We start from the raw sequence: 72,089 nt of genomic DNA, 5'->3' as shown, positions 1-72,089 counted from the left end.
GAATGGATTTCTTCGTGTCACATTGACAAGTCATCAGAAGGACTGATTATGTGCAGAGGAGTGTGCAACTATCATTGTCATACAGACTAAAGCAGAGATGGGCAGCTTTTTATTTTTAGGTTGTCAGTCGGGGTCTCAACTCACTCAAGGGTTACAATAGTAGAATACACAAGGTAACATTTTAAATTTGGTTGTGTATCAGCAGTTGTTCTCTTGTTTCTCATGTTAGTCACTGTCAGTCAGTTAAAATTCTTTAGATTGATAAATTGGTCTATTGGCCAAATGACCAACCGGGGCGACGCATTGATTTTGTTAGTCACTCTCACTCAGATATCATATTTTAAAAACTACATACATTTTTCTCCACCTTATGGTAAAATGTATGGAATTCCAGGAAATTAGTTTTAAACCTGAACATGTTTCTCACCGCCCCATGACAAAATGAGTAGAATTGCATGAAATGAGTTATAAAATGACTAAATCTCCTCTCCGCTCCATGGCAAAATGTGTAAAATTGCAGGAAATGAACGCTAAAACTTAAAGTGTTTCTCTCTGCATTCAATATAGGGGTTCTCTCAGCACCATACCAATATGTAGCTATACCCAGGGGCGTCATTTGGGTTCTAGCATTGGAATTGAACACACTAAAGCAACACCATTGAAAACCTAGTCTGACCCTAGGTTTTTCCTGAAGTGACGCAACCGGCTATACCACCAACAATTTGATAAAAACCAAACAGCTTGATTGTTTTCTACCTTTTCAGAAGAGTTGCAGCCTCCTTGATGCTCTGAGGAACTTCCTAAGTAATCGATCATTCCATTCTTCCCAAAATCGTCTTGTAAGATCCCCCTCAAATGCCAGTTGGATTAGTTGAGTTTTCCTTGGGTGTAGCATGCTGCTTCTGTGCTGACTGAATACGTTTGTCAAGTGGAAAATGAGTTCTTGCATGTAGACTCCCCAAAAGTCAATCATGTTTCAGTGCAATAAGCATGGCAGAGAGGCCCAGAGAATCTTGCAGGATATCAAGTAGGGTCAATTTGTCCTCACTAGAGTGGGCGATTTTCAGTCTAAAAACTGGCAATGTCCCGCTCAGTGGTTGCTAGTTTGTAACAAGGAACTCAATCGCCAACAAATACATGCGATTTCTTGTCAGCTGCCCATCTTTAACAAGTGTTGGCACCGATGTTCCCATAGCACCTAAAACTTGTTTGTCTTTCAACCGTGCATTACAAATGCTCTTTGCTTGAGGCATGCCTAGCAAATCGCTTTGGCACTATCAACAGCGTTCTTCCAGTTAGAATAGCCAGCTTGGGTGAAGGCCTTGTGTGCGTTAGCATTGGACCAAATACAGAACTTTCGACATGGGAAACAAAATGCCGCGTTCGCAATAACTGAGTATTCCAGCCACTCTCTTCTTATGAAGCGCAGAAAACCTGCGGCTAGGGTAGGATTCTAGGCTAACCTCGGATGGCTCCTCTGTTCCAAGATCATCATGAACGTGCTCATAGTGACGCCTTCATTACGGTGGCTAAACTGGTCATTTGTATGTTGCTGAGAGTCAAATAGCTCCAAAGACACAAATATTTTTGATTGATATTTTTATGATACAGGGAGAAATAAAAATGAATGAAAGACATTCTATGTCAGTAATTCAGCTTGTTGTTGTTGAATAACACATCGAAACAATGCCTAAGTGGAAGAAGTGAAAGGGGGTCATCCTATTGAACTAATCGGTTTGAATGACTGATTTAAATATGATCTAATGAATTAGGGTTTGTCTCATACCACCATGCAGATTCAAGGAGGAGCCCGTCTGAACATTTCCTGAGACCTCGAACCTGCCTCCAAAAAGGAGAGGGAGAGGAAAGCCTCTTCACCCTCCTCATTTTGAAGCAGCAGTGCAAAGAATGTGGAAAATGTTCTCTCCCTATAGCTCTCTGTCAAGTATTTCTTTATTCAGATAGAAACCACACATCTAAGGTACTCTAAAAGAGACAGAGAGAGAGAGAGAGATGTAAAGAGAGGGAAAAGATGGGGGAGAAGTCTGTGCATCTATCTCTCTGGTGTGCAGGACTTCAGAAGCCATGGTAGGCAGCATGGAGCTTGGCTGGTCTGGCACATCCACTGTGTTCACCTTACCTCAAAAACAAGGGCTTTTCCCTTTATGTTTTAAATTTCACACAGCTTCAAATGGGACAGACATGATGTTTAAAAAAATAAATAAGTAAATGTATCAGTGGCCAACATCTGCAGATTATGATTAGCATTTGGAAATTGCGTCCTTGAACGAGATTTGGATGTCGACTGTCAGTGTTCTTTTATGCCCGCGACTCCTTTTCTGAGAAGCTAGAGGGCACCGCTTTGTCCCTAAATTGGGTACAATTTGGATAAAGAAATGCTCTTCTCTCGCTTCCCCTCGGCCCGTTATGATGTGCAGTCAGAACAAGAAAGGGACAATATTAATTGTGCTGAATATGAAAAGCTGTATTTGGTTAACTGGTTTCAAAGGAATCTGGCCGAAAGGAACTTCTCTTTTCCTTCTCCCCCTACTGTCTGTCAGTTTTTTTCCTTTATCAAGATTTTCTCTCTCTAATTTTGCACTGAGTGAGTCGGCTCCTTTGCGAGGCAGCATTATCTTATGTATTCAGCTTTCAGCTCCTCTCTGTCTCCCGATGAGGCAAGGCTTAATTGGGCTTGGGCTTTAAAGTCTGTAGGGCTCTCCACTACCTCATAGAAACACATTCATGGGCTGCTCATTCACTTCGAGTATGTGTTAGATGTACAAATATTATTTACTTTTATACTCCAAATCAAAAGGCACACACTGCCTGCTACTTTACGCACAGTCAGTTAGTGCTGGAAAATTCACTGTTTATTTCACATTCAGTTTCTTTACTTCCCCCTAAGCCAGAGGTGGGTAGAGTACAGAACATTTGTACTGTTACAAAAGTACTGTTACTTAGATTGTAATTTACTGAAATAAAAGTAAAAGTATCCCTCTTAAGAAACTAGCTACTCAAGAAAAAGTGTCTGATCAGAAAACGACTTTTAGTTTGGTCATTTTTGACCCCTTATGGTAAAAATACATTTCATTGGTCAAGGGGTGATGAAACATACGTAAAGGGGAACAAATAGTATTGATTCATGTAAAAAAAAATATATATATTACAACATTTGGAGTGATGAGGTTTTCATCTGACAGCGGCGATATAATAATATAAATCTATGTAACTGAAGGGATTGAGTAAAAAGTAAGTTACTTCCTTCAGAAACTACTTGAGTAAGAGTACAAGTACAGCCCACAGAGAGTAATTAGAAAAGTACTAGCTCCTCCAAAAATGTACTAAAGTACATTACTTGTAGAGCTTTACTACCCACCTCTGCCCTAAGCCATATTACAGTAATACTGTATGTTGCTGGTCTATAATAAAATAATTATTTTGAAGCACCATTCAACTATAATGAACAATGGTATTGTTAAATGCAATATAGTAACCTCTAAAAGGCGAAGCTGTTAGCGGGGATATTTTATGATCGTCATACCATGGACCATTTACATATTTGATATGAATTTTAGAACCTCTAAATATCAAGAAAATATATTTAAAAAATATTTGATCAAATATTGAATTTTGCCTTTACTACTATAGCCAATAGAAAAAGCACATTCATAAATGGGGAAAAAGACAGTCAAAAAATGTATCATAAGGAATAAGGTTTTGAAGTATCTGTCCTATATTTAAGAGATATAAGAAAGCTCAGGAAATATATAAATATATTTTTTACACAAAACTGCCTCCATACTTGGATTCATTCGTATGGGTTACCTTCAGACGAGTCCTGTGAAACTTATGGGGCTCGTAGAGCAAAAGGACCATCGTCTTTATGAGAGTCCACGTATTAGTTTGCATCCCAAACACTACAGACAGAAGTTGGCACATTAGCGTTACCAACTTCAGAGTCCCTTGGGGCTTGTGGGGGTTGTAGAGCAAAACGGAGAACACCATCGTGTTCGTGAGTGTCATCTTTCCATAGAGTGGTCAAACTGTTCGGACGCAACAGAGGTTTTTGAGAGAAGACCGATTTTCAGGATCTCTCATGGTCTGACAAACACTGCTGTAGCTCGGCCACCTTCCACCGCAGATGCGAAAGGCCGCCATAGGAGGAACGGATGGATTGAGACTCGACCCATGCAGACGCTCTAGCTTAAACTGACGGATTTTGATGGGGATTTATTGTTAAGTTACTTAGACTGACACGGTTAGATTAACAACCCTTTCATTATACTATATTTTTCATAGACAATAATTCCATTGTTCAACAATAATTCCATTGCCTTGCAGTACAGTACAGCAGAATGTAGTGCAGAGAGAAATTGATGAAGAGCTAAAGCATTGTACTCACCTTATGTTCAAATTAAAAACCAAATGAAACATTGAATTTTTTTTTTTTGTTAAATGTTTTTGTGAATTTATTTAAAACGTAATAATTGTTTGCAACGAGACATGATAGAGTGTCAAACAGAGTGCAGAAATTACATAAAGCAAATGTAGAGCATTTGAATTCAGTTCATGCCATTAAAAAACATTGAATACAATACTGTAGGGTATTGTGTCGAATTTAATTGGACAATTTGATTGTAGTAAAATCGTGGTATTATGGTAAAGTATATTTTCCTTTAACATAATTGACTATTGTGCAGACCCCATTCACAGATAACGGTTTTCAGTTCAAATACTTAATATGTACGTTATGTCCCTGATAATGACCATTCAGTCAGGCAAATGTTCTCCCTCCTTTCAGCCACACAGCATTTGGCTTTACACTGCGGCCAGATGTGGAGCATAAAGATTTTAATGCTCCTAGATAAGGGGAAGGAGTGTATACTGTCCACGCTCCTCACACCAAACAAACCCAGCAATTAGCATGGCCGTTAAAGCCTTGAAGTAGCTGTTAAGAGAGAGAGATTCTGGAGGGAAGAGAGATGGCACCTTTTCTCCTCCAAACTTTCTGGCTCCTTTACAGGCAGCATCTGTACCGTTATGCAGAGTGTCTCCATGCTGCCGCAAGCTGCACCCAGACCATTTCAGAGGCCATTTCAGTTTGCTTTTCTCCAGGCTGATGAACTGGAGAAGTCCTGCTATTGGAGATTCTCCTCTCCTCTCCTCCTCTCCTCTCCTCTCCTCTCCTCTCCTCTCCTCTCCTAGCCTTAACTCTCTGGGCTTTACTGGCAGACTCCTCCTCATTAGTTTTTTGTCACTTGCCGGTTGCAGGCGCTGGAATAAATGAGACCACTATCAGCCACTGCCTTGATAATCGCCCTTATCTCATTAGGTTCCACATCAAAGTTAATCAGAGGTGTGAATAGTAATTGGAGGAAGAGACAATGCCATAGATCATGGGGCTTTTGTAGTGTGTGTCATCTCACAACACCAGCGGCCTGGTGGCGGCAGATAGGCTGAATCTGTGGCGAGAGAAAGGGAAGAGAGAGAGACAGAGAGAGAGGGAGAGAGAGAGAAAAGAGGGAGAAGTGAGTGAGAGGGGGGAGCTGGGAGTAAGTGTGCATGAAGAAGAGAGGGAGAGAGGGAGGATGAGAGGGGAAGGAGTAATGGTAGAGGCATAACAAGCAAGCTGCTCAGAATTAATGAGCTTACCCAATAAGGAAAGAATCACCAATCAGTGTGTGTTGGACAAATATAATTTAGGAATAATTGCTTGATTGCTTTTCTATAGTAGGTTGATTTGACCACACACAAGAACTGAGAATTAAGATGTCAAGACAGGAATTAATTTGGCAGCCGAGGGCACACACATTTTTCTCTTTCCCATCTGTGGGCTCTGAGCAGACTAGCTGGATTTGTAGCGCTCTAATGATGAAAACACAGTGGTAGATTGCGTATTCATTTCCCTGCCTCCATTTTACATAGAGAACCATGCCTAATGCCACAGATGCTCCGATATCATGAAAAAATGTGCGTATGCTAACGCATTTAATTGGCATTTTTGCATATTCCACTACAACGTTGATAGCTGGTTGCAGCTGATTGTTCGGTTTTGTGTCCTCATTGATTTCTGTTTTTTTGGGCGACCGACTGGGAGTAATTGGTGCGTTCCACGGTTCTCATCCCCAAACAGTGCTTATATTGAAGTCTTCTCTCCTCTCTCAATTGCCAATTGGTTGACGCTTAGTGTGACTTTCATTACTCGCTACCTGCTTTGAGAAATGAGGCTCGACCTCTCCTTCGCAGACTCCTCTCTGGAAGCAGTGAGGATTTTTTGTTGCTTGTCCTCTAACAAAGTGTCTGTGGTCAGAGTGACGCATTAGAGAATAACGGAGCGACAGACAGGAAGGCTGTGTGGATAAGAGAAGCACAACACCCACCATGGACCCATAATGACCAGCTGCACCCAGACACAGCATAGCCATTAATACAGCGAGCTGCTTCATTTTCATAGCCGTGATAAAACAGGGTCGCTATATAGGGCCTGAAATATAAACATGGCAGGACATTATTAATAGTAATCAGGGTATCCGATGCAGGACAGTATCCAATATTAGTGGCCACATTTGGACAGGATCCGAGCAGTCCCTATTCAATTGATATTTGAATAAGAGATAGGTCCAAATCTGAAAACATGCATATGAATCGGCACATATATTTGCTCCCACGTGTCTGGTACTTAGCTTCAATTAGGCTGAAAACACTGCTGCTGTGGCTGAGTTTGCTCACACTCTCCTAGTTAGCAGTTCTCTGCAGGTTCCACCGAGGTGTGTGTATTTTCAAATGTATGTATGGTGTGGGTTTGTGTGTGTGTGTGTGCACGCATGCTATGCGTGTGTGTGTGTGTGTGTGTGTGCACGCATGCTATGCGTGTGTGTGTGTGTGTGTGTGTACCCATGATATGTTGTGTGTGTGTGTGACATTTTGTGAGCAGTGGGGTAAGTAAAGGGAATAAATAAACAGGCTAGGGTCCTGTCAGGTGGATGTTATTGCTGGGGTCCTGTCAGGTGGATGTTATTGCTGCCCTGAGTTTGCCTGCAGCATTATGAGGGCAGGCACACCGCCATATCCCTCACTGTCTCTCTCTCACACACACACACACACACACACACACACACACACACACACACACACACACACACACACACACACACACACACACAATCCAGGACATAGATTATTCTAAGCAAATGTGCTTTGATCTGCATTGCACCTAATTGAGTTACAGGCAATGTCTCTATTCCCACATCAGGGAATGTTCGATTATTTGGCTGGGGGATTACACCTCAATTTTGTGTGTTCCGCATTAACCTATTAGGCTGGTTCATCTGCATCGCTAATGCTGGTGCAGACAGCTGTCACTGCCGAGGAAAAACATGATCATGCAATCCTTGAACGAGTGATTCCAGCTCCGATTAGTGGCAGTGAACTTCGCTGAGCCCAAGTGATAAGGCTGCAAAATTCCCAACTTGCCAATAGCTCAGAAAATTATCAGACTGTAGGAAAAGGAGAAATTGTGCCTTCCGGCTCATGGGCTTCAATTCAGGGTCTGCCCAGATTGACATTATTTAAAGCTATGGAAATGGGGACTGCCTATCTGGGGATTGCTAAAATAAGAATTTCTCCAGCAACATTTATGAATACGCTGACAGGAGAGGATGGGGAAAATAAAATAAATATGATTTCTGGAAAAAGCAATTTGAGAGTAATTTCATGATTTTATGATCTAATCTGGGCAAATAAATAAACAAATATATACACATAATATTCTTAAAGGCCCTCAGCGATATTTATTGAGAAGTGACCTTAAAAGGAAACTGTATGGATGTGTCTGTCCATTGTATTGTTTCACAGTATGTCCTCTGTACAGTGGAATTGAGCAACATGTTTTTTTCTCTCTCATGACAATCCTCTTGTTAGTTAACTACAGTATGGCAGCCTGTACTGGCCGAGCAGGATCTGCTTGTGCACTGAATCGAACGGGAGGTGTACGAAGATTGTATTATTCTATACCTCCACTTCCTGGTCAACCAGATGAATTCTTGCCTCAGCAGTGATAGCGACTGTAGAACCTCAACATAGACAGCGATGCCAACATGGTGGACATTGGCGGTAAATCTAGAGTCCCTTTAGAGTGTGTTAGCTCTAGAGCTGAATTGGAACCATGGCCGTTTATGCATATCTTAACACCAGTGTGCATACTGGGCAGTGCAACATGAGCATTTACACAGTGTGGAGTGTGTGTTCCTAGTGTGGGGAGTAGCACCATTCCTGAGTACCTATTGAAATGAACACAAACATCAATCAGAGGCTGGCCCCTCATGTTCCCAGCATTCGAGGGTCACACTGTAGTGGTCACGCACACACTCCTCCCAGGGTGCATCTGTGATGGCAGGAATATTAATCCCGGCTCTGTTTTTGATTCTCTTTTGTTTAAGCGCTATGCAAATGAGGCGTTTGCACGCCATTGTGTCAGTCTCAGGTTGGTGTGAATGTAGTGCTGGACACTTCAGCTTGACTAATGGACACAACTTCATTGGCTATGGTCATTATCAGAGATTCTGAAGTGGAGTATGACCTCAGACATTATTACAGATCCCTCGCTGTTCGCTTTCCACTGTCTAATGTTGCTACGTACGTATGTGAACTGTGAGCAGCAGTGTGTACAATATTATCAACATTCAAAGTAACTAACCTGGCTTGAATCTAATTGGTGTTACCATGACATCTAGAACGTCTTCCTCTTATCCTGCCAGTAAATATCATTTCCAAGAACTATTCCATCATTTACAATCCTATAAAGCTCAAGCGGGAATATAGATAATGTTGCATCCTACACAGACTACAGCTGAAGACCTTAGCAACATAGCCCATTGCTGGCATTGACTCCACACACAGCCCATCCTTAACCCAGCAGTGCAGGGCTGAATGTGGGGAGTCCCAGTGCACAAAGGCTAATCAGTTGTGGGGTTGGAGCAGAGAATCCGCTGGCCCACCCTATTTGACTTAACTTCTCCGTTTGTGCTTCTACTGATCCTGTGGTCTTTGTGTACATTGTAATGAGCGTTGACATAATCCTGGGATTTTCCTGGAGGCCGACCCCTGTCTGCCCCCTTCCTGCTCCTCACCAGGCCTAAGGTTTGCCCCAGCCAGGAGAGCCGCGAAGGGGGGGAACAGATAGCGCAACAATGCCCCGGCCCCCATGAGATACTTAAATATAGGGATGGTTTGGAGCTCTCTGTGATAGAGCTAGTAACCCAATTTAATCCTATTAACGCCAGCCAACAAAGAGTCAATCTGCAGCCGTCCCGGCCAGGCAGACTCAGGCTAGGGGAGAGACACTGGGCTGGGATGGGGATGGGGATGGGGCAGGAGGAAAAACAGGAGCAGATGAATCAGTAAAAGATGTCCTTGAGGGTGTTTATTCTTTAGGAAAATAGACGGAAGGGAGGGGGGGACCAAGACAAAAAAAGAACAAACAAAAAGTTCCTTTGTCTTAACATGGACGGAAAAAAGAAGACCACCAAATACCACTAATGTTAACCAATTCAGCAAACATCCATCTCTGAGTTTGAAGGATGTGTTGTTGCCGCGTCCGGATGTGTAATAAATGTATGGAAAAACGGAAGGCACAGGAAGTAGCCCCAGTGCCTTGTGGGTGTTGGTACCTAGGGGTCGTGGCAACCGAGGAGAGACTCAATGTGCTTTTGTTTTGGACCAATCATGGGGCACAGAGGCCCGAGTGTGCTGGTGGTCTGTCCCCTCTTCCCTGTGTGCGGGGCGGTCTTATACAGCTAGTGTGGCAGCTTAAAGTCCCCCATTGTAATGAATGAGAAGGGAGTGACGGGCCCATACAGACAGAAAGTGTTCTTTAGCCAAACAGGGCAGGATATGACTGTTTAAGGGCCAAGGGTGTGAATGGACAATAACCTCTCTGAAGAAAGGAGCTCTGTGTTGGAACATTGATACTGCGTTTCCTCACTAGGTGTGTCCAGCCATCCCTCACTGGGATTTTGTGTGGTTAGACATGTCTCTCCCCTCCCCCACCTACCCACCCACCCAACCTCCCACCCTTCATACGTCCTTCATCACCAAGTTCATGTAAATTTGCCAGGGGAGTAACACGACACAGTAGCGACTAACACATAGCCTATATGATTATAATAGGCACTGTGGCAGCCAGATAACCAGGAATGATATCTCATTATTCGTGTGGCGGGTAATCTTTGACATGGGTCATTAGAGACAGGAGTCTCAGTCAGTGCTGCAGCACACAGGCCGTGAACCAACAGTCCAAGGGGAATAGCAGAGTCCCCGGTCATGGGCCTGACATCATTATTTATATACCCACCATATAAAACCCTGCTTTCCTCCGCTTCCCTGTGGAGTATGGTCATTCCGGTCTGGAGAAGTGTGCATAATAAATAGAACTGGGGAGAGGGATTGGCTGGCTGGCTGGGATTGACGGGAGGGCGGGCAGCTCCTGTGAACCTCCTGTGAGGTCTACCCATCTCTCTTCCCAGGGCTAGGCCTTTAAGCACCCTGAGATCTTCCTCTGAGCCAGCCAGACCCAGCCGCTGTAATACATTTATGCATGGGCCTGACCTTCTCCATAATGAGTTCACATCATAACCATTGACCTAAAACAAATTCACAAATGTCCTCCGCTGAGGTGCGCTAGAAGGAAGGGAAAAAAGGGAAAGAAATAAAGAAACCGAAAACAAACCAGTGAGTGACTAATATTGTCCCTGTGTAAACTCCTGTTTTACCAGCAAGTTAGAAAGCGGCTCATTATATAACAGCTCATTTCAATGCTCTGTGATGATGACATGGTGGTGTGTTAAAGGTGCCACACAATGAAAGGTTCATTTCAACTCCTTTTACAGCGGAGCTGATAAACACTAGGAATCCGCCTGCAAAACTGAAACAGGGACTGTAAAAACGTACTTTAAACTGGGGTTTGCGATGTGACTCAGTTATGTGGAACGATATCCTTCAGCAATGAAAACAACACCACACAAGAGCCTGTAATATGTGGTTGTGCCACATAGCTGTCTTTAGATGAATGCACTAACTGTGAGTCACTCCGGATAAGACGTCTGCTAAATGTCTACAATGTACATATAATACATGTATTTTTTTCTATTTTGCTCTGTTCAGGGTGATATTTCTGACTGTGCATACACATAAATACATGCTATTGCTGGCTATGATGGCTGCTCAATATTAGATTCGGATATCTGTGAAATACGGCCTTATAAACCCAAACAAATAGGGTATGTGCTTGTGAAAGGTGTGCAGCTATGGGACAGTGTGACAGAGAGAGGATGGAGTGAGAGTATGGAGGAAATAATGCCTGCTATGTAAGAGTATATAGAGAAAATACAATACCCAGAATGCTCTCAGCTCACAATGGATGAGACCCCCCCTCCTTGCAGTTAAGATTGCAAATTCTACTCAGGGAGGTGTGTAGGTGGAATTGCCTGGCTATATTAGATATAACCTCCTGGCTACGGGTATATGATAAGCACTTATCTGTTTGCATGAACTGAGCACATGCATTCACTACCTTTCCCCCGCTAGAGTATTCTACTGTCTACCACCTCCCACTAGCCCCTCCCTATACACACATGTTTACATCCCGGAAGAAATATCTGTATACAATGGAAAGAAAGCGAGGTAAATAGGCATAAATCCCCCACGCATAACCCCGGCTCACCCTGCTGATAATTAGGTCTCTTCCGCTGTTGTGTACAGCACACAGACGCCACAAAACAAGTGCTTCATTTCCATTTACTGGATACAAAAAGGACATGAGCGGTGCATGCTCCTCAGTTCACAGACAAACTCTTTTCATTCAGGATTGGAATGGAGCGGTTTTTACCATACACACAGTGTGCAGTATCAGGACCACAGCCGGCGAGGCAGACAGGAGCTCATAACAAGAGATCAGCTGTAATTTTCCAAAGTACTGAGTTCTGCCTCGCATAGCGTTCAGCGGGTCAGAAAGTGTACTTGACAGGAAATATGCATACTGAGTGGATACTTCTCTGGCTTTTCATTTGCATTGTGTACCGATTTTTGGTCCCATTTAATATAATATTATGTGGGGGTCTACGGCTGCTTTTAGGTGTCTCTTGAGAGGGCTAGTTACATCAGAGGCTTAATGATAATTGCGGCTGGTAAAGGCAAATCCAGGTAGATTAAACTGCGCTGCCATCAATGTGTACTCATCCATCTTCATCTCCATACCTCCCCACCCCTATCAGACACACACACACACACACGCACACACACACACACACACACACACACACACACACACACACACACACACACACACACACACACACACACACACACACGCAACAGACAAAAGATCAAATGTAATAAGAGGGTAATTTTCACAGCAATCGAGAAAACAGTGAAAAAACAACTAGATCGTGTAGTCATTTTCTCCATTTAGCGTAACAAGACAATGGAAAAACAGGCTAACGTAGTTCAAATCCGAGAGAATTCCTCTGTTTCAACACTGGCTGTGGCTCTGCAGAGACAGGGGTTGCAGGGAAATGTCAGTAGCTAAAATAAGAGACCAAATCCTCCCTAGATCCCCTGGGATCCTGATTGATACCATTATTGTAATGCGCTCAATCACAGTGTTGTCTTCCACTGAGAAGAAAAAAATGGCAAATATGTACCCCCCCTAATAATATGATGGTTATCGCTAGGCCTGCATATAAAACAGTTAAACCATGACTTCAAAAACACAGCAAATCATATTATCGTCACGCTCACACAGGCCTGGGTAGAGATTATTAAGCTGTCAAATACAGTGAACCGATAAGCTGCTGTTTGGTCTACAAATGAGCCCTAATTAAGGAGACACATTGCCAAATAAAGCTCCAGATATCTTCATTCAGGCCAGAACAGCACAGACAGTAGCATCCCCATCAAAGCCTGGATTCCCAGAACAAATCTGACCGGAGGACAATCCAGGTGTTCGTGGCTCAGACTGTAATGCCTATGTGCTTTAGGGTTTTATGTTCGTCCGTGTTGCACTAGCTTAGAGCATTCCTTCCAAACGGGTACATAGAAACGGGGGACGCGTGCATGGGTGTCGATAGCGGCAGTCTTTTAGAGGGCTTAGTTTTCATCCATTGTTTGCATCAAGTGTAACCAACAGACATGCACAAACAGTCATGAGATTAAGAGGAAGCGATGTGGAATATTTATTAGGCTTGACAAACACTTGTGGGCTAAATGAGGGGAGAACAGGGGTCTCTGTGGGGCTGGGACTGGCACTGTATTACAGGGTACAGGCTGGGCCGGGAGTGTGATGGTGAGGCACAGATGCCTGCCTTGCATGCACAAGAGCCAGGCTCCACTTCTCCTCCAGAGAACTTTCAAACAGATACCAGTGTGTGTGTGTGTGTGTGTGTGTGCGCGCATGTGTGTACTGCATCTGTATTTGCAATGTGAGACCTACAACCCCTCCACTCGTCCAACTCCCACCCTCCACCATCTATCTCTTCACCACTAACATCTCCCTAATATAAACGGCTTGTAACTAAAAAATGCAAATGTTTGGATTGTTTTGATCATTGATGAGGACCTCTTTGTATTGTGTTTTCATCTCTATTAGAAAGGATTACAGGGACAGAGGCACGCTGGCATTTGGTAAGTGTCACTGTGACAGCACTTGGTTCTGGAATGCCCGGCTGTCACTGGGAGCTTTATCACTAGGTTTTCTCCTCCGAGTGTGGACTAATAAGCCTAGAAATTACAATTGCCTCCCTGCTGAATCCCTGATAGGCGGAAAGAATGATATCAGTGGCCTACTAATCTTCTTGGCTCGGCGCTTGGCATCAGCCTATTGAGGCACCTGTCATACTCACGTCTGATGAGGTGAATTTAATCTCTCTGTCCGTAATGACAATGGGGCAATTCTAATGTTAGGAATGATATTTGTCAAGGTTCTGTCTCTTTCTTTCTTCCTTTTTTGGGGTTCTTGTCTTTTCTTTCACACGTCATTGCCCAGTTGAAATGTCCTGTCATAATACCATTCCTGGGCATTAGATAAACAAGACATTGATATGAAGCAGCAATGGGTCATTTCAACTTTTTATCATTTGAAAAGAACCCAAACAAGTCATGACAGTGGTATATTTAAGCAATAAGCCCTGAGGAGGTGTGATATATGGCCAAAGCAACGCAGCTTAGGGCTGTTCTTAGGCACAAAGCAACGCGGAGTGCCTGGACACAGCCCTTAGTCGTGGTATATCGGTCATATATCACAAACTCCCAAGGTGCCTTATTCCTATTAACTGGTTACCAACGTATTAGAGCAGTAAAAATAAATGTTTTGTCATACCTGTGGTATACGGTCTGATATACCACGGCTCTCAGCCTTTCAGAATTCAGGGCTCGACCCACCCAGTTCATAATAGGCAATAGCTTTTAGAAGTCAAATTAAGACCTACTGTATTGCAAAATGTTTCTGTGTACAAATATAGCTAAACAGGCTATGGTTAAAAGCATGTTAGAAAACATCCACAAAACAACTAACAAAAATGAAGGTTTGCTAAAAGCCATTGTTTGCTCAGCACTGTTGTCCAAACCTCTGCATTGTGCTTTCCCCTCCCCAATTCCCTTATTGTCAGTCAGGAATAATCCATAACAAAATACATTTGCCAACATTCATAACATTCAGCATTTCAGCCATAGCAGTGCATGTAATTACCAGGGCAGTAGACATCATAAAAACACAGTCCTTTCTCTGATGGCGTTCATTTTCCTGGGGGACAAGTGATTAGCCCAAGGTGAAGGCTATGCATTGAGGAGAGGAATTTATATCAAATGGGACACTTTAATGAGGGAGGCGTCCAAGGACATCTTTGGAGGGATACTACAGACTGCACTCTCCCGGAACTCCGTGGTCTAAAAACCCTGGCCATTGTTCTGCCATATTGAGAGCACAGAGCAGAAATACATTTGACCCACGTGGTGCAAAAAGAAGTGGAGAAAGCATTTAACTGCACGTTTTTGAGTCCAATGAGAGAGAAGACTTTCCATTTACAGATGAGTACTAAAATGATGTGAGCCATTTAACTATGCAATACCCTCCTCCGCCTCCCACAACAGCAATTTCATCTGTTAAAAAAGGAATTATGCCATTTGTTCTGTGGATGAATTTTAAAGGTGAATGTAGACAGACTGAACTCAGCGATGTACCATGAATGAAGGTTCTGAATGAAGGTTCTGATGAGACAGACCACCCAAGTGGAAAACCCCATGACACAGACTCCAAAGAGAACCAGCATTACAGTATCAAACCATTATCTCCCCTCTATTCACACCAGGTATCACAAATATATGTTATAAAGAATGTAAGTATTTGAATGTAGATTGTGACGGAGAAACTCCAAGAATGCTCATTGGCTATACGGTAGCTCAATGGAGACTTAGGAGGTCAAAGTGTGATTAAAAGGGCGCGTCAATGCAGGCTATAACGATGACACTAGATGAAGCCATGGTCAATGTGTTTTTTGTTTAGCTAATGTTTCCTGGGTAGATGGACTAACTGTTTTTGCCTTTTCAATAAGAGTTGTTCTTTTTCCGTCCCCTGGTTGCTTCAAGCATCGATTGTCGTCATAGAAACGCTGTCATTAGATAAATGACTGCTTCCCCAAGCTGTCAGATTATCTTTGACAGAACAATCAACACTATGTTATTTACACCCCTGTGACAAAGAATCGTTTAGGCTTTGCAAAGTAGTGGACAATTCCACTGTGTCCCTGGTTGTCCTCTCTATCTGGGATGGCAGTGCAGGACAGGCCATGACTAATGGGAACACACAGAATGGGGTTACTCTCCCACTGTTTGCTCAGTGGCTTGTAAACCTAGCGGTAGTATAGTGGTTTGTACCACTGAAAAGATGCCTCTGGCTTATCACAGCCGGTGGAAATAAAAGCTGAGGCAGCCGATCACCATGTTGGCCGATCACCAAATGACAGCTTCCTGCTCTAAAGTACATTCAGGCTGTGTATGTTACACTATTACTGCAATTAGAGGTTCAAAATGTGGTTTTCGTATACAGTATATTTGTGTACTTTCACTCGGGACAGAACAAAACGCTTTGAAATTAGACCAATCCATTAGGAGACCAATCTTCAAAAAGTATGTCATTTGAAATGACGTATTTTAACAGCAAAGTTGAAATATTAACATCCCAAACCATGCCTATCACAACAGTCGGTGGATCATAAAACATATGTTTTGGCCAGCAAGAAAACATCGTTTTAGATGTCGCTTTCATAATTTGATGATATGTAATCCAAAACAGCAGAGGAACAAAAGTGAGAGAAAAAAAACACAGACAGAATATCCATCGATAAGGGCAGCCAAACCTTCACTATGTTTTGCCTGCAATGTACACATTGTCTGTGTGACTGGGAACACCGTATCCCACACCACTTATGGCTTTGTTTCCGTCTTCAATATTTCCCTCAAACTGATTGCCTGCTTCCTTTATGGTCTAATTCGAAACCTGTTTGTCTTTCCTGAAGCAGAGCATTGTTCTTTCCGGCGCTGTGCCGTCGTGTTAATGAGAGTGGTTAAGAACATCATTATATTTTAAGTATCATTCGGATGTTCACAGCGGGTTGTGTAAGAAATCTCTGTAATAATCTGTTTCCCTGTTTCATATTCAAAGTGACAGCAGTGGCTGTTCTCTTTAATACCGGGAAATCATTAGTGCCTGGGATCTTTGGTGTGCAGGAGACAAAAATCTATAGTAATGAAGACGTATTAACTACGGGTAATTTGGTTGTTCTTCAGCTCGAGTTTCTCTTCGCTCTGCTATTTGGTTTTATTTGCATTGATGTCTCCTCAGAAGTAGTTTGCTTCTTGAACAAAGGGGCTGACGTATGTTAAGTGCTTTTGAAAATCGCAAATGTTCCAGGCATGAGGGCTGTGACTGATGAAAGGGTGTGAAATACAATGTGGAAATCGATTTCACAATCTTCCCCATTTGGCCTCGCTGGAGAGCCGCGCAATGTCAACGCAGACACGGTGGGGTGTGCATGTCTGTACATTTAACACAGTCACAATGAAGGGACTGAGTAGATTCAGCCCGGCTTTGTTAAGCCTAACAAATTCATGCAAATGTCTCGCGGGGCTGAGAGGAGAATACGTTAAGATAGTGATGTTCTGACGTTGTCATCCAGGTAACAGCACTGATGGTAACAGGATAATCAGATGGATGTTCATGTGGAGCAGCAGCGTTTTAGTCCCACAGTGAAACCGACACACTAAGAAGGCACCAAAGGTCAAATATGTCATATCCTCAACAAAGGGTTCATTCAGAAGGCATTACATAAATCCAATGTACTATGGAACACATATAAGCACATACAAGCTACTCTGAATGAGAAGAGGAAGTCGACAAAAGAATGTCAGTCACGCCATTATCGAGGTCTTACTGTATGCCATTGTAATCGTATCCAACTGTCACTGTCACATTCTTAATGATAGTCTTTTTCATTCTCTAGATATACCCGTCGACAGTTTTTCGCACAGCAGCATTGTTATCACAAGTTCAGTTCATCTATTCTTCCCGGTGGACATTTGTCTATTGAATGTAAATGACAGTTCCCTGTCTGCAGCATCACAAAAGGGCCACTAAAGTGGGAATGATGGAACAGCCTGAAAGTGCGAAACCTCTGTCAGTAACATCTGTGTGGACGGGTAAACAGGAAACGCGCAATTCAATTATAAGGCTTTTCCCCCCCTTTTGTGATTAATGGCAGTGATAGCCGTCAAGCCGTTTCACCATATTTAACACGACCAGAGCAGTATGCAGCTGTTGCATTCTCTCCTCTAAACAGAGAGGGAGAGAAACGGTGAGAGATAAATGGAGAGAGAGGAGCTAACAGCCATCAAAATCTAGAATTTTCCACTACTACTGCAATAATTCTTCTTTTAGCATCTCGGGAGTTGATACTGCAGCATAAAAACGGAGCAGCCACCATAACAAGGCTGTTTGAAATAACGACAGACAAAACTAGTTTGCAAAGCTTTAATCACAGTCCCTTAATTAACTGGTTTTATTCTTTCAAATCAAAGCCTTTCATTGGGTGGGTTCAGATCAGGACAACTCTGGAACTAAAGATGAGCCCGGGGAGTCAATTAAAGGAGACCCTTCTTAATAGGACTGTGATGCTGAGCTATAACAGAGTTATCTTGGCCACCTCCATAGGTGGAGAGATCTCTTTTGTGACATGAGCCAAGTAAATAAATAGCTAAATGAAGGCATACAAAGCGCCGGCGCCTTTCACCATCTCCCTGGGCACCTATTATACAAGGCCAGGGGAAATTATGCCACAACAAATTGCTAATGATGACTCAGTGATGTCTTGTTAAGCGACATTGTTTTCCCTCAGATCCCTTTGTGTCTGGGCCGTGTTCCCCGTTTAACGAGACACAAGAAAGAGCAGAGCAGCTCAATGATTTTGTTGATCCTCCCTTTTCCCCCTCCTTCTTCTCCTTGTCCTTTTTCTTCCTCTACTCTTTTTTTTTGTTGCTGTTAACTTGTGTGTCTTCGCCTCCGTTTCCATCCCCTCGCATCCCAAGCCACTCGGAAGGTCTGATTTGGCGCATGAGAACATGCTAGAGTGGGCCTGCTCAGCAGGGAAGGGCCTTTTGATGCAGACCCCCTGGGGAACAGGCACTGAACCAGCAGTACGTATCACAGATGTGACAGCTTTCATGTGACAGTTAACTTTTCCTAATTAACGCCCCAAGTCTAATTACACGCCGGCCTATCTGATATTTGTGAGAGGAAAGCGATGGTCAGGCTGACGCCAGTGTAGAATGGATCAAAGATGCCACGGTTGCTGATTGGGAGGGTGGGTGCTTTTGGGGAACGGGAAGGAAGGGAGGGTTCAGGAATGGGGGTTTCGGGGGCCCCTGTCTGGTGTTTGGGCTCACCTGGGTGTGGGGGTCTGTGAATGCCAAATAGCGTGGCCCATCTCATTTGCACCAATGCTTCTCCTGAATGTGGAAGAGTAATTATGAAATAGGGGAAAAAATTGTCCCCCCCAAAAAATCCCATAATTAGTGAGGCAACTCCAAGCACAAGAAATGGAAATTAGTCACAGAGTAATAAATTAGCCTGTGCATATATTACATGAAATGAACACCCTTGGGGCCTCGTATTAGCAGTTTTGGCCGTGCACCCTCATGTATCTAAATAAACCATTCACTCCTTGGTTATTATGTGCCCACAAAGAGACATTTCTCTCTAACTGCAATTCTTTACAAATGGGCCACACAGTGTCATCTGGGTGAAGCCTCTTTGTCTCCATAATATGCGGCAGACCATCATTTCCTCGCACATCCAAACCTGTGAGCATTACTAGTCTTCATGCATTTGTAACCATTGCATATTTAATGTTCCATTTTAAATTCATTAGAGCTGCAGTTTTCCTCTCTGTCGCTGTTTTCTGTACCCTGATAAACCAATGTGAAATTAGAACTAGTTGAGTATAGCTGGGGATCATTTGCATCAGAATAATACAGTGTGCAATAATACACCAAAACCAGATTGCAGCCACAAAAGACAGAAAATTACAAATTAAAAGGCATAATGTATTTTGTATTTTGTCATTATGCCTCACCAGCCATTTTGTGGAAGGGGGAGACAGTGTGTGTGTGTGTGTGTGTGTGTGTGTGTGTGTGTGTGTGTGTGTGTGGAGGGGGTACCAATGAATGGCAGCACTGCTGGTTTTGATGAGTATTATCTAGTGCGATTATCCATACTTGTCATTCTGCTTGAATTAAAGAGTGCTGGAGCCTGTTAAAGCCAAATACTTGAATGGCTAGTGAACTCTGACCTTCTTTTGCATCCATTTAGCTTGCAAATGAAAGCCAAGTACAGTGTGTGGAAGCCATAATGGGCCTTTCTTCTTGCGGAGTGTGGTCATTACATAGTAATTTCTTCAGGAGGCTCTTCAGGAATTGAAACACTTGGCTGGAACGGCCCTGCCTCGTGCCGAGACACATAGGACCACAACACAAGGTGTTTGTGCTGGGCGATACTCAAGCCGGATGACCACAATTGTGCTAAATGGAAGGGGTTGGTTACAGCTTGTTGCTACGTCTGGATCTGAGGTATAGACTTTGTTATTGTGGAACTTCCACGTCCACCATTGTTCAATAGTATTTTTAATTTATTTGACATTGTTTGTTTTTATGCAATGTGTGTTTCTTGAATCAACTGTCATTTGTTGTAGTGTAGGAGTGAGACATCATTTGTTGTTGTGTACAGTAATTCAAGTGGTTATTTTGAAGGGCTTTTGATTGAGTGAAATAATCAAATATATGTCTTGCATAAACTTTAGCTTTGATAGAGTGCAATTGAGCGAGCAATCTGTAAACCACTACAGTATACAGTACATCCGTCCTTCCTGCGTATTGTAACCCACTCACTACTGTGGTCTAAACTTCAAATTGATTGTCTGCATTGTCTGTCTGAAGAATATATTCAGTAACACCCACATATCCCAAAGCACAAAATAAACTATTGAAGTTGACTAGGATATAGCACACTTGCCGGCCAGGCCCAGTCCACTTGAACATTATAAAGAACAAACATTTCATCTTACTTATGAAGTAGGACATTTTCTATTGTCTGTCTGTGAACTGTACAATCAGTAGTGGCTTTAGAAGTGGGTATACTATAATTATCACTGAAAAATGTCCAAATGCCCCACCCTGCGAAAGAAATGCGCCCTGTGTGAAAGATTCTCTGAATTATCTAAAATTATGAATCCCATATGGTTCTTTCGCAGTCAGGCAAACCCAAGCTGTACTGTGCAAGTAGGCTAATTGTAGGCCTACCATTGAAACAGATGCATGTAAACAATTCACAGGTTTCAGATTTTTCCTCATTTTTTCTGGTTTTCACTCTCAAAGTCACACTTTTTTTTGTTGCAGAAAAACAACAAAATTGCATGTTCTAAGTCCATACCGATGCTTAAACCACATCAGGAGATCACTTTTGAGGTCTAGGAAAAAGTCAAGCAATTTAGATTTTTGTCTGTACTTACCCTTTAACTCAACTGTGCAAAGCACCTAGGACTGTTGTTTGGTTAGCGGTGTTTCTGTAGCACATGAGTTGTCTAGGCTACTGGATTGATGCAAATAATCATGATATCATTCTGACAGGTAGGCTACCTCGCATCTACTGTAGTTAACATTTAATAGAGAAGGTTTTTGGGAAATCCTTCCCATCTACCAGAATATGGTTAGGCCTATCATTAGCATGGCTATAGTTTTTCTATTCCTTAATTGTTTGAAACCTAGATGTTTTACTTCATATTATGAGGCATGTCTTACTTTACTTGAAAGTAGCCTATAGCCAAAATCCCACCATAGAAATGTGGAGGCAATTATTTTTTATAAAGACTCACTCATAGGCCTTCTCTTGTTCTATTGGTTTTCTTTCAACTTTCTTTCATTGTCTAACAGCCAAATCATATTAGCAACCCATGATAGTTGTTGCATATTTAAATCGCTGATCTTTCAAAATTATTATTATTATTATTATTATATTTCCTTCTCTGTTGATTTTAGAATGGTGTTTTCGCGCAAATTGCCCAATGCCCGTGGAAAAACAAGTGGGTATATGGCATATTCAGTACCTGCTTATACCCTCCAATGCACCACTGTGCACAGTATATTGCATTTGTGAGGGCACAATATAATTTATGTCCCCATAACCAACGTACACTGTATTTAAAAAGGTTATACTGAATAACAAGGAACATGCATTTTCTGATCTGTCCGTTTCTGTTGATTGTCATGATTAACATGCACAATATATATTTTTGTTCACATGAGGTAATTAAAGTCAATTAATACATGATGGCATTTACAGTAAGATATCTCGACTACAACTACAGCATCACAGCTAATTATGATATACATGTTGACAATAATGTGTTTACCAGGAAAGTTGTCCATGGTAAGTTCCACTGGCCATTCCATTACCATTATCAGCCAGGCACAGTGTTGATGAGTGGTATTGTAGCGCCAGATTGCCCAAAACACATCAGCAGCACCCAGGAGGCAGTGATTTAATTATGCAATTAGCCTGGTGCATGATTAAATGGCTTAATTAAATGAGACAGATTGGGAATTTGGCCAGTATAACATGTTTAGCTTGCTTACTAGTTTGGTGGGATCTTTCATAGCTAATTGCTCTTTAAAGTAAATGTCCAGTGTTTCCCGATTTCTATGAAATATGACCTATAATTAATTGCAATATGAGTTAAAATGTTTTCCTTTGCAAATGTTTTAATTAAGTATATTAAAAAGCAGTTTTTCTGTTGGAATGGTGTGGGCGTACCCCAACAACAGAATGGTGTGGGCGTATACCGGTCATTAAAAATATTCATGCAAGTAGACTGCTGATTGGCCAGCTCATGACATCATCCTCTAAGAGGAAATAGCAAGCATTTTTTAAATGTTCTGCTTTGAGATACAAGTTTGATATGGGATTTTTGTGTGTTTTTTCTCTGATTTATGCTTTGAACACAAATCCGAGTATAGGAGTCAAAAACATTATTTGGGTATGAGGTAACAGAATATGAAAAAGTGAGATTTTCACTGGACTTTAACTCATTGTTTAGTGTGTTACGGGTATGATATGCTGTGGAACAGTTTATTGATAATACTTTACAGATGTATCTCTTTTACGATTGTTTAGTTCACAAAGACTTGTTTTACTGTATTTGTAGACAAACTCACGTTTCTGTCTTGTCTGTCTTTCTCATTGGGGAAGTCTACTTTCTATCAGCACAGCCATGCCACAGGACTGTAGCCCCATCCTTCCCACCAGGCTCAGCTATTTGATTGAAAGGGTAGGACTTCACAGTTCATGGCTGCTTTGCAGTGATTACATTGGTGTGTCTCCAGTCTTCCTCCAGTGCTTTGAGATGGATCTTGAGACAGATTTCTCTCAGATTGGGCTTGTTGCTGCATTTGTTGGATTAGTTAAGCCTTGAGCGTGGCCGTACATTTCTGTACGCTTGACAGATGAATAATGGGAAGGGATCGGAGGAGAGGAATTATTTACCACTAACTTGTTCGCTATCGAAAACAAGTCGTTTTGAGATACTAAGATGAAGGAACTGAGGTACACTGTGTGTAGGTCTGTAACATGGGCTATTGTAAAATGGCACTGCCACGATCATCGGAACATGCCGTCTCATGAGTCGAGCTGTGCTTCCAGTGAGTGCATGTTGTTTGCAGCACTTGACACTGTAGCGTAGGCTGAGTGATGCTGCTCTCCGGCCCTCAGCACACTTCAATTGTCTTGGTTCTCACATGTAGTCAAGCAACCTTATTGACAAAGATGCCCCTGAAAATAAGTGCCCCTTCACAAGCCCTGTTATTTCATACAATGTTTAGATATCTGACTGCAGCATTGCTGGCTTCCCATGATTGTTTACAGTAACCCACATAATCCACAGTGCAACTGACTATGACGCAGTGTTTTCCTTTTCCCTAGAATTTGTTCAGCAGTGGTGGCAAAGGGGGGGGGGGGGGGGGGGGGTAGTAGTGGTTGTGGGCACGGCCAAAGGCGCTGTCTCCGACCCCAGCAATGTAGCCCCTCCTGTTGGCCGCAGGGAAAATGTAGCTGTTTTGAAGCTGATTTCCTGCAATTCTACATGTTTTGCTATGGGACGGAGAGAACATTTAGCAGTTTCAAAGCTAGTTTCCGGCAATTCTACACATTTTGTCATGGGGCTGAGAGACAAAATTGCAGTTTTAAAGCACATTATCTGCAATTCTACACATTTTGCAATTGGGTTGAGCGAAGAGTTGCCGTTTTAAAGCCAATTTCCTGCAATTCTACACATTTTACCATGGCTTATGCCATCTTCTTATTCTATCTAAGTGACACAAACATTATAACACAATCAATCAGGGCCCCAGAGAGAATTTTTAGATTCTCCCTGTCAGTTTATATTTTGGTGATTGTTAGTTCTCAAATATAATCTTAAATCTGGTTTGAGTCATTTAAGTTCACACTAAAAACATTTGACCCTCCCAATGTTTTCCCAGTTATATGTATTCATCTATTTGTCAAATTTTGGGGATTTGCAGCAAAGATTTAGCATAGGGGGAAATACTGCAATGACACTGACTATATAATGGATCATTTTGCAGTCTGTTAAGAGAGTTAACTATAAATTAATTAGGCTAATTATCTGTGAATAAGTCAATTACAACACATTAATACGTGCGTCATCCAATATTTATGCATATTGTATATTTATTTTCACACAGGGCCATTGTACCAAGCTGAAATAGTGCAAAGAAAACCGTAGCCTCTGTTCCCCATGAAGTTGACAGCATCAGAGAGAGCTGCCTGCCTGCGTGTCTGTCTGTCAGTCAGCCTGCCATGCTGAGATTGACACATCTACCTAATCCATGTTTACACTGTCCTGTGTGTCATGTGTCAACCCTCACCCGGCTCGCCGCTAACCACACAGAATTAGAACGTGCTTGACACCAACTGCAACCCAGCACTTGAACCCATCAATACCGTGTAGTAAAGAGAGTATAGGAACCCATCATCACTACCATGTAGTAAAGAGAGTATAGGAACCCATCATCACTACTATGTAGTAAAGAGAGTATAGGAACCCATCATCACTACCATGTAGTAAAGAGAGTATAGGAACCCATCATCACTACTATGTAGTAAAGAGAGTATAGGAACCCATCATCACTACTATGTAGTAAAGAGAGTATAGGAACCCATCATCGCAACGTGTAGTAAAGAGAGTATAGGAACCCATCATCACTACCATGTAGTAAAGAGAGTATAGGAACCCATCATCACTACTGTATAGTAAAGAGAGTATAGGAACCCATCATCACTACTATGTAGTAAAGAGAGTATAGGAACCCATCATCACTACTGTGTAGTAAAGAGAGTATAGGAACCCATCATCACTACTATGTAGTAAAGAGAGTATAGGAACCCATCATCGCAACGTGTAGTAAAGAGAGTATAGGAACCCATCATCACTACTATGTAGTAAAGAGAGTATAGGAACCCATCATCACTACCGTGTAGTAAAGAGAGAATAGGAACCCATCATCACTACCGTGTAGTAAAGAGAGTATAGGAACCCATCATCACTACCGTGTAGTAAAGAGGTATAGGAACCCATCATCACTACTATGTAGTAAAGAGAGTATAGGAACCCATCATCACTACCATGTAGTGAAGAGAGTATAGGAACCCATCATCACTACTATGTAGTAAAGAGAGTATAGGAACCCATCATCACTACCATGTAGTAAAGAGAGTATAGGAACCCATCATCACTACCATGTAGTAAAGAGAGAATAGGAACCCATCATCACTACTATGTAGTAAAGAGAGTATAGGAACCCATCATCACTACTGTGTAGTAAAGAGAGGAAAGGAACCCATCATCACTACTATGTAGTAAAGAGAGGAAAGGAACCCATCATCACTACTGTGTAGTAAAGAGAGTATAGGAACCCATCATCACTACTATGTAGTAAAGAGAGTATAGGAACCCATCATCACTACCATGTAGTGAAGAGAGTATAGGAACCCATCATCACTACTATGTAGTAAAGAGAGTATAGGAACCCATCATCACTACCATGTAGTAAAGAGAGTATAGGAACCCATCATCACAACATGTAGTAAAGAGAGTATAGGAACCCATCATCACTACTATGTAGTAAAGAGAGTATAGGAACCCATCATCACTACTATGTAGTAAAGAGAGTATAGGAACCCATCATCACTACCATGTAGTAAAGAGAGTATAGGAACCCATCATCACTACCATTTAGTAAAGAGAGTATAGGAACCCATCATCACTACTATGTAGTAAAGAGAGTATAGGAACCCATCATCACTACTATGTAGTAAAGAGAGTATAGGAACCCATCATCACTACTGTGTAGTAAAGAGAGGAAAGGAACCCATCATCACTACTATGTAGTAAAGAGAGGAAAGGAACCCATCATCACTACTGTGTAGTAAAGAGAGTATAGGAACCCATCATCACTACCATGTAGTAAAGAGAGTATAGGAACCCATCATCACTACTATGTAGTAAAGAGAGTAAAGGAACCCATCATCACTACCATGTAGTAAAGAGAGTATAGGAACCCATCATCACTACTATGTAGTAAAGAGAGTATAGGAACCCATCATCACAACATGTAGTAAAGAGAGTATAGGAACCCATCATCACTACCATTTAGTAAAGAGAGTATAGGAACCCATCATCACTACTATGTAGTAAAGAGAGTATAGGAACCCATCATCACTACTATGTAGTAAAGAGAGTATAGGAACCCATCATCACTACTGTGTAGTAAAGAGAGGAAAGGAACCCATCATCACTACTATGTAGTAAAGAGAGGAAAGGAACCCATCATCACTACTGTGTAGTAAAGAGAGTATAGGAACCCATCATCACTACCATGTAGTAAAGAGAGTATAGGAACCCATCATCACTACTGTGTAGTAAAGAGAAGAAAGGAACCCATCATCACTACCATGTAGTAAAGAGAGTATAGGAACCAGTCATCACTACTATGTAGTAAAGAGAGTATAGGAACCCATCATCACAACATGTAGTAAAGAGAGTATAGGAACCCATCATCACTACTATGTAGTAAAGAGAGTATAGGAACCCATCATCACTACTATGTAGTAAAGAGAGTATAGGAACCCATCATCACTACTATGTAGTAAAGAGAGTATAGGAACCCATCATCACTACCATGTAGTAAAGAGAGTATAGGAACCCATCATCACTACCATGTAGTAAAGAGAGTATAGGAACCCATCATCACTACTATGTAGTAAAGAGAGTATAGGAACCCATCATCACTACTATGTAGTAAAGAGAGTATAGGAACCCATCATCACTACCATGTAGTAAAGAGAGTATAGGAACCCATCATCACTACCATGTAGTAAAGAGAGTATAGTAACCCATCATCACTACTATGTAGTAAAGAGAGTATAGGAACCCATCATCACTACCATGTAGTAAAGAGAGTATAGGAACCCATCATCACTACCATGTAGTAAAGAGAGTATAGGAACCCATCATCGCAACGTGTAGTAAAGAGAGTATAGGAACCCATCATCACTACTATGTAGTAAAGAGAGTATAGGAACCCATCATCACTACTGTGTAGTAAAGAGAGTATAGGAACCCATCATCACTACTGTGTAGTAAAGAGAGTATAGGAACCCATCATCACTACTATGTAGTAAAGAGAGTATAGGAACCCATCATCACTACTATGTAGTAAAGAGAGTATAGGAACCCATCATCACTACTATGTAGTAAAGAGAGTATAGGAACCCATCATCACTACTATGTAGTAAAGAGAGTATAGGAACCCATCATCACTACTATGTAGTAAAGAGAGTATAGGAACCCATCATCACTACTATGTAGTAAAGAGAGTATAGGAACCCATCATCACTACTATGTAGTAAAGAGAGTATAGGAACCCATCATCACTACTATGTAGTAAAGAGAGTATAGGAACCCATCATCACTACTATGTAGTAAAGAGAGTATAGGAACCCATCATCACTACTATGTAGTAAAAGAGTATAGGAACCCATCATCACTACTATGTAGTAAAGAGAGTATAGGAACCCATCATCACTACCATGTAGTAAAGAGAGTATAGGAACCCATCATCACTACTATGTAGTGTATAGGAACCCATCATCACTAATGTAGTAAAAAGAGTATAGGAACCCATCATCACTACCATGTAGTAAAGAGAGTATAGGAACCCATCATCACTACTATGTAGTAAAGAGATTAAAGGAACCCATCATCACTACCATGTAGTAAAGAGAGTATAGGAACCCATCATCACTACTATGTAGTAAAGAGAGTATAGGAACCCATCATCACTACTATGTAGTAAAGAGAGTATAGGAACCCATCATCACTACCATGTAGTAAAGAGAGTATAGGAACCCATCATCACTACTGTGTAGTAAAGAGAGTATAGGAACCCATCATCACTACTATGTAGTAAAGAGAGTATAGGAACCCATCATCACTACTATGTAGTAAAGAGAGTAAGGAACCCATCATCACTACTATGTAGTAAAGAGAGTATAGGAACCCATCATCACTACTATGTAGTAAAGAGAGTATAGGAACCCATCATCACTACATGTAGTAAAGAGAGTATAGGAACCCATCATCACTACTATGTAGTCAAAGAGAGTATAGGAACCCATCATCACTACCATGTAGTAGTATAGGAACCCATCATCACTACTATGTAGTAAAAGAGTATAGGAACCCATCATCACTACTATGTAGTAAAGAGAGTATAGGAACCCATCATCACTACTATGTAGTAAAGAGAGTATAGGAACCCATCATCACTACTATGTAGTAAAGAGAGTATAGGAACCCATCATCACTACTATGTAGTAAAAGAGTATAGGAACCCATCATCACTACCATGTAGTAAAGAGAGTATAGGAACCCATCATCACTACCATGTAGTAAAAAGAACCCATCATCACTACTATGTAGTAAAGAGTATAGGAACCCATCATCACTACTATGTAGTAAAAGAGTATAGGAACCCATCATCACTACTATGTAGTAAAGAGAGTATAGGAACCCATCATCACTACATGTAGTAAAGAGAGTATAGGAACCCATCATCACTACTATGTAGTAAAGAGAGTATAGGAACCCATCATCACTACTATGTAGTAAAGAGAGTATAGGAACCCATCATCACTACCATGTAGTAAAGAGAGTATAGGAACCCATCATCACTACCATGTAGTAAAGAGAGTATAGGAACCCATCATCACTACTATGTAGTAAAGAGAGTATAGGAACCCATCATCACTACTATGTAGTAAAGAGAGTATAGGAACCCATCATCACTACTATGTAGTAAAGAGAGTATAGGAACCCATCATCACTACTATAGGAACCCATCATCACTACCATGTAGTAAAGAGAGTATAGGAACCCATCATCACTACTATGTAGTAAAGAGAGTATAGGAACCCATCATCACTACTATGTAGTAAAGAGAGTATAGGAACCCATCATCACTACTATGTAGTAAAGAGAGTATAGGAACCCATCATCACTACTATGTAGTAAAGAGAGTATAGGAACCCATCATCACTACTATGTAGTAAAGAGAGTATAGGAACCCATCATCACTACTATGTAGTAAAGAGAGTATAGGAACCCATCATCACTACTATGTAGTAAAGAGAGTATAGGAACCCATCATCACTACTATGTAGTAAAGAGAGTATAGGAACCCATCATCACTACCATGTAGTAAAGAGAGTATAGGAACCCATCATCACTACTATGTAGTAAAGAGAGTATAGGAACCCATCATCACTACTATGTAGTAAAGAGAGTATAGGAACCCATCATCACTACTATGTAGTAAAGAGAGTATAGGAACCCATCATCACTACTATGTAGTAAAGAGAGTATAGGAACCCATCATCACTACTATGTAGTAAAGAGAGTATAGGAACCCATCATCACTACTATGTAGTAAAGAGAGTATAGGAACCCATCATCACTACTATGTAGTAAAGAGAGTATAGGAACCCATCATCACTACTATGTAGTAAAGAGAGTATAGGAACCCATCATCACTACTATGTAGTAGAGTATAGGAACCCATCATCACTACTATGTAGTAAAGAGTATAGGAACCCATCATCACTACTATGTAGTAAAGAGAGTATAGGAACCCATCATCACTACTATGTAGTAAAGAGAGTATAGGAACCCATCATCACTACTATGTAGTAAGAGAGTATAGGAACCCATCATCACTACTATGTAGTAAAGAGAGTATAGGAACCCATCATCACTACTATGTAGTAAAGAGATATAGGAACCCATCATCACTACTATGTAGTAAAGAGAGTATAGGAACCCATCATCACTACCATGTAGTAAAAGAGTATAGGAACCCATCATCACTACTATGTAGTAAAGAGAGTATAGGAACCCATCATCACTACCATGTAGTAAAGAGAGTATAGGAACCCATCATCACTACCATGTAGTAAAGAGAGTATAGGAACCCATCATCACTACTATGTAGTAAAGAGAGTATAGGAACCCATCATCACTACCATGTAGTAAAGAGAGTATAGGAACCCATCATCACTACCATGTAGTAAAGAGAGTATAGGAACCCATCATCACTACCATGTAGTAAAGAGAGTATAGGAACCCATCATCACTACTATGTAGTAAAGAGAGTATAGGAACCCATCATCACTACTATGTAGTAAAGAGAGTATAGGAACCCATCATCACTACCATGTAGTAAAGAGAGTATAGGAACCCATCATCACTACCATGTAGTAAAGAGAGTATAACCCATCATCACTACTATGTAGTAAAGACTGTAGAGTATAGGAACCCATCATCACTACTATGTAGTAAAGAGAGTATAGGAACCCATCATCACTACTATGTAGTAAAGAGAGTATAGGAACCCATCATCACTACCATGTAGTAAAGAGAGTATAGGAACCCATCATCACTACCATGTAGTAAAGAGAGTATAGGAACCCATCATCACTACTATGTAGTAAAGAGAGTATAGGAACCCATCATCACTACCATGTAGTAAAGAGAGTATAGGAACCCATCATCACTACCATGTAGTAAAGAGAGTATAGGAACCCATCATCACTACTATGTAGTAAAGAGAGTATAGGAACCCATCATCACTACCATGTAGTAAAGAGAGTATAGGAACCCATCATCACTACTATGTAGTAAAGAGAGTATAGGAACCCATCATCACTACCATGTAGTAAAGAGAGTATAGGAACCCATCATCACTACTATGTAGTAAAGAGAGTATAGGAACCCATCATCACTACTATGTAGTAAAGAGAGTATAGGAACCCATCATCACTACTATGTAGTAAAGAGAGTATAGGAACCCATCATCAACTATGTAGTAAAGAGAGTATAGGAACCCATCATCACTACTATGTAGTAAAGAGAGTATAGGAACCCATCATCACTACTATGTAGTAAAGAGAGTATAGGAACCCATCATCACTACTATGTAGTAAAGAGAGTATAGGAACCCATCATCACTACTATGTAGTAAAGAGAGTATAGGAACCCATCATCACTACTATGTAGTAAAGAGAGTATAGGAACCCATCATCACTACTATGTAGTAAAGAGAGTATAGGAACCCATCATCACTACTATGTAGTAAAGAGAGTATAGGAACCCATCATCACTACTATGTAGTAAAAAGTATAGGAACCCATCATCACTACTATGTAGTAAAAGAGTATAGGAACCCATCATCACTACCATGTAGTAAAGAGAGTATAGGAACCCATCATCACTACTATGTAGTAAAGAGAGTATAGGAACCCATCATCACTACCATGTAGTAAAGAGAGTATAGGAACCCATCATCACTACTATGTAGTAAAGAGAGTATAGGAACCCATCATCACTACTATGTAGTAAAGAGAGTATAGGAACCCATCATCACTACTATGTAGTAAAGAGTATAGGAACCCATCATCACTACTATGTAGTAAAGAGAGTATAGGAACCCATCATCACTACTATGTAGTAAAGAGAGTATAGGAACCCATCATCACTACTATGTAGTAAAGAGAGTATAGGAACCCATCATCACTACTATGTAGTAAAGAGAGTATAGGAACCCATCATCACTACTATGTAGTAAAGAGAGTATAGGAACCCATCATCACTACTATGTAGTAAAGAGAGTATAGGAACCCATCATCACTACCATGTAGTAAAGAGAGTATAGGAACCCATCATCACTACCATGTAGTAAAGAGAGTATAGGAACCCATCATCACTACTATGTAGTAAAGAGAGTATAGGAACCCATCATCACTACTATGTAGTAAAGAGAGTATAGGAACCCATCATCACTACTATGTAGTAAAGAGAGTATAGGAACCCATCATCACTACCATGTAGTAAAGAGAGTATAGGAACCCATCATCACTACCATGTAGTAAAGAGAGTATAGGAACCCATCATCACTACTATGTAGTAAAGAGAGTATAGGAACCCATCATCACTACCATGTAGTAAAGAGAGTATAGGAACCCATCATCACTACTATGTAGTAAAGAGAGTATAGGAACCCATCATCACTACTATGTAGTAAAGAGAGTATAGGAACCCATCATCACTACCATGTAGTAAAGAGAGTATAGGAACCCATCATCACTACCATGTAGTAAAGAGAGTATAGGAACCCATCATCACTACTATGTAGTAAAGAGAGTATAGGAACCCATCATCACTACTATGTAGTAAAGAGAGTATAGGAACCCATCATCACTACCATGTAGTAAAGAGAGTATAGGAACCCATCATCACTACCATGTAGTAAAGAGAGTATAGGAACCCATCATCACTACTATGTAGTAAAGAGAGTATAGGAACCCATCATCACTACTATGTAGTAAAGAGAGTATAGGAACCCATCATCACTACCATGTAGTAAAGAGAGTATAGGAACCCATCATCACTACTATGTAGTAAAGAGAGTATAGGAACCCATCATCACTACTATGTAGTAAAGAGAGTATAGGAACCCATCATCACTACTATGTAGTAAAGAGAGTATAGGAACCCATCATCACTACCATGTAGTAAAGAGAGTATAGGAACCCATCATCACTACCATGTAGTAAAGAGAGTATAGGAACCCATCATCACTACTATGTAGTAAAGAGAGTATAGGAACCCATCATCACTACCATGTAGTAAAGAGAGTATAGGAACCCATCATCACTACTATGTAGTAAAGAGAGTATAGGAACCCATCATCACTACCATGTAGTAAAGAGAGTATAGGAACCCATCATCACTACTATGTAGTAAAGAGAGTATAGGAACCCATCATCACTACTATGTAGTAAAGAGAGTATAGGAACCCATCATCACTACTATGTAGTAAAGAGAGTATAGGAACCCATCATCACTACTATGTAGTAAAGAGAGTATAGGAACCCATCATCACTACTATGTAGTAAAGAGAGTATAGGAACCCATCATCACTACTATGTAGTAAAGAGAGTATAGGAACCCATCATCACTACTATGTAGTAAAGAGAGTATAGGAACCCATCATCACTACCATGTAGTAAAGAGAGTATAGGAACCCATCATCACTACTATGTAGTAAAGAGAGTATAGGAACCCATCATCACTACTATGTAGTAAAGAGAGTATAGGAACCCATCATCACTACTATGTAGTAAAGAGAGTATAGGAACCCATCATCACTACTATGTAGTAAAGAGAGTATAGGAACCCATCATCACTACTATGTAGTAAAGAGAGTATAGGAACCCATCATCACTACTATGTAGTAAAGAGAGTATAGGAACCCATCATCACTACTATGTAGTAAAGAGAGTATAGGAACCCATCATCACTACTATGTAGTAAAGAGAGTATAGGAACCCATCATCACTACTATGTAGTAAAGAGAGTATAGGAACCCATCATCACTACTATGTAGTAAAGAGAGTATAGGAACCCATCATCACTACTATGTAGTAAAAGAGTATAGGAACCCATCATCACTACTATGTAGTAAAGAGAGTATAGGAACCCATCATCACTACTATGTAGTAAAGAGAGTATAGGAACCCATCATCACTACTATGTAGTAAAGAGAGTATAGGAACCCATCATCACTACTATGTAGTAAAGAGAGTATAGGAACCCATCATCACTACTATGTAGTAAAGAGAGTATAGGAACCCATCATCACTACTATGTAGTAAAGAGAGTATAGGAACCCATCATCACTACCATGTAGTAAAGAGAGTATAGGAACCCATCATCACTACCATGTAGTAAAGAGAGTATAGGAATAGGAACCCATCATCACTACTATGTAGTAAAGAGAGTATAGGAACCCATCATCACTACTATGTAGTAAAGAGAGTATAGGAACCCATCATCACTACCATGTAGTAAAGAGAGTATAGGAACCCATCATCACTACCATGTAGTAAAGAGAGTATAGGAACCCATCATCACTACTATGTAGTAAAGAGAGTATAGGAACCCATCATCACTACTATGTAGTAAAGAGAGTATAGGAACCCATCATCACTACTATGTAGTAAAGAGAGTATAGGAACCCATCATCACTACCATGTAGTAAAGAGAGTATAGGAACCCATCATCACTACCATGTAGTAAAGAGAGTATAGGAACCCATCATCACTACTATGTAGTAAAGAGAGTATAGGAACCCATCATCACTACTATGTAGTAAAGAGAGTATAGGAACCCATCATCACTACTATGTAGTAAAGAGAGTATAGGAACCCATCATCACTACCATGTAGTAAAGAGAGTATAGGAACCCATCATCACTACCATGTAGTAAAGAGAGTATAGGAACCCATCATCACTACTATGTAGTAAAGAGAGTATAGGAACCCATCATCACTACCATGTAGTAAAGAGAGTATAGGAACCCATCATCACAACATGTAGTAAAGAGAGTATAGGAACCCATCATCACTACTATGTAGTAAAGAGAGTATAGGAACCCATCATCACTACTATGTAGTAAAGAGAGTATAGGAACCCATCATCACTACTATGTAGTAAAGAGAGTATAGGAACCCATCATCACTACTATGTAGTAAAAAGTATAGGAACCCATCATCACTACTATGTAGTAAAGAGAGTATAGGAACCCATCATCACTACCATGTAGTAAAGAGAGTATAGGAACCCATCATCACTACTATGTAGTAAAGAGAGTATAGGAACCCATCATCACTACTATGTAGTAAAGAGAGTATAGGAACCCATCATCACTACTATGTAGTAAAGAGAGTATAGGAACCCATCATCACTACTATGTAGTAAAGAGAGTATAGGAACCCATCATCACTACTATGTAGTAAAGAGAGTATAGGAACCCATCATCACTACCATGTAGTAAAGAGAGTATAGGAACCCATCATCACTACCATGTAGTAAAGAGAGTATAGGAACCCATCATCACTACTATGTAGTAAAGAGAGTATAGGAACCCATCATCACTACTATGTAGTAAAGAGAGTATAGGAACCCATCATCACTACTATGTAGTAAAGAGAGTATAGGAACCCATCATCACTACTATGTAGTAAAGAGAGTATAGGAACCCATCATCACTACTATGTAGTAAAGAGAGTATAGGAACCCATCATCACTACTATGTAGTAAAGAGAGTATAGGAACCCATCATCACTACTATGTAGTAAAGAGAGTATAGGAACCCATCATCACTACTATGTAGTAAAGAGAGTATAGGAACCCATCATCACTACTATGTAGTAAAGAGAGTATAGGAACCCATCATCACTACTCATGTAGTAAAGAGAGTATAGGAACCCATCATCACTACTATGTAGTAAAGAGAGTATAGGAACCCATCATCACTACTATGTAGTAAAGAGAGTATAGGAACCCATCATCACTACTATGTAGTAAAGAGAGTATAGGAACCCATCATCACTACTATGTAGTAAAGAGAGTATAGGAACCCATCATCACTACTATGTAGTAAAGAGAGTATAGGAACCCATCATCACTACTATGTAGTAAAGAGAGTATAGGAACCCATCATCACTACTATGTAGTAAAGAGAGTATAGGAACCCATCATCACTACTATGTAGTAAAGAGAGTATAGGAACCCATCATCACTACTATGTAGTAAAGAGAGTATAGGAACCCATCATCACTACTATGTAGTAAAGAGAGTATAGGAACCCATCATCACTACTATGTAGTAAAGAGAGTATAGGAACCCATCATCACTACTATGTAGTAAAGAGAGTATAGGAACCCATCATCACTACTATGTAGTAAAGAGAGTATAGGAACCCATCATCACTACTATGTAGTAAAGAGAGTATAGGAACCCATCATCACTACCATGTAGTAAAGAGAGTATAGGAACCCATCATCACTACCATGTAGTAAAGAGAGTATAGGAACCCATCATCACTACTATGTAGTAAAGAGAGTATAGGAACCCATCATCACTACTATGTAGTAAAGAGAGTATAGGAACCCATCATCACTACTATGTAGTAAAGAGAGTATAGGAACCCATCATCACTACTATGTAGTAAAGAGAGTATAGGAACCCATCATCACTACCATGTAGTAAAGAGAGTATAGGAACCCATCATCACTACTATGTAGTAAAGAGAGTATAGGAACCCATCATCACTACTATGTAGTAAAGAGAGTATAGGAACCCATCATCACTACTATGTAGTAAAGAGAGTATAGGAACCCATCATCACTACTATGTAGTAAAGAGAGTATAGGAACCCATCATCACTACTATGTAGTAAAGAGAGTATAGGAACCCATCATCACTACCATGTAGTAAAGAGAGTATAGGAACCCATCATCACTACCATGTAGTAAAGAGAGTATAGGAACCCATCATCACTACTATGTAGTAAAGAGAGTATAGGAACCCATCATCACTACCATGTAGTAAAGAGAGTATAGGAACCCATCATCACTACTATGTAGTAAAGAGAGTATAGGAACCCATCATCACTACTATGTAGTAAAGAGAGTATAGGAACCCATCATCACTACTATGTAGTAAAGAGAGTATAGGAACCCATCATCACTACTATGTAGTAAAGAGAGTATAGGAACCCATCATCACTACTATGTAGTAAAGAGAGTATAGGAACCCATCATCACTACTATGTAGTAAAGAGAGTATAGGAACCCATCATCACTACTATGTAGTAAAGAGAGTATAGGAACCCATCATCACTACTATGTAGTAAAGAGAGTATAGGAACCCATCATCACTACTATGTAGTAAAGAGAGTATAGGAACCCATCATCACTACTATGTAGTAAAGAGAGTATAGGAACCCATCATCACTACTATGTAGTAAAGAGAGTATAGGAACCCATCATCACTACTATGTAGTAAAGAGAGTATAGGAACCCATCATCACTACTATGTAGTAAAGAGAGTATAGGAACCCATCATCACTACTATGTAGTAAAAGAGAGTATAGGAACCCATCATCACTACTATGTAGTAAAGAGAGTATAGGAACCCATCATCACTACTATGTAGTAAAGAGAGTATAGGAACCCATCATCACTACTATGTAGTAAAGAGAGTATAGGAACCCATCATCACTACTATGTAGTAAAGAGAGTATAGGAACCCATCATCACTACTATGTAGTAAAGAGAGTATAGGAACCCATCATCACTACCATGTAGTAAAGAGAGTATAGGAACCCATCATCACTACTATGTAGTAAAGAGAGTATAGGAACCCATCATCACTACCATGTAGTAAAGAGAGTATAGGAACCCATCATCACTACTATGTAGTAAAGAGAGTATAGGAACCCATCATCACTACCATGTAGTAAAAGAGTATAGGAACCCATCATCACTACTATGTAGTAAAGAGTAAAGTATAGGAACCCATCATCACTACTATGTAGTAAAGAGAGTATAGGAACCCATCATCACTACTATGTAGTAAAGAGAGTATAGGAACCCATCATCACTACTATGTAGTAAAGAGAGTATAGGAACCCATCATCACTACTATGTAGTAAAGAGAGTATAGGAACCCATCATCACTACTATGTAGTAAAGAGAGTATAGGAACCCATCATCACTACTATGTAGTAAAGAGAGTATAGGAACCCATCATCACTACTATGTAGTAAAGAGAGTATAGGAACCCATCATCACTACTATGTAGTAAAGAGAGTATAGGAACCCATCATCACTACTATGTAGTAAAGAGAGTATAGGAACCCATCATCACTACTATGTAGTAAAGAGAGTATAGGAACCCATCATCACTACTATGTAGTAAAGAGAGTATAGGAACCCATCATCACTACTATGTAGTAAAGAGAGTATAGGAACCCATCATCACTACTATGTAGTAAAGAGAGTATAGGAACCCATCATCACTACTATGTAGTAAAGAGAGTATAGGAACCCATCATCACTACTATGTAGTAAAGAGAGTATAGGAACCCATCATCACTACTATGTAGTAAAGAGAGTATAGGAACCCATCATCACTAATGTAGTAAAGAGAGTATAGGAACCCATCATCACTACTATGTAGTAAAGAGAGTATAGGAACCCATCATCACTACTATGTAGTAAAGAGAGTATAGGAACCCATCATCACTACCATGTAGTAAAGAGAGTATAGGAACCCATCATCACTACCATGTAGTAAAGAGAGTAAAGGAACCCATCATCACTACTATGTAGTAAAGAGAGTATAGGAACCCATCATCACTACTATGTAGTAAAGAGAGTATAGGAACCCATCATCACTACTATGTAGTAAAGAGAGTATAGGAACCCATCATCACTACTATGTAGTAAAGAGAGTATAGGAACCCATCATCACTACTATGTAGTAAAGAGAGGAAAGGAACCCATCATCACTACTATGTAGTAAAGAGAGTATAGGAACCCATCATCACTACTATGTAGTAAAGAGAGTATAGGAACCCATCATCACTACTATGTAGTAAAGAGAGTATAGGAACCCATCATCACTACTATGTAGTAAAAGAGAGTATAGGAACCCATCATCACTACATGTAGTAGTATAGGAACCCATCATCACTACTATGTAGTAAAGAGAGTATAGGAACCCATCATCACTACTATGTAGTAAAGAGAGTATAGGAACCCATCATCACTACTATGTAGTAAAGAGAGTATAGGAACCCATCATCACTACTATGTAGTAAAGAGAGTATAGGAACCCATCATCACTACCATGTAGTAAAGAGAGTATAGGAACCCATCATCACTACTATGTAGTAAAGAGAGTATAGGAACCCATCATCACTACCATGTAGTAAAGAGAGTATAGGAACCCATCATCACTACTACATGTAGTAAAGAGAGTATAGGAACCCATCATCACTACTATGTAGTAAAGAGAGTATAGGAACCCATCATCACTACTATGTAGTAAAGAGAGTATAGGAACCCATCATCACTACTATGTAGTAAAGAGAGTATAGGAACCCATCATCACTACTATGTAGTAAAGAGAGTATAGGAACCCATCATCACTACCATGTAGTAAAGAGAGTATAGGAACCCATCATCACTACTATGTAGTAAAGAGAGTATAGGAACCCATCATCACAACATGTAGTAAAGAGAGTATAGGAACCCATCATCACTACTATGTAGTAAAGAGAGTATAGGAACCCATCATCACTACTATGTAGTAAAGAGAGTATAGGAACCCATCATCACTACTATGTAGTAAAGAGAGTATAGGAACCCATCATCACTACTATGTAGTAAAGAGAGTATAGGAACCCATCATCACTACTATGTAGTAAAGAGAGTATAGGAACCCATCATCACTACTATGTAGTAAAGAGAGTATAGGAACCCATCATCACTACTATGTAGTAAAGAGAGTATAGGAACCCATCATCACTACTATGTAGTAAAGAGAGTATAGGAACCCATCATCACTACTATGTAGTAAAGAGAGTATAGGAACCCATCATCACTACCATGTAGTAAAGAGAGTATAGGAACCCATCATCACTACTATGTAGTAAAGAGAGTATAGGAACCCATCATCACTACTATGTAGTAAAGAGAGTATAGGAACCCATCATCACTACTATGTAGTAAAGAGAGTATAGGAACCCATCATCACTACTATGTAGTAAAGAGAGTATAGGAACCCATCATCACTACTATGTAGTAAAGAAGTATAGGAACCCATCATCACTACTATGTAGTAAAGAGAGTATAGGAACCCATCATCACTACTATGTAGTAAAGAGAGTATAGGAACCCATCATCACTACTATGTAGTAAAGAGAGTATAGGAACCCATCATCACTACTATGTAGTAAAGAGAGTATAGGAACCCATCATCACTACCATGTAGTAAAGAGAGTATAGGAACCCATCATCACTACCATGTAGTAAAGAGAGTATAGGAACCCATCATCACTACCATGTAGTAAAGAGAGTATAGGAACCCATCATCACTACTATGTAGTAAAGAGAGTATAGGAACCCATCATCACTACTATGTAGTAAAGAGAGTATAGGAACCCATCATCACTACCATGTAGTAAAGAGAGTATAGGAACCCATCATCACTACTATGTAGTAAAGAGAGTATAGGAACCCATCATCACTACTATGTAGTAAAGAGAGTATAGGAACCCATCATCACTACTATGTAGTAAAGAGAGTATAGGAACCCATCATCACTACTATGTAGTAAAGAGAGTATAGGAACCCATCATCACAACATGTAGTAAAGAGAGTATAGGAACCCATCATCACTACTATGTAGTAAAGAGAGTATAGGAACCCATCATCACTACCATGTAGTAAAGAGAGTATAGGAACCCATCATCACTACCATGTAGTAAAGAGAGTATAGGAACCCATCATCACTACTATGTAGTAAAGAGAGTATAGGAACCCATCATCACTACCATGTAGTAAAGAGAGTATAGGAACCCATCATCACAACATGTAGTAAAGAGAGTATAGGAACCCATCATCACTACTATGTAGTAAAGAGAGTATAGGAACCCATCATCACTACTATGTAGTAAAGAGAGTATAGGAACCCATCATCACTACTATGTAGTAAAGAGAGTATAGGAACCCATCATCACTACTATGTAGTAAAGAGAGTATAGGAACCCATCATCACTACTATGTAGTAAAGAGAGTATAGGAACCCATCATCACTACTATGTAGTAAAGAGAGTATAGGAACCCATCATCACTACTATGTAGTAAAGAGAGTATAGGAACCCATCATCACTACTATGTAGTAAAGAGAGTATAGGAACCCATCATCACTACTATGTAGTAAAGAGAGTATAGGAACCCATCATCACTACTATGTAGTAAAGAGAGTATAGGAACCCATCATCACTACCATGTAGTAAAGAGAGTATAGGAACCCATCATCACTACTATGTAGTAAAGAGAGTATAGGAACCCATCATCACTACTATGTAGTAAAGAGAGTATAGGAACCCATCATCACTACCATGTAGTAAAGAGAGTATAGGAACCCATCATCACTACTATGTAGTAAAGAGAGTATAGGAACCCATCATCACTACTATGTAGTAAAGAGAGTATAGGAACCCATCATCACTACTATGTAGTAAAGAGAGTATAGGAACCCATCATCACTACTATGTAGTAAAGAGAGTATAGGAACCCATCATCACTACTATGTAGTAAAGAGAGTATAGGAACCCATCATCACTACTATGTAGTAAAGAGAGTATAGGAACCCATCATCACTACTATGTAGTAAAGAGAGTATAGGAACCCATCATCACTACTATGTAGTAAAGAGAGTATAGGAACCCATCATCACTACTATGTAGTAAAGAGAGTATAGGAACCCATCATCACTACTATGTAGTAAAGAGAGTATAGGAACCCATCATCACTACTATGTAGTAAAGAGAGTATAGGAACCCATCATCACTACTATGTAGTAAAGAGAGTATAGGAACCCATCATCACTACTATGTAGTAAAGAGAGTATAGGAACCCATCATCACTACTATGTAGTAAAGAGAGTATAGGAACCCATCATCACTACTATGTAGTAAAGAGAGTATAGGAACCCATCATCACTACTATGTAGTAAAAGAGAGAAATAGGAACCCATCATCACTACTATGTAGTAAAGAGAGTATAGGAACCCATCATCACTACTATGTAGTAAAAAGTATAGGAACCCATCATCACTACTATGTAGTAAAGAGAGTATAGGAACCCATCATCACTACCATGTAGTAAAGAGAGTAGTAGGAACCCATCATCACTACTATGTAGTAAAGAGAGTATAGGAACCCATCATCACTACTATGTAGTAAAGAGAGTATAGGAACCCATCATCACTACTATGTAGTAAAGAGAGTATAGGAACCCATCATCACTACTATGTAGTAAAGAGAGTATAGGAACCCATCATCACTACTATGTAGTAAAGAGAGTATAGGAACCCATCATCACTACTATGTAGTAAAAGAGAGTATAGGAACCCATCATCACTACTATGTAGTAAAAGAGAGTATAGGAACCCATCATCACTACTATGTAGTAAAGAGAGTATAGGAACCCATCATCACTACTATGTAGTAAAAGAGTATAGGAACCCATCATCACTACTATGTAGTAAAGAGAGTATAGGAACCCATCATCACTACTATGTAGTAAAGAGAGTATAGGAACCCATCATCACTACTATGTAGTAAAGAGAGTATAGGAACCCATCATCACTACTATGTAGTAAAGAGAGAAAGGAACCCATCATCACTACCATGTAGTAAAGAGAGTATAGGAACCCATCATCACTACTATGTAGTAAAGAGAGTATAGGAACCCATCATCACTACTATGTAGTAAAGAGAGTATAGGAACCCATCATCACTACTATGTAGTAAAGAGAGTATAGGAACCCATCATCACTACTATGTAGTAAAGAGAGTATAGGAACCCATCATCACTACCATGTAGTAAAGAGAGTATAGGAACCCATCATCACTACTATGTAGTAAAAAGTATAGGAACCCATCATCACTACCATGTAGTAAAGAGAGTATAGGAACCCATCATCACTACTATGTAGTAAAGAGAGTATAGGAACCCATCATCACTACTATGTAGTAAAGAGAGTATAGGAACCCATCATCACTACTATGTAGTAAAGAGAGTATAGGAACCCATCATCACTACTATGTAGTAAAGAGAGTATAGGAACCCATCATCACTACTATGTAGTAAAGAGAGTATAGGAACCCATCATCACTACTATGTAGTAAAGAGAGTATAGGAACCCATCATCACTACTATGTAGTAAAGAGAGTATAGGAACCCATCATCACTACTATGTAGTAAAGAGAGTATAGGAACCCATCATCACTACTATGTAGTAAAGAGAGTATAGGAACCCATCATCACTACTATGTAGTAAAGAGAGGAAAGGAACCCATCATCACTACTATGTAGTAAAGAGAGTATAGGAACCCATCATCACTACTATGTAGTAAAGAGAGTATAGGAACCCATCATCACTACTATGTAGTAAAGAGAGTATAGGAACCCATCATCACTACTATGTAGTAAAGAGAGTATAGGAACCCATCATCACTACTATGTAGTAAAGAGAGTATAGGAACCCATCATCACTACTGTGTAGTAAAGAGAGTATAGGAACCCATCATCACTACTATGTAGTAAAGAGAGTATAGGAACCCATCATCACTACCATGTAGTAAAGAGAGTATAGGAACCCATCATCACTACTATGTAGTAAAGAGAGTATAGGAACCCATCATCACTACTATGTAGTAAAGAGAGTATAGGAACCCATCATCACTACTATGTAGTAAAGAGAGTATAGGAACCCATCATCACTACTATGTAGTAAAGAGAGGAAAGGAACCCATCATCACTACTATGTAGTAAAGAGAGTATAGGAACCCATCATCACTACTATGTAGTAAAGAGAGTATAGGAACCCATCATCACTACTATGTAGTAAAGAGAGTATAGGAACCCATCATCACAACATGTAGTAAAGAGAGTATAGGAACCCATCATCACTACTATGTAGTAAAGAGAGTATAGGAACCCATCATCACTACTATGTAGTAAAGAGAGTATAGGAACCCATCATCACTACTATGTAGTAAAGAGAGTATAGGAACCCATCATCACAACATGTAGTAAAGAGAGTATAGGAACCCATCATCACTACTATGTAGTAGGAACCCAAAGAGAGTATAGGAACCCATCATCACTACTATGTAGTAAAGAGAGTATAGGAACCCATCATCACTACTATGTAGTAAAGAGAGTATAGGAACCCATCATCACAACATGTAGTAAAGAGAGTATAGGAACCCATCATCACTACCATGTAGTAAAGAGAGTATAGGAACCCATCATCACTACTATGTAGTAAAGAGAGTATAGGAACCCATCATCACTACCATGTAGTAAAGAGAGTATAGGAACCCATCATCACTACCATGTAGTAAAGAGAGTATAGTAACCCATCATCACTACTATGTAGTAAAGAGAGTATAGGAACCCATCATCACTACCATGTAGTAAAGAGAGTATAGGAACCCATCATCACTACTATGTAGTAAAGAGAGTATAGGAACCCATCATCACTACCATGTAGTAAAGAGAGTATAGGAACCCATCATCACTACTATGTAGTAAAGAGAGTATAGGAACCCATCATCACTACTATGTAGTAAAGAGAGTATAGGAACCCATCATCACTACTATGTAGTAAAGAGAGTATAGGAACCCATCATCACTACTATGTAGTAAAGAGAGTATAGGAACCCATCATCACTACTATGTAGTAAAGAGAGTATAGGAACCCATCATCACTACTATGTAGTAAAGAGAGTATAGGAACCCATCATCACTACTATGTAGTAAAGAGAGTATAGGAACCCATCATCACTACCATGTAGTAAAGAGAGTATAGGAACCCATCATCACTACCATGTAGTAAAGAGAGAATAGGAACCCATCATCACTACTATGTAGTAAAGAGAGTATAGGAACCCATCATCACTACCATTTAGTAAAGAGAGTATAGGAACCCATCATCACTACTATGTAGTAAAGAGAGTATAGGAACCCATCATCACTACCATTTAGTAAAGAGAGTATAGGAACCCATCATCACTACTATGTAGTAAAGAGAGTATAGGAACCCATCATCACTACTATGTAGTAAAGAGAGTATAGGAACCCATCATCACTACTATGTAGTAAAGAGAGTATAGGAACCCATCATCACTACTATGTAGTAAAGAGAGTATAGGAACCCATCATCACTACTATGTAGTAAAGAGAGTATAGGAACCCATCATCACTACTATGTAGTAAAGAGAGTATAGGAACCCATCATCACTACTATGTAGTAAAGAGAGTATAGGAACCCATCATCACTACTATGTAGTAAAGAGAGTATAGGAACCCATCATCACTACTATGTAGTAAAGAGAGTATAGGAACCCATCATCACTACCATGTAGTAAAGAGAGTATAGGAACCCATCATCACTACTATGTAGTAAAGAGAGGAAAGGAACCCATCATCACTACTATGTAGTAAAGAGAGTATAGGAACCCATCATCACTACTATGTAGTAAAGAGAGTATAGGAACCCATCATCACTACTGTGTAGTAAAGAGAGTATAGGAACCCATCATCACTACTGTGTAGTAAAGAGAAGAAAGGAACCCATCATCACTACCATGTAGTAAAGAGAGTATAGGAACCAATCATCACTACCATTTAGTAAAGAGAGTATAGGAACCCATCATCACTACTATGTAGTAAAGAGAGTATAGGAACCCATCATCACTACTATGTAGTAAAGAGAGTATAGGAACCCATCATCACTACTATGTAGTAAAGAGAGTATAGGAACCCATCATCACTACTATGTAGTAAAGAGAGTATAGGAACCCATCATCACTACTATGTAGTAAAGAGAGTATAGGAACCCATCATCACTACTATGTAGTAAAGAGAGTATAGGAACCCATCATCACTACTATGTAGTAAAGAGAGTATAGGAACCCATCATCACTACTATGTAGTAAAGAGAGTATAGGAACCCATCATCACTTCTATGTAGTAAAGAGAGTATAGGAACCCATCATCACTACTATGTAGTAAAGAGAGTATAGGAACCCATCATCACAACATGTAGTAAAGAGAGTATAGGAACCCATCATCACTACTATGTAGTAAAGAGAGTATAGGAACCCATCATCACTACTATGTAGTAAAGAGAGTATAGGAACCCATCATCACTACTATGTAGTAAAGAGAGTATAGGAACCCATCATCACTACTATGTAGTAAAGAGAGTATAGGAACCCATCATCACTACTATGTAGTAAAGAGAGTATAGGAACCCATCATCACTACTATGTAGTAAAGAGAGTATAGGAACCCATCATCACTACTATGTAGTAAAGAGAGTATAGGAACCCATCATCACTACTATGTAGTAAAAGAGTATAGGAACCCATCATCACTACTATGTAGTAAAGAGAGTATAGGAACCCATCATCACTACCATGTAGTAAAGAGAGTATAGGAACCCATCATCACTACTATGTAGTAAAGAGAGTATAGGAACCCATCATCACTACTATGTAGTAAAGAGAGTATAGGAACCCATCATCACTACTATGTAGTAAAGAGAGTATAGGAACCCATCATCACTACTATGTAGTAAAGAGAGTATAGGAACCCATCATCACTACTATGTAGTAAAGAGAGTATAGGAACCCATCATCACTACTATGTAGTAAAGAGAGTATAGGAACCCATCATCACTACTATGTAGTAAAGAGAGTATAGGAACCCATCATCACTACTATGTAGTAAAGAGAGTATAGGAACCCATCATCACTACTATGTAGTAAAGAGAGTATAGGAACCCATCATCACTACTATGTAGTAAAGAGAGTATAGGAACCCATCATCACTACTATGTAGTAAAGAGAGTATAGGAACCCATCATCACTACTATGTAGTAAAGAGAGTATAGGAACCCATCATCACTACCATGTAGTAAAGAGAGTATAGGAACCCATCATCACTACTATGTAGTAAAGAGAGTATAGGAACCCATCATCACTACTATGTAGTAAAGAGAGTATAGGAACCCATCATCACTACTATGTAGTAAAGAGAGTATAGGAACCCATCATCACTACTATGTAGTAAAGAGAGTATAGGAACCCATCATCACTACTATGTAGTAAAGAGAGTATAGGAACCCATCATCACTACTATGTAGTAAAGAGAGTATAGGAACCCATCATCACTACTATGTAGTAAAGAGAGTATAGGAACCCATCATCACTACCATGTAGTAAAGAGAGTATAGGAACCCATCATCACTACCATGTAGTAAAGAGAGTATAGGAACCCATCATCACTACCATGTAGTAAAGAGAGTATAGGAACCCATCATCACTACTATGTAGTAAAGAGAGTATAGGAACCCATCATCACTACTATGTAGTAAAGAGAGTATAGGAACCCATCATCACTACTATGTAGTAAAGAGAGTATAGGAACCCATCATCACAACATGTAGTAAAGAGAGTATAGGAACCCATCATCACTACTATGTAGTAAAGAGAGTATAGGAACCCATCATCACTACTATGTAGTAAAGAGAGTATAGGAACCCATCATCACTACTATGTAGTAAAGAGAGTATAGGAACCCATCATCACTACTATGTAGTAAAGAGAGTATAGGAACCCATCATCACTACTATGTAGTAAAGAGAGGAAAGGAACCCATCATCACTACTATGTAGTAAAGAGAGTATAGGAACCCATCATCACTACTATGTAGTAAAGAGAGTATAGGAACCCATCATCACTACTATGTAGTAAAGAGAGTATAGGAACCCATCATCACTACTATGTAGTAAAGAGAGTATAGGAACCCATCATCACTACTGTGTAGTAAAGAGAGGAAAGGAACCCATCATCACTACCATGTAGTAAAGAGAGTATAGGAACCCATCATCACTACTATGTAGTAAAGAGAGTATAGGAACCCATCATCACTACTATGTAGTAAAGAGAGTATAGGAACCCATCATCACTACTGTGTAGTAAAGAGAGGAAAGGAACCCATCATCACTACTATGTAGTAAAGAGAGAATAGGAACCGATCATCACTACCATGTAGTAAAGAGAGTATAGGAACCCATCATCACTACATGTAGTAAAGAGAGTATAGGAACCCATCATCACTACCATGTAGTAAAAGAGAGTATAGGAACCCATCATCACTACTATGTAGTAAAGAGAGTATAGGAACCCATCATCACTACTATGTAGTAAAGAGAGTATAGGAACCCATCATCACTACCATGTAGTAAAGAGAGTATAGGAACCCATCATCACAACATGTAGTAAAGAGAGTATAGGAACCCATCATCACTACTATGTAGTAAAGAGAGTATAGGAACCCATCATCACTACTATGTAGTAAAGAGAGTATAGGAACCCATCATCACTACTATGTAGTAAAGAGAGTATAGGAACCCATCATCACTACTATGTAGTAAAGAGAGTATAGGAACCCATCATCACTACTATGTAGTAAAGAGAGTATAGGAACCCATCATCACTACTATGTAGTAAAGAGAGTATAGGAACCCATCATCACTACCATGTAGTAAAGAGAGTATAGGAACCCATCATCACTACTATGTAGTAAAGAGAGTATAGGAACCCATCATCACTACCATGTAGTAAAGAGAGTATAGGAACCCATCATCACTACTATGTAGTAAAGAGAGTATAGGAACCCATCATCACTACTATGTAGTAAAGAGAGTATAGGAACCCATCATCACTACTATGTAGTAAAGAGAGTATAGGAACCCATCATCACTACTATGTAGTAAAGAGAGTATAGGAACCCATCATCACTACTATGTAGTAAAGAGAGTATAGGAACCCATCATCACTACTATGTAGTAAAGAGAGTATAGGAACCCATCATCACTACTATGTAGTAAAGAGAGTATAGGAACCCATCATCACTACTATGTAGTAAAGAGAGTATAGGAACCCATCATCACTACCATGTAGTAAAGAGAGTATAGGAACCCATCATCACTACTATGTAGTAAAAGAGAGTATAGGAACCCATCATCACTACTATGTAGTAAAAGAGAGGAACCCATCATCACTACTATGTAGTAAAGAGAGTATAGGAACCCATCATCACTACTATGTAGTAAAGAGAGTATAGGAAACCATCATCACTACTATGTAGTAAAGAGAGTATAGGAACCCATCATCACTACTATGTAGTAAAGAGAGTATAGGAACCCATCATCACTACTATGTAGTAAAGAGAGTATAGGAACCCATCATCACTACCATGTAGTAAAGAGAGTATAGGAACCCATCATCACTACTATGTAGTAAAGTAAAGAGTATAGGAACCCATCATCACTACCATGTAGTAAAGAGAGTATAGGAACCCATCATCACAACATGTAGTAAAGAGAGTATAGGAACCCATCATCACTACTATGTAGTAAAGAGAGTATAGGAACCCATCATCACAACATGTAGTAAAGAGAGTATAGGAACCCATCATCACTACTATGTAGTAAAGAGAGTATAGGAACCCATCATCACTACTATGTAGTAAAGAGAGTATAGGAACCCATCATCACTACTATGTAGTAAAGAGAGTATAGGAACCCATCATCACTACCATGTAGTAAAGAGAGTATAGGAACCCATCATCACTACCATGTAGTAAAGAGAGTATAGGAACCCATCATCACTACTATGTAGTAAAGAGAGTATAGGAACCCATCATCACTACCATGTAGTAAAGAGAGTATAGGAACCCATCATCACTACCATGTAGTAAAGAGAGTATAGGAACCCATCATCACTACTATGTAGTAAAGAGAGTATAGGAACCCATCATCACTACCATGTAGTAAAGAGAGTATAGGAACCCATCATCACTACTATGTAGTAAAGAGAGTATAGGAACCCATCATCACTACCATGTAGTAAAGAGAGTATAGGAACCCATCATCACTACTATGTAGTAAAGAGAGTATAGGAACCCATCATCACTACTATGTAGTAAAGAGAGTATAGGAACCCATCATCACTACTATGTAGTAAAGAGAGTATAGGAACCCATCATCACTACTATGTAGTAAAGAGAGTATAGGAACCCATCATCACTACTATGTAGTAAAGAGAGTATAGGAACCCATCATCACTACTATGTAGTAAAGAGAGTATAGGAACCCATCATCACTACCATGTAGTAAAGAGAGTATAGGAACCCATCATCACAACATGTAGTAAAGAGAGTATAGGAACCCATCATCACTACCATGTAGTAAAGAGAGTATAGGAACCCATCATCACTACTATGTAGTAAAGAGAGTATAGGAACCCATCATCACTACCATGTAGTAAAGAGAGTATAGGAACCCATCATCACTACTATGTAGTAAAGAGAGTATAGGAACCCATCATCACTACTATGTAGTAAAGAGAGTATAGGAACCCATCATCACTACTATGTAGTAAAGAGAGTATAGGAACCCATCATCACTACTATGTAGTAAAGAGAGTATAGGAACCCATCATCACTACCATGTAGTAAAGAGAGTATAGGAACCCATCATCACTACCATGTAGTAAAGAGAGTATAGGAACCCATCATCACTACTATGTAGTAAAGAGAGTATAGGAACCCATCATCACTACCATGTAGTAAAGAGAGTATAGGAACCCATCATCACTACTATGTAGTAAAGAGAGTATAGGAACCCATCATCACTACTATGTAGTAAAGAGAGTATAGGAACCCATCATCACTACTATGTAGTAAAGAGAGTATAGGAACCCATCATCACTACTATGTAGTAAAGAGAGTATAGGAACCCATCATCACTACTATGTAGTAAAGAGAGTATAGGAACCCATCATCACTACTATGTAGTAAAGAGAGTATAGGAACCCATCATCACTACTATGTAGTAAAGAGAGTATAGGAACCCATCATCACTACCATGTAGTAAAGTATAGAACCCATATAGGAACCCATCATCACTACCATGTAGTAAAGAGAGTATAGGAACCCATCATCACTACTATGTAGTAAAGAGAGTATAGGAACCCATCATCACTACTATGTAGTAAAGAGAGTATAGGAACCCATCATCACTACCATGTAGTAAAGAGAGTATAGGAACCCATCATCACTACTATGTAGTAAAGAGAGAGTATAGGAACCCATCATCACTACCATGTAGTAAAGAGAGTATAGGAACCCATCATCACTACTATGTAGTAAAGAGAGTATAGGAACCCATCATCACTACTATGTAGTAAAGAGAGTATAGGAACCCATCATCACTACTATGTAGTAAAGAGAGTATAGGAACCCATCATCACTACTATGTAGTAAAGAGAGTATAGGAACCCATCATCACTACTATGTAGTAAAGAGAGTATAGGAACCCATCATCACTACTATGTAGTAAAGAGAGTATAGGAACCCATCATCACTACTATGTAGTAAAGAGAGTATAGGAACCCATCATCACTACTATGTAGTAAAGAGAGTATAGGAACCCATCATCACTACTATGTAGTAAAGAGAGTATAGGAACCCATCATCACTACTATGTAGTAAAGAGAGGAAAGGAACCCATCATCACTACTATGTAGTAAAGAGAGTATAGGAACCCATCATCACTACTATGTAGTAAAGAGAGTATAGGAACCCATCATCACTACTATGTAGTAAAGAGAGTATAGGAACCCATCATCACTACTATGTAGTAAAGAGAGTATAGGAACCCATCATCACTACATAGGAACCCATCATCACTACCATGTAGTAAAGAGAGTATATGAACCCATCATCACTACCATGTAGTAAAGAGAGTATAGGAACCCATCATCACTACCATGTAGTAAAGAGAGTATAGGAACCCATCATCACTACTATGTAGTAAAGAGAGTATAGGAACCCATCATCACTACTATGTAGTAAAGAGAGTATAGGAACCCATCATCACTACTATGTAGTAAAGAGAGTATAGGAACCCATCATCACTACTATGTAGTAAAGAGAGGAAAGGAACCCATCATCACAACATGTAGTAAAGAGAGTATAGGAACCCATCATCACTACCATGTAGTAAAGAGAGTATAGGAACCCATCATCACTACTATGTAGTAAAGAGAGTAAAGGAACCCATCATCACTACTATGTAGTAAAGAGAGTATAGGAACCCATCATCACTACCATGTAGTAAAGAGAGTATAGGAACCCATCATCACTACTATGTAGTAAAGAGAGTATAGGAACCCATCATCACTACCATGTAGTAAAGAGAGTATAGGAACCCATCATCACTACTATGTAGTAAAGAGAGTATAGGAACCCATCATCACTACTATGTAGTAAAGAGAGTATAGGAACCCATCATCACTACCATGTAGTAAAGAGAGTATAGGAACCCATCATCACAACATGTAGTAAAGAGAGTATAGGAACCCATCATCACTACTGTGTAGTAAAGAGAGTATAGGAACCCATCATCACTACTATGTAGTAAAGAGAGTATAGGAACCCATCATCACTACTATGTAGTAAAGAGAGTATAGGAACCCATCATCACAACATGTAGTAAAGAGAGTATAGGAACCCATCATCACAACATGTAGTAAAGAGAGGAAAGGAACCCATCATCACAACATGTAGTAAAGAGAGTATAGGAACCCATCATCACTACCATGTAGTAAAGAGAGTATAGGAACCCATCATCACTACTATGTAGTAAAGAGAGTATAGGAACCCATCATCACTACCATGTAGTAAAGAGAGTATAGGAACCCATCATCACTACTATGTAGTAAAGAGAGTATAGGAACCCATCATCACACTATGTAGTAAAGAGAGTATAGGAACCCATCATATGTAGTAAAGAGAGTATAGGAACCCATCATCACTACTATGTAGTAAAGAGAGTATAGGAACCCATCATCACTACTATGTAGTAAAGAGAGTATAGGAACCCATCATCACTACTATGTAGTAAAGAGAGTATAGGAACCCATCATCACTAATGTAGTAAAGAGAGTATAGGAACCCATCATCACTACTATGTAGTAAAGAGAGTATAGGAACCCATCATCACAACATGTAGTAAAGAGAGTATAGGAACCCATCATCACTACCGTGTAGTAAAGAGAGTATAGGAACCCATCATCACAACATGTAGTAAAGAGAGTATAGGAACCCATCATCACTACTGTGTAGTAAAGAGAGTATAGGAACCCATCATCACTACTATGTAGTAAAGAGAGTATATGAACCCATCATCACTACTGTGTAGTAAAGAGAGGAAAGGAACCCATCATCACTACTATGTAGTAAAGAGAGTATAGGAACCCATCATCACTACCATGTAGTAAAGAGAGTATAGGAACCCATCATCACTACCGTGTAGTAAAGAGAGTATATGAACCCATCATCACTACCATGTAGTAAAGAGAGTATAGGAACCCATCATCACTACCATGTAGTAAAGAGAGTATAGGAACCCATCATCACTACTATGTAGTAAAGAGAGTAAAGGAACCCATCATCACTACCATGTAGTAAAGAGAGTATAGGAACCCATCATCACTACCATGTAGTAAAGAGAGTATAGGAACCCATCATCACTACTATGTAGTAAAGAGATTAAAGGAACCCATCATCACTACCATGTAGTAAAGAGAGTATAGGAACCCATCATCACTACTATGTAGTAAAGAGAGTATAGGAACCCATCATCACTACTATGTAGTAAAGAGAGTATAGGAACCCATCATCACTACCATGTAGTAAAGAGAGTATAGGAACCCATCATCACTACTGTGTAGTAAAGAGAGTATAGGAACCCATCATCACTACTATGTAGTAAAGAGAGTATAGGAACCCATCATCACTACTATGTAGTAAAGAGAGTATAGGAACCCATCATCACTACTATGTAGTAAAGAGAGTATAGGAACCCATCATCACTACCATGTAGTAAAGAGAGTATAGGAAACCATCATCACAACATGTAGTAAAGAGAGGAAAGGAACCCATCATCACAACATGTAGTAAAGAGAGGAAAGGAACCCATCATCACAACATGTAGTAAAGAGAGTATAGGAACCCATCATCACAACATGTAGTAAAGAGAGTATAGGAACCCATCATCACAACATGTAGTAAAGAGAGTATAGGAACCCATCATCACTACCATGTAGTAAAGAGAGTATAGGAACCCATCATCACTACTATGTAGTAAAGAACCCATCATCACTACTATGTAGTAAAGAGAGTATAGGAACCCATCATCACTACCATGTAGTAAAGAGAGTATAGGAACCCATCATCACAACATGTAGTAAAGAGAGTATAGGAACCCATCATCACTACTATGTAGTAAAGAGAGTATAGGAACCCATCATCACTACTATGTAGTAAAGAGAGTATAGGAACCCATCATCACTACCATGTAGTAAAGAGAGTATAGGAACCCATCATCACTACTATGTAGTAAAGAGAGTATAGGAACCCATCATCACAACATGTAGTAAAGAGAGTAAAACCCATCATCACTACTATGTAGTAAAGAGAGTATAGGAACCCATCATCACTACTGTGTAGTAAAGAGAGTATAGGAACCCATCATCACTACTATGTAGTAAAGAGAGTATATGAACCCATCATCACTACTGTGTAGTAAAGAGAGGAAAGGAACCCATCATATAGGAACCCATCATCACTACCATGTAGTAAAGAGAGTATAGGAACCCATCATCACAACATGTAGTAAAGAGAGTATAGGAACCCATCATCACTACTATGTAGTAAAGAGAGTATAGGAACCCATCATCACTACTATGTAGTAAAGAGAGTATAGGAACCCATCATCACTACCGTGTAGTAAAGAGAGTATAGGAACCCATCATCACAACATGTAGTAAAGAGAGTATAGGAACCCATCATCATCACTACATGTAGTAAAGAGAGTATAGGAACCCATCATCACTACTATGTAGTAAAGAGAGTATAGGAACCCATCATCACTACTATGTAGTAAAGAGAGTATAGGAACCCATCATCACTACTATGTAGTAAAGAGAGTATATGAACCCATCATCACTACTGTGTAGTAAAGAGAGGAAAGGAACCCATCATCACTACCGTGTAGTAAAGAGAGTATAGGAACCCATCATCACTACTATGTAGTAAAGAGAGTATAGGAACCCATCATCACTACTGTGTAGTAAAGAGAGGAAAGGAACCCATCATCACTACCGTGTAGTAAAGAGAGTATAGGAACCCATCATCACTACCATGTAGTAAAGAGAGTATAGGAACCCATCATCACTACTATGTAGTAAAGAGATTAAAGGAACCCATCATCACTACCATGTAGTAAAGAGAGTATAGGAACCCATCATCACTACTATGTAGTAAAGAGAGTATAGGAACCCATCATCACTACTATGTAGTAAAGAGAGTATAGGAACCCATCATCACTACCATGTAGTAAAGAGAGTATAGGAACCCATCATCACTACATGTAGTAAAGAGAGTATAGGAACCCATCATCACTACTATGTAGTAAAGAGAGTATAGGAACCCATCATCACTACTATGTAGTAAAGAGAGTATAGGAACCCATCATCACTACCATGTAGTAAAGAGAGTATAGGAAACCATCATCACAACATGTAGTAAAGAGAGGAAAGGAACCCATCATCACAACATGTAGTAAAGAGAGGAAAGGAACCCATCATCACAACATGTAGTAAAGAGAGTATAGGAACCCATCATCACTACCATGTAGTAAAGAGAGTATAGGAACCCATCATCACAACATGTAGTAAAGAGAGTATAGGAACCCATCACCACTACCATGTAGTAAAGAGAGTATAGGAACCCATCATCACAACGTGTAGTAAAGAGAGTATAGGAACCCATCATCACTACTATGTAGTAAAGAGAGTATAGGAACCCATCATCACTACATGTAGTAAAGAGAGTATAGGAACCCATCATCACTACTATGTAGTAAAGAGAGTATAGGAACCCATCATCACTACCATGTAGTAAAGAGAGTATAGGAACCCATCATCACAACATGTAGTAAAGAGAGGAAAGGAACCCATCATCACAACATGTAGTAAAGAGAGGAAAGGAACCAATCATCACTACTATGTAGTAAAGAGAGTATAGGAACCCATCATCACTACTATGTAGTAAAGAGAGTATAGGAACCCATCATCACTACTATGTAGTAAAGAGAGTATAGGAACCCATCATCACTACTATGTAGTAAAGAGAGTATAGGAACCCATCATCACTACTATGTAGTAAAGAGAGTAAGGAACCCATCATCACTACATGTAGTAAAGAGAGTATAGGAACCCATCATCACTACTATGTAGTAAAGAGAGTATAGGAACCCATCATCACTACTATGTAGTAAAGAGAGTAAAGGAACCCATCATCACTACTATGTAGTAAAGAGAGTATAGGAACCCATCATCACTACCATGTAGTAAAGAGAGTATAGGAACCCATCATCACTACTATGTAGTAAAGAGAGTATAGGAACCCATCATCACTACTATGTAGTAAAGAGAGTATAGGAACCCATCATCACTACTATGTAGTAAAGAGAGTATAGGAACCCATCATCACTACCATGTAGTAAAGAGTATAGGAACCCATCATCACTACTATGTAGTAAAGAGAGTATAGGAACCCATCATCACTACTATGTAGTAAAGAGAGTATAGGAACCCATCATCACTACTATGTAGTAAAGAGAGTATAGGAACCCATCATCACTACTATGTAGTAAAGAGAGTATAGGAACCCATCATCACTACTATGTAGTAAAGAGAGTATAGGAACCCATCATCACTACTATGTAGTAAAGAGAGTATAGGAACCCATCATCACTACCATGTAGTAAAGAGAGTATAGGAACCCATCATCACTACTATGTAGTAAAGAGAGTATAGGAACCCATCATCACTACTATGTAGTAAAGAGAGTATAGGAACCCATCATCACTACCATGTAGTAAAGAGAGTATAGGAACCCATCATCACAACATGTAGTAAAGAGAGGAAAGGAACCCATCATCACAACATGTAGTAAAGAGAGTATAGGAACCCATCATCACTACCATGTAGTAAAGAGAGTATAGGAACCCATCATCACAACATGTAGTAAAGAGAGTATAGGAACCCATCATCACTACTATGTAGTAAAGAGAGTATAGGAACCCATCATCACTACTATGTAGTAAAGAGAGTATAGGAACCCATCATCACTACCATGTAGTAAAGAGAGTATAGGAAGTAAAGAGTAGGAAAGGAACCCATCATCACTACATGTAGTAAAGAGAGTATAATGTAGTAAAGAGAGTATAGGAACCATCAGGAACCCATCATCACAACATGTAGTAAAGAGAGTATAGTAACCCATCATCACAACATGTAGTAAAGAGAGTATAGGAACCCATCATCACAACATGTAGTAAAGAGAGTATAGGAACCCATCACCACTACCATGTAGTAAAGAGAGTATAGGAACCCATCATCACAACGTGTAGTAAAGAGAGTATAGGAACCCATCATCACTACTATGTAGTAAAGAGAGTATAGGAACCCATCATCACTACTATGTAGTAAAGAGAGTATAGGAACCCATCATCACTACTATGTAGTAAAGAGAGTATAGGAACCCATCATCACTACCATGTAGTAAAGAGAGTATAGGAACCCATCATCACAACATGTAGTAAAGAGAGTATAGGAACCCATCATCACAACATGTAGTAAAGAGAGTATAGGAACCCATCATCACTACTATGTAGTAAAGAGAGTATAGGAACCCATCATCACTACTATGTAGTAAAGAGAGTATAGGAACCCATCATCACTACTATGTAGTAAAGAGAGTATAGGAACCCATCATCACTACTATGTAGTAAAGAGAGTATAGGAACCCATCATCACTACTGTGTAGTAAAAGAGGAAAGGAACCCATCATCACTACCGTGTAGTAAAGAGAGTATAGGAACCCATCATCACTACTATGTAGTAAAGAGAGTATAGGAACCCATCATCACTACTGTGTAGTAAAAGAGAAAGGAACCCATCATCACTACCATGTAGTAAAGAGAGTATAGGAACCCATCATCACTACCATGTAGTAAAGAGAGTATAGGAACCCATCATCACTACTATGTAGTAAAAAGAGAACCCATCATCACTATAGGAACCCATCATCACTACTATGTAGTAAAGAGAGTATAGGAACCCATCATCACTACTATGTAGTAAAGAGAGTATAGGAACCCATCATCACTACCATGTAGTAAAGAGAGTATAGGAACCCATCATCACTACCATGTAGTAAAGAGAGTATAGGAACCCATCATCACTACTATGTAGTAAAGAGAGTATAGGAACCCATCATCACTACTATGTAGTAAAGAGAGTATAGGAACCCATCATCACTACTATGTAGTAAAGAGAGGAAAGGAACCCATCATCACTACTGTGTAGTAAAGAGAGGAAAGGAACCCATCATCACTACTATGTAGTAAAGAGAGTATAGGAACCCATCATCACTACCATGTAGTAAAGAGAGTATAGGAACCCATCATCACAACATGTAGTAAAGAGAGTATAGGAACCCATCATCACTACCATGTAGTAAAGAGAGTATAGGAACCCATCATCACTACTATGTAGTAAAGAGAGTATAGGAACCCATCATCACTACCATGTAGTAAAGAGAGTATAGGAACCCATCATCACTACTATGTAGTAAAGAGAGTATAGGAACCCATCATCACAACATGTAGTAAAGAGAGTATAGGAACCCATCATCACTACTATGTAGTAAAGAGAGTATAGGAACCCATCATCACTACTATGTAGTAAAGAGAGTATAGGAACCCATCATCACTACTATGTAGTAAAAGAGTATAGGAACCCATCATCACTACCATGTAGTAAAAGAGTATAGAACCCATCATCACTAGGAACCCATCATCACTACCATGTAGTAAAGAGAGTATAGGAACCCATCATCACAACATGTAGTAAAGAGAGTATAGGAACCCATCATCACTACCGTGTAGTAAAGAGAGTATAGGAACCCATCATCACTACATGTAGTAAAGAGAGTATAGGAACCCATCATCACTACTATGTAGTAAAGAGAGTATAGGAACCCATCATCACTACTGTGTAGTAAAGAGAGGAAAGGAACCCATCATCACTACCGTGTAGTAAAGAGAGTATAGGAACCCATCATCACTACCATGTAGTAAAGAGAGTATAGGAACCCATCATCACTACTAGGAACCCATCATCACAACGTGTAGTAAAGAGAGTATAGGAACCCATCATCACTACTATGTAGTAAAGAGAGTATAGGAACCCATCATCACTACTATGTAGTAAAGAGAGAATAGGAACCCATCATCACTACCATGTAGTAAAGAGAGTATAGGAACCCATCATCACTACTATGTAGTAAAGAGAGTATAGGAACCCATCATCACTACTATGTAGTAAAGAGAGTATAGGAACCCATCATCACTACCATGTAGTAAAGAGAGTATAGGAACCCATCATCACAACATGTAGTAAAGAGAGTATAGGAACCCATCATCACTACCATGTAGTAAAGAGAGTATAGGAACCCATCATCACAACATGTAGTAAAGAGAGTATAGGAACCCATCATCACTACTGTGTAGTAAAGAGAGTATAGGAACCCATCATCACTACTATGTAGTAAAGAGAGTATATGAACCCATCATCACTACTGTGTAGTAAAGAGAGTATAGGAACCCATCATCACTACTATGTAGTAAAGAGAGTATAGGAACCCATCATCACTACTATGTAGTAAAGAGAGTATAGGAACCCATCATCACTACTATGTAGTAAAGAGAGTATAGGAACCCATCATCACTACCATGTAGTAAAGAGAGTATAGGAAACCATCATCACAACATGTAGTAAAGAGAGGAAAGGAACCCATCATCACAACATGTAGTAAAGAGAGGAAAGGAACCCATCATCACAACATGTAGTAAAGAGAGTATAGGAACCCATCATCACTACCATGTAGTAAAGAGAGTATAGGAACCCATCATCACTACTATGTAGTAAAGAGAGTAAAGGAACCCATCATCACTACTATGTAGTAAAGAGAGTATAGGAACCCATCATCACAACATGTAGTAAAGAGAGTATAGGAACCCATCATCACAACATGTAGTAAAGAGAGTATAGGAACCCATCATCACTACCGTGTAGTAAAGAGAGTATAGGAACCCATCATCACTACCGTGTAGTAAAGAGAGTATAGGAACCCATCATCACAACATGTAGTAAAGAGAGTATAGGAACCCATCATCACTACCGTGTAGTAAAGAGAGTATAGGAACCCATCATCACAACATGTAGTAAAGAGAGTATAGGAACCCATCATCACTACTGTGTAGTAAAGAGAGTATAGGAACCCATCATCACTACTGTGTAGTAAAGAGAGGAAAGGAACCCATCATCACTACCGTGTAGTAAAGAGAGTATAGGAACCCATCATCACTACTATGTAGTAAAGAGAGTATAGGAACCCATCATCACTACTGTGTAGTAAAGAGAGGAAAGGAACCCATCATCACTACCGTGTAGTAAAGAGAGTATAGGAACCCATCATCACTACCATGTAGTAAAGAGAGTATAGGAACCCATCATCACTACTATGTAGTAAAGAGAGTATAGGAACCCATCATCACTACTGTGTAGTAAAGAGAGTATAGGAACCCATCATCACTACTATGTAGTAAAGAGAGTATAGGAACCCATCATCACTACCATGTAGTAAAGAGAGTATAGGAACCCATCATCACTACTATGTAGTAAAGAGAGTATAGGAACCCATCATCACTACTATGTAGTAAAGAGAGTATAGGAACCCATCATCACTACCATGTAGTAAAGAGAGTATAGGAACCCATCATCACTACTATGTAGTAAAGAGAGTATAGGAACCCATCATCACTACATGTAGTAAAGAGAGTATAGGAACCCATCATCACTACTGTGTAGTAAAGAGAGTATAGGAACCCATCATCACATATGTAGAACCCATCATCACTACTATGTAGTAAAGAGAGTATAGGAACCCATCATCACTACCATGTAGTAAAGAGAGTATAGGAACCCATCATCACTACTATGTAGTAAAGAGAGTATAGGAACCCATCATCACAACATGTAGTAAAGAGAGTATAGGAACCCATCATCACTACTGTGTAGTAAAGAGAGTATAGGAACCCATCATCACAACATGTAGTAAAAGAGTATAGGAACCCATCATCACAACATGTAGTAAAGAGAGTATAGGAACCCATCATCACTACATGTAGTAAAGAGAGTAAAGGAACCCATCATCACAACATGTAGTAAAGAGAGTATAAGGAACCCATCATCACTACATGTAGTAAAGAGAGTAAAGGAACCCATCATCACTACATGTAGTAAAGAGAGTATAGGAACCCATCATCACTACTGTGTAGTAAAGAGAGTATAGGAACCCATCATCACTAACATGTAGTAAAGAGAGTATAGGAACCCATCATCACAACATGTAGTAAAAGAGTATATGTAGTAAAGAGAGTATAGGAACCCATCATCACAACATGTAGTAAAGAGAGTATAGGAACCCATCATCACTACATGTAGTAAAGAGAGTATAGGAACCCATCATCACTACTATGTAGTAAAGAGAGTATAGGAACCCATCATCACTACATGTAGTAAAGAGAGTATAGGAACCCATCATCACTACATGTAGTAAAGAGAGTATAGGAACCCATCATCACTACTATGTAGTAAAGAGAGTATAGGAACCCATCATCACATGTAGTAAAGAGAGTATAGGAACCCATCATCACTACGTGTAGTAAAGAGAGTATAGGAACCCATCATCACTACTATGTAGTAAAGAGAGTATAGGAACCCATCATCACTACCATGTAGTAAAGAGAGGAAAGGAACCCATCACTCACAACATGTAGTAAAGAGAGTATAGGAACCCATCATCACTACTATGTAGTAAAGAGAGTATAGGAACCCATCATCACTACATGTAGTAAAAGAGTATAGGAACCCATCATCACTACTATGTAGTAAAGAGAGTAAAGGAACCCATCATCACTACTATGTAGTAAAGAGAGTATAGGAACCCATCATCACTACCATGTAGTAAAGAGAGTATAGGAACCCATCATCACTACTATGTAGTAAAGAGAGTATAGGAACCCATCATCACAACATGTAGTAAAGAGAGTATATGAACCCATCATCACTACTGTGTAGTAAAGAGAGTATAGGAACCCATCATCACAACATGTAGTAAAGAGAGTATAGGAACTCATCATCACTACTATGTAGTAAAGAGAGTATAGGAACCCATCATCACTACCATGTAGTAAAGAGAGTATAGGAACCCATCATCACTACTATGTAGTAAAGAGAGTATAGGAACCCATCATCACAACATGTAGTAAAGAGAGTATAGGAACCCATCATCACTACTATGTAGTAAAGAGAGTATAGTAACCCATCATCACAACATGTAGTAAAGAGAGTATAGGAACCCATCATCACAACATGTAGTAAAGAGAGTATAGGAACCCATCATCACTACCATGTAGTAAAGAGAGGAAAGGAACCCATCATCACAACATATAGTAAAGAGAGTATAGGAACCCATCATCACTACCATGTAGTAAAGAGAGGAAAGGAACCCATCATCACAACATGTAGTAAAGAGAGTATAGGAACCCATCATCACTACTGTGTAGTAAAGAGAGTATAGGAACCCATCATCACAACATGTAGTAAAGAGAGTATAGGAACCCATCATCACAACATGTAGTAAAGAGAGTATAGGAACCCATCATCACTACTATGTAGTAAAGAGAGTATAGGAACCCATCATCACAACATGTAGTAAAGAGAGTATAGGAACCCATCATCACAACATGTAGTAAAGAGAGTATAGGAACCCATCATCACTACTATGTAGTAAAGAGAGTATAGGAACCCATCATCACAACATGTAGTAAAGAGAGTATAGGAACCCATCATCACAACATGTAGTAAAGAGAGTATAGGAACCCATCATCACTACTATGTAGTAAAGAGAGTATAGGAACCCATCATCACAACATGTAGTAAAGAGAGTATATGAACCCATCATCACAACGTGTAGTAAAGAGAGTATAGGAACCCATCATCACTACTATGTAGTAAAGAGAGTATAGTAACCCATCATCACAACATGTAGTAAAGAGAGTATAGGAACCCATCATCACAACATGTAGTAAAGAGAGTATAGGAACCCATCATCACTACCATGTAGTAAAGAGAGGAAAGGAACCCATCATCACAACATGTAGTAAAGAGAGTATAGGAACCCATCATCACTACCATGTAGTAAAGAGAGGAAAGGAACCCATCATCACAACATGTAGTAAAGAGAGTATAGGAACCCATCATCACTACTATGTAGTAAAGAGAGTATAGGAACCCATCATCACAACATGTAGTAAAGAGAGTATAGGAACCCATCATCACTACTGTGTAGTAAAGAGAGTAAAGGAACCCATCATCACTACTATGTAGTAAAGAGAGTATAGGAACCCATCATCACTACCATGTAGTAAAGAGAGTATAGGAACCCATCATCACTACCATGTAGTAAAGAGAGTATAGGAACCCATCATCACAACATGTAGTAAAGAGAGTATAGGAACCCATCATCACTACTATGTAGTAAAGAGAGTATAGGAACCCATCATCACAACATGTAGTAAAGAGAGTATAGGAACCCATCATCACTACTATGTAGTAAAGAGAGTATAGGAACCCATCATCACAACATATAGTAAATAGAATATAGGAACCCATCATCACAACATGTAGTAAAGAGAGTATAGGAACCCATCATCACTATCATGTAGTAAAGAGAGGAAAGGAACCCATCATCACAACATGTAGTAAAGAGAGTATAGGAACCCATCATCACAACATGTAGTAAAGAGAGTATAGGAACCCATCATCACTACTGTGTAGTAAAGAGAGTAAAGGAACCCATCATCACTACTATGTAGTAAAGAGAGTATAGGAACCCATCATCACTACCATGTAGTAAAGAGAGTATAGGAACCCATCATCACAACATGTAGTAAAGAGAGGAAAGGAACCCATCATCACTACCATGTAGTAAAGAGAGTATAGGAACCCATCATCACTACCATGTAGTAAAGAGAGTATAGGAACCCATCATCACTACTGTGTAGTAAAGAGAGTATAGGAACCCATCATCACAACATGTAGTAACGAGAGTATAGGAACCCATCATCACAACATGTAGTAAAGAGAGTATAGGAACCCATCATCACAACATGTAGTAAAGAGAGTATAGGAACCCATCATCACAACATGTAGTAAAGAGAGTATAGGAACCCATCATCACTACTATGTTGTAAAGAGAGTATAGGAACCCATCATCACAACATGTAGTAAAGAGAGTATAGGAACCCATCATCACTACTATGTAGTAAAGAGAGTATAGGAACCCATCATCACAACATGTAGTAAAGAGAGTATAGGAACCCATCATCACTACTATGTAGTAAAGAGAGTATATGAACCCATCATCACAACGTGTAGTAAAGAGAGTATAGGAACCCATCATCACTACTATGTAGTAAAGAGAGTATAGGAACCCATCATCACTACCGTGTAGTAAAGAGAGTATATGAACCCATCATCACTACTATGTAGTAAAGAGAGTATAGGAACCCATCATCACTACTATGTAGTAAAGAGAGTATATGAACCCATCATCACTACCGTGTAGTAAAGAGAGTATAGGAACCCATCATCACTACTATGTAGTAAAGAGAGTATAGGAACCCATCATCACTACTATGTAGTAAAGAGAGTATAGGAACCCATCAACACTACTATGTAGTAAAGAGAGTATAGGAACCCATCATCACTACTATGTAGTAAAGAGAGTATAGGAACCCATCATCACTACCGTGTAGTAAAGAGAGTATATGAACCCATCATCACTACTATGTAGTAAAGAGAGTATATGAACCCATCATCACTACCGTGTAGTAAAGAGAGTATAGGAACCCATCATCACTACCGTGTAGTAAAGAGAGTATAGGAACCCATCATCACTACTATGTAGTAAAGAGAGTATGAGTACTTCCGGGTTGGAGCGAGCGGTCGCATTCGCACTTCGGCCGCAGGTTGTATAACTTTTCATTACATTTCATTACATTTCACTATAGTACAACGGTTTGATTTGTCTAATCTTAGCAATTTCTTCTTAGCTAGCTACATAGCCGTCTTTGTATCAAAGATAATTGCGTAATTATCGTATTTCGTCGTCCTAACGCAGTCTACACTGCTATCTGCCCAGCAGCTAGCCAGCTAGCCAGCTAGCTAACGTCCACCGTCTATCGAATAGCAGCACTAAAAACTATTACACTCAACTGAATGACCTGATTAGTGTAGTGTTAGCTAGCTACATAGTTGTCTTTGCTGTCTTCGTATCCAAGATAATTGTGTAGTTTAGAGTGTGTAGTCTTAGAGTGATTATCTTAATTTACCGAGGTTAGCTAGCCAGCTATTTGTCTTCCTTAACGTAGGAGACACTGCTAGCTAGCCAACAGCTAGCCAACGTCCACCGAATTGAACTTCCTCACTCAACAACCCGGTCGCATTCTGCTTCGCTCCACAGGTAGTATCACATTTTCATTTCATTTCATTACAGTACAACGGTTTGATTTGTTTGATCGTAGCTAGCTACATAGCTAGCTACATAGCCGTCTTTGTATCAAAGATAATTGTGTAGTCTAGAGCGATTTTCTAGGTTAGCTAGCCAGCTATTGTCGTTCTTTTAACGCAACGTAACGTAATCAACACTGCTAGCTAGCCAGCTAGCCCCCGAATAGCAGCACTGTCGAAACTATCACACCCAACGGAACGACTTGATTAGTGTAGTGTCAACAACGCAGCCACTGCCAGCTAGCCTACAAAGTCAACAATGCAGCCACTGCCAGCTAGCCACTTCAGCAGTACTGTATCATTTTAATCATTTTAGTCAATAAGATTCTTGCTACGTAAGCTTAACTTTCTGAACATTCGAGACGTGTAGTCCACTTGTCATTCCAATCTCCTTTGCATTAGCGTAGCCTCTTCTGTAGCCTGTCAACTATGTGTCTGTCTATCCCTGTTCTCTCCTCTCTGCACAGACCATACAAACGCTCCACACCGCGTGGCCGAGGCCACCTAATCTGGTGGTCCCAGCGCGCACGACCCACGTGGAGTTCAGGTCTCCGGTAGCCTCTGGAACTGCCGATCTGCGGCCAACAAGGCAGAGTTCATCTCAGCCTATGCCTCCTCCAGTCCCTCGACTTCTTGGCACTGACGGAAACATGGATCACCACAGATAACACTGCTACTCCTACTGCTCTCTCTTCGTCCGCCCACGTGTTCTCGCACACCCGAGAGCTTCTGGTCAGCGGGGTGGTGGCACCGGGATCCTCATCTCTCCCAAGTGGTCATTCTCTCTTTCTCCCCTTTACCCATCTGTCTATCGCCTCCTTTGAATTCCATGCTGTCACAGTTACCAGCCCTTTCAAGCTTAACATCCTTATCATTTATCGCCCTCCAGGTTCCCTCGGAGAGTTCATCAATGAGCTTGATGCCTTGATAAGCTCCTTTCCTGAGGATGGCTCACCTCTCACAGTTCTGGGCGACTTTAACCTCCCCACGTCTACCTTTGACTCATTCCTCTCTGCCTCCTTCTTTCCACTCCTCTCCTCTTTTGACCTCACCCTCTCACCTTCCCCCCCTACTCACAAGGCAGGCAATACGCTCGACCTCATCTTTACTAGATGCTGTTCTTCCACTAACCTCATTGCAACTCCCCTCCAAGTCTCCGACCACTACCTTGTATCCTTTTCCCTCTAAAGAGAGTATAGGAACTCCATCATCGCTCATCCAACACTTCCCACACTGCCCCTACTCGGATGGTATCGCGCCGTCCCAACCTTCGCTCTCTCTCCCCCGCTACTCTCTCCTCTTCCATCCTATCATCTCTTCCCTCTGCTCAAACCTTCTCCAACCTATCTCCTGATTCTGCCTCCTCAACCCTCCTCTCCTCCCTTTCTGCATCCTTTGACTCTCTATGTCCCCTATCCTCCAGGCCGGCTCGGTCCTCCCCTCCCGCTCCGTGGCTCGACGACTCATTGCGAGCTCACAGAACAGGGCTCCGGGCAGCCGAGCGGAAATGAAGGAAAACTCGCCTCCCTGCGGACCTGGCATCCTTTCACTCCATCCTCTCTACATTTTCCTCTTCTGTCTCTGCTGCTAAAGCCACTTTCTACCACTCTAAATTCCAAGCATCTGCCTCTAACCCTAGGAAGCTCTTTGCCACCTTCTCCTCCCTCCTGAATCCTCCTCCCCCTCCCCCCCCCTCCTCCCTCTCTGCAGATGATTTCGTCAACCATTTTGAAAAGAAGGTCGACGACATCCGATCCTCGTTTGCTAAGTCAAACGACACCGCTGGTTCTGCTCACACTGCCCTACCCTGTGCTCTGACCTCTTTCTCCCCTCTCTCTCCAGATGAAATCTCGCGTCTTGTGACGGCCGGCCGCCCAACAACCTGCCCGCTTGACCCTATCCCCTCCTCTCTTCTCCAGACCATTTCCGGAGACCTTCTCCCTTACCTCACCTCGCTCATCAACTCATCCCTGACCGCTGGCTACGTCCCTTCAGTCTTCAAGAGAGCGAGAGTTGCACCCCTTCTGAAAAAACCTACACTCGATCCCTCCGATGTCAACAACTACAGACCAGTATCCCTTCTTTCTTTTCTCTCCAAAACTCTTGAACGTGCCGTCCTTGGCCAGCTCTCCCGCTATCTCTCTCAGAATGACCTTGATCCAAATCAGTCAGGTTTCAAGACTAGTCATTCAACTGAGACTGCTCTTCTCTGTATCACGGAGGCGCTCCGCACTGCTAAAGCTAACTCTCTCTCCTCTGCTCTCATCCTTCTAGACCTATCGGCTGCCTTCGATACTGTGAACCATCAGATCCTCCTCTCCACCCTCTCCGAGTTGGGCATCTCCGGCGCGGCCCACGCTTGGATTGCGTCCTACCTGACAGGTCGCTCCTACCAGGTGGCGTGGCGAGAATCCGTCTCCTCACCACGTGCTCTCACCACTGGTGTCCCCCAGGGCTCTGTTCTAGGCCCTCTCCTATTCTCGCTATACACCAAGTCACTTGGCTCTGTCATAACCTCACATGGTCTCTCCTATCATTGCTATGCAGACGACACACAATTAATCTTCTCCTTTCCCCCTTCTGACGACCAGGTGGCGAATCGCATCTCTGCATGTCTGGCAGACATATCAGTGTGGATGACGGATCATCACCTCAAGCTGAACCTCGGCAAGACGGAGCTGCTCTTCCTCCCGGGAAGGACTGCCCGTTCCATGATCTCGCCATCACGGTTGACAACTCCATTGTGTCCTCCTCCCAGAGCGCTAAGAACCTTGGCGTGATCCTGGACAACACCCTGTCGTTCTCAAATAACATCAAGGCGGTGGCCCGTTCCTGTAGGTTCATGCTCTACAACATCCGCAGAGTACGACCCTGCCTCACACAGGAAGTGGCGCAGGTCCTAATCCAGGCACTTGTCATCTCCCGTCTGGATTACTGCAACTCGCTGTTGGCTGGGCTCCCTGCCTGTGCCATTAAACCCCTACAGCTCATCCAGAACGCCGCAGCCCGTCTGGTGTTCAACCTTCCCAAGTTCTCTCACGTCACCCCGCTCCTCCGCTCTCTCCACTGGCTTCCAGTTGAGGCTCGCATCCGCTACAAGACCATGGTGCTTGCCTACGGAGCTGTGAGGGGAACGGCACCTCAGTACCTCCAGGCTCTGATCAGGCCCTACACCCAAACAAGGGCACTGCGTTCATCCACCTCTGGCCTGCTCGCCTCCCTACCACTGAGGAAGTACAGTTCCCGCTCAGCCCAGTCAAAACTGTTCGCTGCTCTGGCCCCCCAATGGTGGAACAAACTCCCTCACGACGCCAGGACAGCGGAGTCAATCACCACCTTCCGGAGACACCTGAAACCCTACCTCTTTAAGGAATACCTAGGATAGGATAAAGTAATCCTTCTCACCCCCTTAAAAGATTTAGATGCACTATTGTAAAGTGGCAGTTCCACTGGATGTCATAAGGTGAACGCACCAATTTGTAAGTCGCTCTGGATAAGAGCGTCTGCTAAATGACTTAAATGTTAAATGTTTAATGTAGGAACCCATCATCACTACCGTGTAGTAAAGAGAGTATAGGAACCCATCATCACTACCGTGTAGTAAAGAGAGTATAGGAACCCATCATCACTACTATGTAGTAAAGAGAGTATAGGAACCCATCATCACTACCGTGTAGTAAAGAGAGTATAGGAACCCATCATCACTACTATGTAGTAAAGAGAGTATAGGAACCCATCATCACAACTATGTAGTAAAGAGAGTATAGGAACCCATCATCACTACTATGTAGTAAAGAGAGTATAGGAACCCATCATCACTACTATGTAGTAAAGAGAGTATATGAACCCATCATCACTACTATGTAGTAAAGAGAGTATAGGAACCCATCATCACTACCATGTAGTAAAGAGAGTATAGGAACCCATCATCACTACTATGTAGTAAAGAGAGTATAGGAACCCATCATCACTACCATGTAGTAAAGAGAGTATAGGAACCCATCATCACTACCTATGTAGTAAAGAGAGTATAGGAACCCATCATCACTACTATGTAGTAAAGAGAGTATAGGAACCCATCATCACTACTATGTAGTAAAGAGAGTATAGGAACCCATCATCACTACTATGTAGTAAAGAGAGTATAGGAACCCATCATCACTACCGTGTAGTAAAGAGAGTAAAGGAACCCATCATCACTACTATGTAGTAAAGAGAGTATAGGAACCCATCATCACTACTATGTAGTAAAGAGAGTATAGGAACCCATCATCACTACTATGTAGTAAAGAGAGTATAGGAACCCATCATCACTACCATGTAGTAAAGAGAGTATAGGAACCCATCATCACTACCATGTAGTAAAGAGAGTATAGGAACCCATCATCACTACCATGTAGTAAAGAGAGTATAGGAACCCATCATCACTACCATGTAGTAAAGAGAGTTTAGGAACCCATCATCACTACCATGTAGTAAAGAGAGTATAGGAACCCATCATCACAACGTGTAGTAAAGAGAGTATAGGAACCCATCATCACTACCATGTAGTAAAGATAGTATAGGAACCCATCATCACTATTAGAGTATAGGAACATAGTGGTTATTCCACTGGTGAGAGGCCAGAAAGCAAAATGAACATTTGAAGAGAAGGGGAATAGACTAAAAAAGGATGGATGGGTATTGTAAGTGCCACTCCTTGAATTTTCTCTCAGTCTCCCTTCCTTTCTCTCCTCTTTTCTCCTCATCTCTCTCCCCCTCCCTCTCCTCTCCCTCTCTCTATCTTCCTGTACCTCTCGCTCTCTCTCTCCGTTTCCTGCTCAGAGAAGCTGCTAGTGTTTACCTCCCCTTATCCCGGTTGCTAATCCCCCGCCGGTGAAAGACTCCACTAAATAGGTGCTGGTGGAAAAAAGGGAGAAGGACAGGCAGAGCCATTAGAGGAGAGTTTATCAGAGTCGCCAATCTGTTATCACTCTTGTCCCTCTGTCCCTCCCGCCAGCCTCCCTCCCCTCCTGTCACAGAGCTACTGATTACAGCCAGCCAGGGCCAGTCCAGACAGCCGCAGCCACACGCATACACACACACACCACACACACAGGCAGGGTGTATGTGCGTGTCTTTGTCAGTGTGTGTGTTTTTGGACAGTGTGTGTGTATGTGCTTGTGTGTGTCTACAGTGTCTGTCTGTGACTTCTGTTTTCTGTTCCTGTATAGCTGAAAATGGCTATTATTCACAATATCAATCTGTTCTACCACAGTGAAAAGACAGAGGCATCAAGCATCTCTGAGTGTCTTTTCAGCGCTGAACACCGGCGTGCCACACAACCCTGCAGCCCATGCTAGGCGTGGGGGCCCAATTTTCTCTCAGCCTAATGGCAAAATGTGTAGAATAGCATGAGCTTAGCTATAAAACTGCATATTTTTCACTTTGCCCCATGGCAAAATGTGTAGAATTGTAGGAAGTTAGCTCAGACCTTCACTGGCAGTGAAGCGGGTGTTCAAAAAGCTGCCAGTGTTGTGTTTGTTGGCAAGGGGGCCACAGGGACACAGAGACAGAAGGGCTTGAGTTTACCTAAAGGATAAGTGTCAGAGGATCAGCAAAATTAGATCCTCTCAGTATTAAGACATCAATGGCTGCAATGTGTGTGTATCTGCTGGGTGTGCAGACTGGTGTTCTCAGCTCGACTGCAGACTGGTGTTCTCAGCTAGACTGCAGACTGGTGTTCTCAGCTAGACCGCAGACTGGTGTTCTCAGCTCGACCGCAGACTGGTGTTCTCAGCTAGACAGCAGACTGGTGTTCTCAGCTAGACCGCAGACTGGTGTTCTCAGCTAGACTGCAGACTGGTGTTCTCAGCTAGACCGCAGACTGGTGTTCTCAGCTAGACCGCAGACTGGTGTTCTCAGCTCGACCGCAGACTGGTGTTCTCAGCTAGACTGCAGACTGGTGTTCTCAGCTAGACTGCAGACTGGTGTTCTCAGCTAGACCGCAGACTGGTGTTCTCAGCTCGACCGCAGACTGGTGTTCTCAGCTCGACCGCAGACTGGTGTTCTCAGCTAGACTGCAGACTGGTGTTCTCAGCTAGACTGCAGACTGGTGTTCTCAGCTAGACCGCAGACTGGTGTTCTCAGCTAGACCGCAGACTGGTGTTCTCAGCTAGACTGCAGACTGGTGTTCTCAGCTAGACTGCAGACTGGTGTTCTCAGCTAGACCGCAGACTGGTGTTCTCAGCTAGACCGCAGACTGGTGTTCTCAGCTAGACCGCAGACTGGTGTTCTCAGCTCGACTGCAGACTGGTGTTCTCAGCTAG

The sequence above is a fragment of the Oncorhynchus nerka genome, linkage group LG12 (assembly GCF_034236695.1).
Source record: "Oncorhynchus nerka isolate Pitt River linkage group LG12, Oner_Uvic_2.0, whole genome shotgun sequence".
In the NCBI taxonomy this organism is placed as follows: domain Eukaryota; kingdom Metazoa; phylum Chordata; class Actinopteri; order Salmoniformes; family Salmonidae; genus Oncorhynchus; species Oncorhynchus nerka.
Note: the sequence above shows the minus strand (reverse complement) of the source record.